Here is a 57,304-nt window from a genome sequence, read left to right on the forward strand (position 1 = left end):
AGCTGCAGATGTCAAAATCAGTGTGGGCTCTGTAGAAAAAAAATCATCCATGACCATTTGCACATGGGAAAGGTGTCCGCATGGTGGGCTCCCCAGCTGCTGACACCTTTCCAGAAGCAGGAACGAGTCACATGCTCTTTTGGCCATGTGTCATGAAAACCATGATAACTTCTTCGCCAGACTAATTACTCAGGAGGAAATATGGGTCCATCATTATGACTCAGAGACTAGATCTCAGTCCAAACAATGGAAGCACTCTGCCTCACCACCTCCAAAGTAGGCACTTCAGCCTGCAAGGTCATGTTCATGGTCTTTTGGGACCATTGCGGAGTAGTGATGTTGGCTTTCCTGGCAAAGGGTACCACAATTACCAGGACATACTATGTTTCACTGCTGCAGAAATTGCGGAAGGCCATGAAAATTGAGAGGTGTGGTATGCTGACCAAAGGTGTCTGCCTTCTACAGGATAATGCCCTGATTCACAACTCGTATGTTGCTCAGACAGAAGCACAGCCTCTCGGGAGAAATGACCAGACTAATTTTAACAGCATTCCAGTCTTTTACTTTGGCTTAATCACAGGTTATTTTAAGTGAAATGAATCCTAGGTTTACTGCTACCACCTTCTGCCACATCCAGCAAACTGCTTCTGATAGTTACCTACCATGGCTGGTAAATAATAACCTAATTCTATTGCCAGAGACATTCTGGCCATGCATTGGGTACCTGGGCTGAAAGTAATTTATATGCCTTTTGGAAACAATAAAAATTAGAACATACAGTCCACGTGCATGAACTCTGAGTTAATGAAGGGACTTTACTGTTCAATGAATGAGTGTCTTGGTGTTCACTTTCCTTTTAACACGTTCCAGAAGAGGTGGGAATGATTCCTTCAGTTCCGGATCAATGGGTTCCCCAGTGATGTCAATGTGTGGCTGGCAAAGCTGCTCTGTGGTACCTGTCAATGATTTACCTGTACCTCCCTGGGCACAGGTGACTCAATTCCATTTTAATTGCTTTCAGATCTTACAGGGCACAAATGCGGATCAAGAGAAAAGTCCAATGAAAGATTGCAGTGAAAGCTAGTGAGAAGGAAATGGCCATAGCAAAACCAAAGTATAAAATATCCCTCAGAAGAGTGAGCTCAGCTGTCCTGGCTCTCACTCCAGATGTAGAACTTGAACTGCCAGCTTTGTTTTCTCCCAAATGCTTGAATGCATGAATCAGAGGCAAGGCACGAAAAGATAAAACTAAGGTAAGCTAAGTTAGGATTGCTGCCTTCTTTGGTGAATGGAGGGTTCATTTGCCTTTAACAGTTATGTAGCGGACAGAAATTGCAGCTGGCCCTAACATTAGGCAGAGTGAGGCAGCTGCATCAGGTGGCAGGTGCTGGGTGGTGGCAGTGAAGTGTTGGAGGACAGAGCCATGTATCCTACTTTGCAGAAGACGGTCCTCTATTTGAAAGTATCCTGGCTCCCACTCAAAACACTCACAGAAGCTCTTACATTTGAGTAACAAAGAGATCTTTATCGAGGGAAGTGTACATTCCCATATGCTAAATATGTATTTTAAATGAGATTGATGCTAATAAGTCACAGAAAGGGCAGTTTTGTCCCCAAATCTTTGAGTAGTAGTTGGTGGATGTACCAACATGCAGCCTTGCAATATACAGTAAGGTTCTTGGCTATTATAAGGGCTTGTAGAATTCACATTTGTTGTCTGATTCTGCACTTGCAGAGTAGGATGTAGGAAGGTGATTTATGCCAAGTCAGTCCACTGGACCATCTAGGTCACTATTGTCTACAGTGATGGGCAGTGGCTGTCCATGATTTTGGGCAAAGGTCTTTCCTAGCTCTACCTTGAGATGGAATTTAGGACCTTCTGCCACTGAGCTGCAGCCTTTCTGTACAAAGGCTATGTGGAATTTACATAGCACCGTATATGTATTGCTAATATACCCAGAGTAGAAGGGGTGGGAGTGGGGAGTGTCTACACGCTATCTCACCTGGAAGATCAGTTTGACTCTGCCCAAAATTGCCAACTCTCATCTCACCATCCATTTGCTCTCTTCATCTTTTCCATAGTTTTAAGCAGTGCCTTTTTTCTGGGGGAACGCAGGGGTACGCATACCCCTAAACATTTTGTGAATCTAAGTTTGGCCTCATTGAGGGGCAGTATTTCAATATGAGTAGGAAAATGAGAGTACCCCTAAACATTTTTTAAAAGAAAAAAAGCACTGGTTTTAAGCAAACAATTCTGCCCACACCTGATCCTTCCCCCCTAAAAATGACATAGTAATTTCATCCCCTGTTACTCCTGAGTGATCAGCTGGTTATTGGGAGCTGTTTTCCAAGATGCATTAGCAGCTCTGAGAAGAGTATTTCAATGGAGGAGGTAGCATTATAAAAGGATCTTGGCTGTACTCATTACAGTTTCATCTGAAGCACTCAGACTCTTCCTTTGTATAAATTCATCATCTTTCACTGTTAAAAAAAACCAACTTCCTATCATTAGAACCATTTAAATAATCATATCAATAATTTAGCATCAATAGGTTTTTATTTCAAATTACAGTTTTGTTACCGCTGCTAAAATCCGATTACAAAAGTAGCGAGAGTTCTGCTGCTTCTTACCCAGAATTTTAAAAACAATTTATCCCCCCCCACCTCATAACACTTGGTTTTATCCAACTAAGTCCTATGAAGCATTGACCCACTGAAATCATTGGCTGCAACTAATTTGCCCATTGATTTCAATGGGTCTATTCTGCACAGCTCTCAGTTGAACGCAACTGTATGTTTCAGCACATTATCTACTGAAGTGAGGTAAATCTGGAATACAATGCAACTGAGTTCAGTTTTGACCTCCATAGTGCTTTGTGATGACCCCAACATGCTTTCCTAACAACAACAACCTGTAGAGGAAAATGACATCTTGCGCTGTGATAATTGAGCATCAACAATGCTTAAGAAAATAAACTGTAGACCACAGAAAATGCAGTTCCTTGGTTAAAGAGTAAGCACCAGGAAATCCGCCAACGTTCTGTTCTGGGGCTTTTGTGTGTACTCTGGAAATGCATGAGTGTTGATTGTTACTTGGGAGGGACTATTGTGTACTTTTAGATAGGTAAATGCAAAATATTCAAAAGAATAACTTAACTCCTGCCACATGGAATGATTTCAGATGGAAAAGGTAAGTTGGCTCTCTGACTGGACTCAGGGCTTTATGTGTTTTAATGTATCTTCTTGCACATGGCTGGTGAATTTTTGTGAGGGCTGTTTTTATTTTATTTATTCATGACCTTCTGCATTCAAAGCACTGCTCTACCACTGACCCACAGCCCTCCCCATGTAGGAGCTATAAAGTTCTTCTTGTGTGGGCTGGGATTTGGAGCAACAATAGCTGGCTCAAGTGTTTGGGGGCATTTCTTAGTTCTTACTCCCTGGTACATTTCTGAAAGTAGCCTTGGCATCAAGCTACAGTAGGAAACTCAGACGCAGGAAGCTGCTTTAAACTGAGGCAGACCATTGGCCTGTCTAACCTGGTATTGCCTACAAGCAGGGACGGCAACCTGTGGCCTTTCAGATGAATGTTGGACTACAATTCCCATCAGCCTCTCTCAGCATGGCCAGTGATAAGGGATGATGTGAGTTGTAGTCCAACAACACATGGGGTGCCACATGTTCCCCATCCCTCATCTACACTGAATAGCAGTGGCTCTCCAAGCTTTCAGACCAAGTCTTTCAAGACCAGGTATTGAATCTGGAACCTTTTGCATGCAAAACAGCTGAACTCCAGCTGTTCCCTAAGCTGACTTGCCCAACACTACCAAGCAGAGGTGGCACTTGAGTCCATGTCTGTCAGGATCAGATCCACCACATGAAGCTCATTTTATAATGAGGAATCAAATCTTATGAAAATCTCAATTCCAAGCTTTTCTTTACAGGTCTTTTTTAATTTCTCTCTCACTGCTTGAACTCAGCAAGAAGCAAATAATTTTTTTTTCCAGTTCTACTAAGAATGGAAACAATTATTGGATATCATGTGCATTATCACACACATTTTTATGTGTATGATTACACACATTATTATCAGAGGCTGTTCTTCTTTACCTGCCGTCCATTCATTGAGTATTCCTGAGATCTTGAAAGATCAGTTGCAAAGCTTGGAAGAATGGAAATGGTGTATGTATTTGGGTTGTGCACTGGATTCAAATGAGGTCCAAATCCTGGACCATATTGGGTTCATTTGGAGGAATGTGGGTTGCAGTTGAGTTGGGCTGGGGTAGCTCAGAACGATCTGGGGATAGTCAGGAGGTGTGGTGTCAAGCATGAAGACGGAGAAACCAGAAAAGGAGGGATCTACCTGGTGGCCACATACGATACGATAATCTTTATCGTCATTGTCCCATGCAGAACAACGAAATTGAAAAAATCTACACCAGACATTCAAAAGCCAACAAGCCTGCTATCCCAGCTGTCCCAGCCTGGTTAGCCCCCTAAAAACTCTGATACTCCATAATTAAATACAATATACACCCATAGAGAAGATAGATGTAGGTATAGGTGGATACCTTCACCTTCCAAACTCTCCTTTTTCTTCCTAGGTCTCCCCACCCCTGAAGCAGAACTGTGCAAGATCAGATCCTCCCACTTACCAGTTGGGTATCTCTGATCATGCATGTTTCCAGTTGCTGCTCATTTCATGTGTACTCATTTTGGGAGGGGAGGAAAAGGAGGTGCAGCATCTCCTCCTTCCCCTCCTGATTGTGTGTTAAAAGAGGGTATTTTGTTGGACACATTCCTACTGTCATTGGAAGGGCATCTGAGGGGCAATAGGATAGACTGGACCTTCCTCTGAATGCAGAGAGCAGAGCTGACTGATGCCCACTGGAACTGGTAGGGTGGAAGGTGGGGAGGTCAAGAGTAGATTGAGCCAGAGTTGGTGACAGGTGGAGTCAACTCATACTATCTTTCCCGCTCATTCTCCTCCCTGCTGAGTTCTACAAGTTCTACACAGAGGAGGTTGACAGGCAGTTCTAGGCTGGTGGGAGCCGGCTGAGGGCAGACTGAGGTTGGTGGGGCAGTGTCCTGTTTGCCAAGTTGACCTACGCCCTGTGAGTGCAAAAATCTGGACTGCACTCCCTGTCTGTGATCTGATGGTGCCAACAGGAAAAAGGGATGTTATGAAGGGGGTGGGGCATGGACTGAGGGAGGTTTTAGATCATAAAATGGTAGAGTTGGCAGAGACCCTGAGTATCATGTAGTCCAACCCCCTTCCAAGCTCCAAAGCCTTCCCATTCTCCCAGCATGTCCCCCAAAATTGGGGGAGAAAGTACAGGAAATGACTGTTTTAGGTGTGTGTACAACTGCACCCAAAACATCACAAAAAGGGACAGGAGCAGAATGGGGTGTTTGCAGGCTTTTTCAATGGTGTTTCAAATACACACAGTTTCATGTAAATACACGGTGCCTTGGAATGCAAACCCCACATAAACAGGGAGATGCCTCTACACTAGATGGGGGGGCAGGATTGGAAGGGGAAAAGCAGGGATGGGGCCTATAAAAGCACCTTCAGGCTTAGGATTTGTCAGCCCCATCACTGATTCTCCCATCCTCAACCCCGTAAGATTATTTTTTGTTTATTGTTATTTTTTTTTGTTACTGCTCAAATTATGCTGTTATTATGCATGACAAAAAAATCCTTCAAATTTATTTATGAACAGAAAGTTGTAAGAACATAAGAGCTTGCTGGCTTGGGCCAGTAGCCCACCTTGTCCACCATCCTGTTCTCACAGTGGCCAACCAGATGCCTCTGGGACTCCCACAAGCAATGACCTGAGCACAACAGCACTCTCCCCTTCTGGGGTTTACAGGAACTGGTATTCAGAGGCATACTGTCCCCGACAGTGGAGGCAGAACATAGCCAGTAGGATTAGTAGCCAGAAGAAGAAACAGGGAAGAGACGAAGGAAGGAAGGAAGGAAGGAAGGAAGGAAGGAAGGAAGGAAGGAAGGAAGGAAGGAAGGATTCTGTGACTGCAGAATGCAGAACCATGGAATGCATGCACAACTTCCATTCCTTAATGGCGCTCATTTGAATTCTGGTCCACTTTGCATCTGGTTTTGACTCAGTAGTTTGAAAGTTGCTGCAGGGTCACCTTCAAAGTCAGCTGAGTCTGGCTTGAAACATTCCCCCTGCCTGCCTGCCCCCTTTCACATTTCCCCATGACTGCACTCAGCAATGTTCATTTCTACAGCTGACGCTGTATCATTGGGCTATGTGCCACCCACCCCTGGCATGGAATCTAGTCTAGCCGGTTTGCATTAGCCATGTGATGTAGAGTAAACTCTGGTTTAGAAGCTTATTGCCTCAGTCAATATTTGCAATCGCTTTAGGGAGGGAAGTTTTCTTTTACTCTCTCTATCTCTCTCTCTTTAAAACAGCTTTGACTGACGCAAAAGTCCCCAAGCCCCCTCAAAATCTCCGTAAATGCTGATGGGTGTGCCTCACTCACCTCCTCTTCCACAGATGTTTCCGGCTTCGAGAAGAGCTGAAAATGAAGGACAGGTTAGAGGAGCTCAGGAACAGAGTGAACGAAGACGGGGACTCTCTGGATCTAGATGACACTCTCTCCTTCGACAACCCTATTTTCCAAGAGGAAGAGGGCAATCCCATGAACAAGGTTTTCCAGGAGATAACCAGTCTCTCCTTGGCACTGAATAAGCTGGAAGAGTTATCTGAGAACATCGACAAGAAGCAGCAGCAGGTGCTTTGCTGCACTACAGAGGAAAGCATTTGCAGGGAGAAAAAAGAGCTGAGTGCAATCAAAGACTCTTTCACCCAGGAGGCCAAAACCCTGCAGCCGAGGCTCAACAGCATCCAAGAGGCTCTCGCCAGGGACAGCAAGCAGTGGCTGGCCATTAGCCGCATACGCCACATCCAGCTCTCAGCACTTGTTGGCCGCTACCGTGACATCATTGCCCACCACTATGCCAAGGAGACACAATATGTGGAGAAGCTGAAGGAGCAGATCAGGAGGCAAACGGAACTGGCTGGCTTGGATCTGCAGGAAGAGGACATCAAGCGGATGGTGGAGAGTCCTGTGGTGCCGCGCATCGTTGGCCAAGACTTGGAAGTGCTCAGAGCTAAGCAGCATCTGGCCTTGGCGCAGGTGCGCCACCAGCAGCTGCTGGACTTGGAAGTGCAGATTGGCGAGTTGCACTCTCTCTTCCTGCACCTGGAGATCCTGGTTGCAGAGCAGCAGGAGACCATCAACAGCATCGAGTACAATGTCCTGCATACCCTTGATTACATCTCTCAGTCGAACGAGGAGGTCAAGAAAGCCCTCAAATATGAGCGGCAGTCACGGTTATCTGCTGCGTTATCTGCAGTGCTGGGCCTCTGTGCTTGCTGCACATGCCTATCGTGTATGGCGACTCCGAGTGTGATGAGCTGAATAAAGAAGTGTGGGCACACAGACATTTTTTCCTAGACTTAACGGCTACCACTGGTGACTAATGATAGCACTCTGGAACATTGGATGTGCATGTCATTGCAGGTCAGTCCTGGATAGTTGCTTGGGGTGGATGGAAGCATTTGCAAGGCAACTAAATGCATCTTCACCCCCCCTTTGCTTATGGATTTCGCCAAGTTTTTTTGTTCTGTTCTTAAGAGCATGGAAAGAGGCCTGCTGTGGATGCTTTTTCTGGCCAGCATCCTGTCTCCAGCCCCGCACAGCTGAATGCTTCAGGGAAGCAGACAGGCATGACGTGAAGCTGATGCAACAACAATGAAAAGGTGTTCATTTCTTCAACTATGTCTGTAGGAACATAGAAACCTGTCTTCTACTGAGTTTGACCATGGGTCCATCTAGCTTCATAGTGTCTATGTTGACTGGCAGGGGCTCTCCAGGATTCCAGGCAGGGTTCCTTCCCAGTCCTATCTGGAGATGCTGGGGATTGAAGATGGGACCTTCTGTATGCAAAGCAGGTGCTCTACCACTAAGCCGCAGTCCTTTCGCAAACAGCTCTACTGTCTCCCAGTTAAGAGGAGTTAAAGCCCAGAAAGGCAGTAGAGGTCAAACCAGCCCAGAGGCCAAATCTTCTGATGAACAACACTCGAATCATAATCCCAAATGCATCTGAAAGGAAGGTACTTCTGCATATACTCATAACACTCTCTTCTTTTCCATGTTTTCTGTGTTCCAAATGGAGACTTTGAAAATGTAGGGCTAGCCCAGTAATGCAGCAGAAGGCTTAAGTGACCTGCCAGGAAGGGGGATTAGAGGAAGGCAGGAATCAGTGCATCAAGAGTATTAGCCCTATCTTGGGGTGGGGGTTGGTGGAGGTTGCACATTTGCAGTTTGCTCCGCTTTTCTTGGGCTGGCACTGTGAAAACAGGTTCTGTGGCATCTCTCAACTCTGCTGAAGTCTAGCTTCAGTGAAACTGGAGATTACTGAAATATGTATAGTTCAAAAGAAAGTTGTAGACTGCCATAATTCACCCCCCCCACGACATCTTCCTTCCTCATTTTTTGCATAACAGAGTTGCCACAAATTCTCCTGATGTGTCCATGGTTAGAATGCATTACCATCAGTGGATGCCCCTTGGACAAGTGACTCCCCCCTCACCAGGAGGGTCTTCTCAGTGGGCCCTGCTGCTAGGGTGTGTGGCCCATGGTACTGGCCCTGATCCCCATAAAAAGAAAGTAAGGGATCCCCCCCCTGCCCCACCTGTAAGACGAGGTCATTGCACCATTTGGAACAAAGAAGAAAACCAAAAACATTGTTTGGTTTACTGGCTTTATTTCCTAGATGCTTAAATTGATCATGTGTTTTACATCCTGGCTCCATTCAGTTATGATTTTAAATGTCTTCTGGTTGGTGTAATTTGGAATAACCTACAGTATGAATTAAGGGTGTTAATGTTTACATAAGAAGGCAATGTGTGCATGCATGTAATATATCTATATATATATATCTATGTACTTGTATACATGCACATTACATATGTATTAATATGCATGTGTATATAAATTTGTATAAATTCATCTTACACAATTATGCAGGTCTTCATACTTTCATAAGGTGTGGGGGGAGGGGGGGCTTAGAGGAAAAGCCATAGGTAGTGGCAGGGCACAAGCCATGCTTGCAGAAGGTCCCTGGTTCATTCCATGCCACCTCCAATTTAAAAATGAGCAAGCAGTGTGTGATGGAAAAAGACCTTTCTCTCTGCCTGAGATGCTGAAGAGCTGTTGTCAGCCAGTGTAAACAATACCAGACAAATGGTCTGTCTTAAGGCAGCTTCCTATGTGCTTGCCAGGAGTCTAAAATAGTTTTCTCCACCTGCAGTCTGAAGCGGCAAATTTATTATCCTCCTTATTAACCAGTTTTATGCACCACCCTTCATAATGTCAGCAATCCTAGGGCTTTCCCCAAAATATAATTCAACTCAATTGTCTACAAATTTGTTGCTTTAAAAGGGGGTGGGGAGGAAAGGTGAAGTTAGAATCCTTCCTTGTATTTCTGCACAATCGTGAATAGGTGAGATATGAAGTTTTGTTTTTCTGAACTGGGGTTCAGATTCAGACCCAGTCCCGATGGTCAGCTTCCAATGAACTTCAGGATGAAAAAGAGCCACTCCCCCAAGGGGCCATATTGGGGTCTGAACAGAATTTTGCGGTTGGTGCACATTCATATATTTTAATGAATTTATTATTGCACTTAATATCCAGCTTCTCCTCCAAGGAGCTCAAGGTGGCATACAGAGTGCTCCTCCTCTCCATTTCATCCACTTAACAACACTGTGAGGTAGGTTAGGCCGAGAAAAGGTGACTAGCCCAAAGCTCACCCAGTGAGCTTCATGGCAAGGTCACTTTAACCATTACACAGCATTGCCCCTCTCTGTAAACAGGAGGGTTGGGGAGGGGAGGCTTACTAAGAGGAGAGCGTGTTCTGCAGCCTGGGCCAACCAGAGACATTTTGCTGTCTGAGATGACATCCTCATTCAGCATGTAGAAGCTGACCATACTGTTTTACAAAACAGCATCCCATAATGTTTGGGAATTTTTAGTTTACAGAAAAGGTGTCTGAGAGGCGACATGATAGAAGTTTATAAAATTATGCATGGCCTTGAGAAAGTGATTGGAGGAAAATTTCTCTCTCGCTCTCTTAACACTAGAACTCAAGGACACGCAGTGAAGTGGAATGTAGGAATGTAGGAAGACAGACGGATACCAACAATTTCACTTTTATTTTGCCCGTTTGTTTTTTTAAAACGAACAAAATTGTTTTAGGTTATGAAAAAGATGATTGTTTTCCTCAGATGCAAGCACTTAATGCTAACTTTCTGAAATCAAATGGAAATATGAAAAAGGTGACTGAGTGGAAATTGAGGTTTGGACAAGTGAATGCCAGTATGTCTTTTTTAAAACAGGTTTGTTACAGAGCACAGGGTTCAAACAGCACTGCTATCTTGAAGACAGAGAAGTACAGCTGCAAACAGCCAGAGGCAATTTTTCTGTGTTTCACTGTCCACTATGTTAATATGACACTCAAGGCTAAACTCCCAGTATTAATAATAATACTAATACAGATGGTAGGTGGGTTCGTGTGCCTGATAAATATAAACAGATTCTGCTTTGGATGCAGAGATGTTTTAATTAGTATGTATGTGTAAGCCGCTGCGAACTCAGATCTGCAAGAACAGAACATAAGAACTGGATATGCATTCAGCAAGCTGGGGAGAATATCAGCTTTCATTTACTCCCTGGCCCGGCCCCAAATTCTAGTCCTCATGTCTGTAATGGGAAGCCTAGTAAAATCACAGAAGCAATGATTCCGGGGGCGGGGGGGGAGGGGTTGTTGGAGTGCAGCTGTTATGCAAGACAGCCTGTGATTGGCACCCCAGACTCCTCCACAGCACCATGTCCAAGCAGAGTTAAAGCTGAAATAGTCAAATATACCTGTTTTGCAAAATATATTCAGCACATAGTATTCTCTTACCTTTGGTGCTGAATTTGAGGCTGCCTTGCTGTAGGATTCAGGCTTTTTGTTTTCATTTTGCTGCAGATAGGCACAGTTCCTTTCATACCCTCCGACATTTCACAAGTGAAAATAATGAAAATCTTGCAATACTGCTATTCTTGAGCTGAGAATTGCTGCTTGAATCCAACCCGATCTGCATGACCTGATGCCTGCAAAGACCTGACCATCTCTTCACCACATTGGTGTATGTCAGGGGTAGACAACCTTGTTCGCTCCAAGGGCCAGATCCTTACCCGGATCAGCCCCAAGGACCAAATCTAATGTCCCAACAGCATCAGGTGATTTGTTGCTTCGAAGTCCCCAAAACATCTCACAGGCAGCAAGGCGCTGCTATAGCAAAGGGGGGGAAACCACTTGTTTTAGCAGCGGTTTCAATGCAAACCCTTTCCTGATTCATTGAATCCTGCTGAACTGAATCAGAGTATGCATGTCAAATCCTACTGCATGCAGGGAACCTGCTCATGCAGCCAAACTGAGCAGGATTTAGCCTCTCATCAGCTGACAAGTGTGTGTATCTGTTGAAGCCTGCTACTGTATTGTTTTCTCATGACAGTCCATGTGGCCTGCACAGCCAAGGCGGAATTGATTCCCACCACCTGCCCATCAATTGGCAGGTGCAGACCTTGGTAATATGGCATCCTGTGTGAGGCCAAAATTTGACACCCAGCCCTCATGCCACCTTCCCAAAGGCGCATAAGGGAGGCACCCTTTGGGAAGGGTGGCATGAAGCTCTGGCAGGGTCCTAAGAGTCTTCCTTCCTCCTTCCCAAAGCTGGGCAAGTGCTACTAGGGTTTGGGAAGGAGGAAGGTCCTCTCTAGGACCTTGTCAGAGCTCTCATATCTCCTTTCTGAAGCAAACACTTACACTCCTTTGGGAAGGAGACTTGGCCCCTGCGCCCTCTCTGGGGAAACCAGTTGCACTGCCCTAAATCTGCCTCAGCAGATGGCATTATTGAGTGATGTTTGCTGATGGACAGGTGGATGTGGTTGGTGGAAAATGGACTTGTGGGCCAAAGTTGGCTCCTTGGCGGGCAAACATGGGCCCATGCATTGGAGGTATCAAGTGCATGTCCATCATGCTCACATATCCATGCTTAAGCCTTTCCCTCCATAGCAGGCTGTTTGCCTTGTATGGGGAAAGCTCACACAACTGTACCAGAGTGAAATGTATTTCTCCTGATTATGTTACTTTTCCTTTTTTTTCTCCCCGCTAGGCACTATTCATTGTAATAAAAAGTAGCCCACAAGGCTTTGGAATGGCTCATTATCAGAAGGAGAGTAGCGGCCACAGAGCTGTGAATACTCCATACTTTGTAAAGGCAGCTTCATGCTGTGGAAATGCTTTTCTATATAAATTAACTTGTTTACAAATTGGACACACACAATTCGGCACACTGGAGGAAGCCATATTAAAAAGGATTAAGCTCAACAGTCCAGGGAATTTATAACCGGCTTGGCAGCCCTGAGTATATTTCATTGAGACAGCCTTCTCAGCTGAATAAATACTATAAGAAAGGTGGGTTTTTGTTTTTTTCCAGGAGACTCTCAAATCCTTTCTTGACATTTAGAACAGCATATCATGATTTGGTAATGTAATCTTCCGACAGAGACACCTCCAAGGGAAATAAATTTGCCTAACTCACTTAGCAAATGTGGAATGGGGAGTTCTGCTTGACAGTTCTTGCTGCAGTTCAAGGATAGGATCTGATTTGTAAAATGAGAGGCACCACGATTTCTCTCTCCCTATAATACTGTTGTGAGGTGGCTTTTTTGGGTGGGTGGGGGGTAGCGTGTGTGCCTGAGCCCCCTTCCTGGATCAAACATGAATTTAATTCCTGGAATAGCTTGCTTCCTAGTGAGGTAATGGCCTATGCATGGGTCATTAAGGTCACAAATGAAGTGCCTCATATGGTTGGCTCTCAACTCCCTCAACTTGCTGGCAATTAGATAATTAGAAGGGCAAAGCCCAGAGTTGAGTTGGTGTGTGTGTAGTAGAAGCAAGAAGCAGGCTGGGCAACTGAGAGACAGAGCCATGCTGCATCTCTGCCAGAATCCAAGGTTGTGGCAATGGGAGAAAGTTGCGAGCCCCTCCACCGAAGGTTCAGCTTGTATATATGTGTAAATAAACCACATATCTGAAAGACACTGCGGTCTCTGCTGTCCCTCATTCTGAGGAAGCCAACCCCTGGAACCTCACACTGCTCAGAGACTGGGGTGGTTTGCAACAATACCAATATCTTCAGTGATCTATCTATGCTTTTTGTACTGTACAGCATCTGTACAGTTTTGCATGGTTTTGTTTTGATTTTATCTGTGCTTTTTTGTATTATTATGCTGTGCATCATCTACATTGACTGGCGGTGGCTGTCCAGGCTTTCAGGAAATGTTATCTCCCCGCCCTACCTGGAGATGCCAGAGATTTAACCTGGGACCTTCTGCATGCAATGCTCTGCCACTGAGCTGCAGTCCTTTGCTAAATTACCTGGGAAGCTCAGGTCCAGTCACCTGATCTGAAACAGATCTAGGAATGAAGAACACCATCTTAAATGCTGCAGCTTGGTCTTTTGTTACAGTTGTGTGAAAGAGCTTGCCCACATCATTGTATCTGGTGCCAGGATATAGTCTAAGGCTGAAGCTAAGCAGTACTGAATCTGGTCAGTGCCTGAGAACCACCTGTACATGGGCTTGGTTTCCACAGCGAAAGAAAGACAGGCTATAAAAGGCAGAAAATGCATATGCAATTCTGGATCAAACTCCCTGGTGATCCCTGGAGAATCAAATGACACAGTTCTTGCAGGGCTGTCTAAACCATTTTGCTGCTTGACGAAGAGGACAAGCTGGTCCCTGCTCCCCAAATTCCATGTATCATAGCAAACTTGACCCAAAGCAGTTGACTCTTTTCTCAGTGATGAATGCAGGGTAGGCCAGGTTGCATATACTGCCCCTGTCCTTTTGTCTCTCCTCAGAATGTGCTACCTCGGCCAGCCACACTGAACATTTCTGCATCAAACTGTAGCTAGAGGATCATAGCTTTGAGTGTTTCCATGTTAAAAACAAAGCAAAGCATATACAAATCAATCTGCTGGTAATACACTAGTTTTCTGTGCATGTAAAGGAACATGGGAATATACTCTGGACCAGGAATATACTGCTTGACCATCCAGTGGAGTTTTGCCTACTCCAATGGGTAACAGTTCTTCCCCAGAGTCTCAGGCAGAGTTCTCTCACATTGACTGCTATGTTTTTGCAGAATGAGCCAAGTTTTGTGAATTCATTGCTCCACCCACTTTTGCCTGTGGCCCTGCCCACCACTGGCATGTGGCCCCTGGAAGGTTGCCCAGAAGGGAATGTGGCCCCTGAACAACATTCCTCACTCTTGAAGTTATAAAATAATGCCAGAAAGTACCCAATCAAACCTAGAAAAATATCAACTTAGTTTCAGAATGTCTGAAAAATGCTTTTATTACTACTTTCCCTTGTGCTTTGCTTTGTCAACAGGCTTTGATGTGTATAATTTCTCACTCTAACCACAGACCTGGATATTTGTCCACTTAGCTCTTGGGGGAATCTTTTGTCCTTTTCCTACTTGACCTCTGAATAATTTAATTAATTCATCTGCTTTAATTTAATCAGCAAACCAGTATTAATTAAAAGGGAGATGATTCATTGAGACATTCCTTTAATCAGTGTGTAGCCCTAAAAGAAAGAAGCAAACAAAAATTAAACAGCAGCAGTCATCCCGTTCCACCTTAGGGTTTTAGATATGACTCAGGGAGGAGGCAATGTCATTGTTGACCCTAGGGACATCTTTGTATCCTGGAGGAAGTGGTGGGGGAATTTAGCCACCGATAGCCTTATCCTCCACCAATTTTCCTAATCCTTCTTAAAGCCATCCAGGTTGGTAGCCATCACTACTTCTTGGTGGAGCAAATTTAAGTATGCACAGTGTGAATACAGTCATACCTTGGGATAAATGTGCTTCAAATTAAGTATTTTCGGGTTGTGCTCCACGGAGGCCCAGAAGTAACGGAATGTGTTACTTCCGGGTTTCACCGCACGCTCATGCACGGACAGTCAAAATGACGTCACGCGCATGCACGGAAGCGGCAAAACGTGACCTGCGCATGCGCGGATGCGGGTTGCATTTGCTTCAGGATGCGAACAGGGCTCCGGAACGGATCCCGTTCGCATACCAAGGTACCACTGTAAGTGCTATCTGTTGTTTGTCCATAATCTCTCTCCATTCAACTGCATTAGATGAACCTGTTGCAGTCTAGTCTGATGAGAAAAGAGGGGAAAACCCACATTCTGCATACCATGCATAATTTTACACACTTCTATCATTGTCCTGCTGTGAATGCTGAAGACTGCTCCCTGCTCCTTTCCACCTGGCCTAGGGGGTGGGGCCCAGACTCACCCTGCTCAACATAAGAGACTCCTGGGAGGGAGGGACATTGCCTGCTGCAAGTGCTGAAGAGCCCAGACTCACTGGAACAAACTCTGGGATTGGGGCAACTGTCGAAAGTGTTTATAAAAGTTTTAAATGTTTTAAAATAGTTTTTAATCTGTGGCATTTTAATTTTTTTGTTTTTGGGGATGGGGTAAATGTTTAGTTGAGGCTGGGGATTATTTTAGTTTTAGTATAACCGTATATTGTGTGGTTTTTTTTATTAGTTTCTACTGTTTTATTGGTTTATTGTATAGTCTGTATAACATATTCTGTTCTGAAGGGGTAAGGGTCAGGGCTGCCTGGGAGTGGGCCTCAGCCAACAGAATGGCTGGCGTAGGTTCCACAGTTTGGGATGCACTGAGACACCCAATCTCAGTGATCATGGGTAGGAGGAGGAGTTACGCTAAAACCAGACCATGTCATTACCGAGGAGACAGGTTTAGTCGTTGTTTGAACACTATCCCTGCCTCCGGGTCTGGTCTTGACCAGAAGGATACTGGAATCAACAAGGGAGACCCACATGACTGTAAGGCGCTGCTTGCAATGCCAAGTCAATGATCCACAAGACCACTGTCATCCATGATTTGATCGCAGGTGGAAGAATTGATCTGGCATTTGTGACAGAGACTTGGTTGGATGAAGCAGATGGGCCTGTCCTTGCTGCTGCTTGTCCACCAGGTTTCTCTTACGCACAGCAAACTAGGTCATATGGGCGGGGAGGGTTGCAGTGATTTTTAGGAAGTCATTAGCTTACACTGACGTCCTATTGGGAAGCCCCAGTTTTCTAAGTGCATGTTCTGGAAGTTTGGCAATAGGGGAAGTACAGGATTCCTTTTGGTGTACCGACCTCCCCGCTGCACCAAGGATTCCCTGCCTGAGCTGCTGCAGGTCGTGGCGGATGTTCTCCTGGAGATACCTAGTTTGGTTGTCCTAGGGGATTTTAACATCCATGCCAACGTGACCCTACAAGGGGCTGCTCAGGACTTCGTGGAAAGCATGGCCTCCGGGGGGCTGTCCCTGAATAAGTTTGGCCCAACTCATAGTCACAGACATGCCTTAGACCTGGTGTTCACCTCTATGGACGTTGGTGATCTGACACTAAATAAAAGTGAAACAAAAGAAGTGTCATGGTTGGATTACTTCCTGGTACAACTGGACTTCTCCTTGACCCATCGAGCCTACCAAGTGGCGATAGTGATGGCGAAGAGGACTTTCTTCATCGCCTCTATTACATCTGCAGAAAAAAGTAGCAGGTGACTCTTTCAGGTGGTTCGCAATCTAATGGAATCACCTCCACCATCAGGCCCCAAGATCTCCTGCAATGATTTTGCAAAGATTTTTGCAGATAAAGTCACTCAGATTTGGAATGAGGTAGACTACACCATGGGAGCAGGGGTGGGGTGGGAGAATGCTCAAGTCCTGTCTAGTCAAGTTGCATGGGATCAATTCTAATCTCCTACCTCCGAGGATGTAGACAGGTTGCTTGGATGAGTGAAACCAACCACATGTCTCCTTTATCTTGCCCATCCTGGCTCATAAAAGTGATCTGAGAAGGGATGGGCAATGGGCTCTGCGGGGTGGTGAATGCTTCCCTCTGTGAGGGAGCTTTCCCAGATCTGCTGAAAGAGGTGGTTATTAAACCACTTCTTAAAAAAACCATCTTTGGACCTGGCCAATACGGCCAACTATCGCCCAGTATCAAAGACCACATAACACCGGTCCTGAAAAACCTACCTTGGCTCCCAGTACGTTTCCGAGCGCAGTTCAAAGTGTTGGTGCTGACTGATAAAACCCTAAACAGCCTTAGCCCAGTGTACCTGAAGAAGGGTCTCCACCCCCATCATTCAGCCTGGACACTAAGGTCCAGCTCTGAGGGCCTTCTGGCGGTTCCTTCACTGTGAGAAGTGAAGCTACAGGGAACCAAGCAGAGGGCCTTCTTGGTAGTGGTGCCTGCCCTGTGAAACACCCTCCCTTCAGATGTCAAGGAAATAAGCAACTATCTGACTTCTAGAAGACATCTGAAGGCAGCTCTGTATAGGGAAGTTTTTAATGTTTGATATTTTATCATGTTTTTAATATTCTGTTAGGAGCTGCCCAGAGTGGCTGGGGAAACCCAGCCAGATGGGTGGGGTATAAAATCATCATCATCATCAGCAGCAGCATCAGCATCATCCTCAACTCCCCCCCCCCACCATAAAAAATAAGTCCCAGAAGTTGTAAACTTTCCAGATGGGGAACTTGCTGGAACTCAGTTCCGGTACCTCTCAGGTGAATGCCATTGCCATTCTAAGAGAACAAGGGAGTCCCACACTTCTTTTTCTAGAAAAATAGCAGTGGCCACTGGGCTAGTCTTATGCAGGAAAGTCTTATGTTCTTATGCTCTAGCCTCTTGATCATTTTGATTGCTCAATTGCTTCATGATATAAAAGAAAACTGTTCAAAGGCACATTATGGCAATTCTGTACTAGCTGAACCTTTTTCAAGGGCAGCCTTCTGTGGAGCGCATGGTGGCCATCCAATTTGGTGTATATCCACCAGTTATGGAGCTCTGTTAGCCTCCTTGCCCAAGATGCCTGCCTTCTCATTCAGCTATGGGTCTCACATCTGATGTGTTCAAAGAGCCAAGAACTTTCATTCTGACTGTACTGGAGGACTCGTTTTAATAACTCCATGCTGAAGTCTGTGAGAGCCGCAATATTTTTGGTATGATTCTTTCACTTTCATTCAAAGCCCTGCTTGGATGTCATTAGCCTTTGTTACATTATCTCCTCTGTCCAGCCTGTCTTGGTGAGTCATTCCACATAGACTAGCAGATCCTTTAATAATTCAGCTTGTTAGGAGATGATATCCAACTGTCCTTTGGAATTGCCTTGAAGACTAAAGAAGAAGAAGAAGAAAGGAAATCTAAGAAACCAAGTTATCCCAGGAGAAGCTATTATCTCCACTGCCCATAAGGTGATGCTAAGAGGAAAGGCTGCAAAGTGGGGGACAATGACTTCCATTCAGGATTTCTAAAATGATGAAAAACTTGCTCATGAGGCAGATGGGCAACAGCTACAAATATTAACAAAGCATGGATGAGATTAATTCCTTTCTTCCACATCAACGCATCCTGAAAGAGAGTTTCATTTGTGGACATGTCTTTTCTAGAGAGGCACTGAGGGAGGCCTAAGGATGGAAGAAGGCATCATTTCCCATTCAGCTCTCTCTATTAATTGCATGCAGCACTGTTTCTGTTCCGCTGCATTTCACCATCTGCCAAAAACTGTTATTCTTCTCACTGTCCACTGTGGCAATATTACAGAACCTCTTATCATTGGCCATGGGAGGCTGATGGGAGTTGAAGCCCAACCTTTGGCGGGCCACATTTCCCCATTCCTGCTATAAAAAGGTTACAAAGGAGAAATATAGAAGGACAAGAGTCACAGACAAGTGGCTAGCAGGACTTCACAGCAGAACAGGGCTTTGTTTCATTCAACCACTTAATCCCAAATTAAATTTCATAAAAGGCCTGTGGTTGTACTACAGAATAATAATAAATAAATGCTCATGGTATTCTGGGCACTGCATGCTTTTAGGGCAATGAAAGGAAAAACACAATTTAATCTGTTTAACAGACTGTGTTATTGGATTGGGACTTCTTTGGCACTTTGGGGAGAAGTCCTTTTGCTGTTATTCAGATTCAGAGTGCAATTGGATGCCAAGAACTACAAACAACACATACACAAGCACCATTGTGGAAGTGTGGCATGGGAGGACTCAAAAGCTTGACCTCCCCCAAGATTCTCCAAGCCCCTTTCCTGAATTTTCAGTTTTTATTACAAAAGAAGAAGTAGAATCCACTTCTACGTCAAGAGATATAAGGAAGCAAGATCCAGGCCATAGCTCAGTGGTAGACCAACTACTTCTTATGTGGAAGGCCCCGGGCTTAACTTGCAGGTAAGCCTGGAAGAGAGTAGGCCTCAGCACAACCCTCCTCAATCACCCCATGGCTCCAACCCAGGGACCCCCAGTCAGGCCAACCTGCTTATACCCAATCTGGGGACTACTCAACCTGCCTCAGATCCAGTCCCAAATTAATTTGGAGAGTGCGGCTTATGTTTAATTAGGGTTAAAAACATATGGCTGGGGTGAGGGTGGGGGTGAGACATTACATATCTTTCCCCCATTTCTGATAAGGCATGGGGAGGTGGTGTTTTCATTTTGCTGGATGCTCCTGTGGAGAAGCTGCTTGCCAACGAGCATCTTGTACCCCACAAGATTTCTGCACTGATACTAGGTTGAGGCAACAGGCAGGAAGGAGAGGCAGTTGTCATTGGAGGGAAGCAGGCCCAGATTGGGAAGCAGACCAGGATTGGAGGTGGGGGAAAGGGGCATGTGTTGTAAAAGGCTGCAGTCTGGTGCCAGGCATTATCTGAGCAAGTTCCTGCCTCATGTGTGCCTCTTCAGGACTGGAACAGGACAGCAAACAGAACATGCAGGCACAGCTGCTTGTTGGAAGAGAAGCCCCAGTTCCTCATTGAGGTTTTGTGGGTTGGGAAGCACAGGGGTCACAGAGGCTGATGCTTTATCTATCTGGGGCTTGCTTTGAAAGTGAGATCAACACATGGTCTCAAGAAACAAAGGAAACACATGCAGGAGGGTGTATGATATGGCTAATTGGACCTTTGTCTTTAGCATTGCAGACTGTGCTGGAGAGGGAGAGCAGATTTCATTTAGCTCTATGTTTATTTGACTGGTCCGTCCCCCCCGCTCCATTGGTGGGATATGTTGGTTTTCTGTAATTTTCCTATGCAAAAATCACATCCCTAAGAACTATTTTCTTTCCCTTTAGAAAATTTTCACTTTGTTTCATTAAAACCTTGTGGTCTCCAATTATACACCACTCCATATATATCCCCCCAATAAACCCTGCTCCAACACCCGGTGTGGCCCACAGGGGTGGGACTAGCCGCCCACGGGGGTGCGTCAGCATCGGCTTGTGTCCCAGGGGGGTGCATTAGCGGCAGGAAGTGTCCTGTTGGCACATGTCCCAGTGGGGTGTGCCGGTGGCGGGAAGTGTCCCGGGGGGCAGAGCTCGCAGTGATATCACCCCCCTCAGGGAAGGCACATGGGGCGGCCCGCACCCACCACACCCACCTTGCTCTGCTACTGCCTCACCTTTCTTTTAACTTGTGGAGGGGCTGTGTCATCCCAACCCACTTTTTAGCCACAGCTAAAGTTACAGGAGCAACAAGTTCATTGCTCAGTTGAGATCTGAATGTGGGTTCTAATTATCTCAACTACACTTCTCATTTTCAAATACAGGTGAAACTCAAAAAATTAGAATATTGTGGAAAAGTTCATTTATTTCAGTAATGCAACTTAAAAGGTGAAACTAATATATGAGATAGACTCATGACATGCAAAGTGAGATATGTCAAGCCTTTATTTATTATAATTGTGATGTCTATGGCCTACAGCTGATGAAAACCCCAAATTAACAATCTCAGAAAATTAGAATATTAAATGAAATCAGCAAAACAAGGACTGCAAATAGAGCAATATTGGACCTCTGAGAAGTAGAAGCATGCCCATGTACTCAGTACTTGGTTTGGGCCCCTTTTGCATCAATTACTGCCTCAATGCGGCGTGGCATGGATGCTATCAGCCTGTGGCACTGCTGAGGTGCTATGGAAGACCAGGAAGCTTCAATAGCAGCCTTCAGCTCTTCTGCATTGCTTGGTCTCATGTCTCTCATCTTTCTCTTGGCAATGCCCCATAGATTCTCTATGGGGTTCAGGTCAGGTAGGTTTGCTGGCCAATCAAGCACAGTAATCCCATGGACATTGAACCAGGTTTTGGTACTTTTGGCAGTGTGGGCAGGTGACAAAGTCCTATTGGAAAATGAAATCAGCATCCCCATAAAGCTCGTCTGCAGAAGGAAGCATGAAGTGCTCCAAAATCTCCTGGTTGATGGTTACGTTGACCCTAGACTTAATGAAGCACAGTGGACCAACACCAGCTGATGACATGGCTCCCCAAATCTCTTTTCTGATGAGAGAAGCTTTTACATCTCACTTGGAAATGAAGGACCCAGAGTCTGGAGGAAGAATGGGGAGGCACACAATGCCAGATGCTTGAAGTCCAATGTGAAGTTTCCACAGTCTGTGTTGATTTGGGGAGCCATGTCATCAGCTGGTGTTGGTCCAATGTGCTTCATTAAGTCCAGGGTCAACGTAGCCATCAATCAGGAGATTTTGGAGCACTTCATGCTTCCTTCCACAGACGAGCTTTATGGGGATGCTGATTTCATTTTCAACGCAGCCATCTACCAAGAGATTTTGGAGCACTTCATGCTTCCTTCCACAGATGAGCTTTATGGGGATGCTGATTTCATTTTCCAATAGGAAAATGAACTTTTCCACAATATTCTAATTTTTTGAGTTTCACCTGTAAATATATTTGCTGAAACTGCATGTGTGTTTGTGTGTATGTATGTGTGCGTGTATAGAGGACTGGAAACAATTAATTAGAAATTTTCATTAAGTATAATGACACTCTCCAAGAATGCTTTCCAGGCCTTTCCAATCAAGCACAGCCTTGACAAAGCTGTTTTTAACCTTGGCACTGGAACACAACTGGAGAAATGACTGAATTCATATATATTCCTCCAAAATGTATTGTTCAATAAGCACAGCATCAAGTGGCCTCTGATTAAATCCAAATAATATGACATTTTGGAGTGGAAAATGTCACTTAGCGAAATAGATTATGATCTTTTGCATCAAGCTGAAACATCCCTGATATAATGTTAGCAATAAAACCTTTTCTTTTTGGAATTTGGAAACAAGACTACAACCTACTTGTGAGGGATACCTCTGTTTTCTGTCATTTGTTCCTGATACATCTTATTCCTATTTTCTCCCTGTTGGAGACATGCCTCCTTAAAATTTTGTTAGATACAACTCAATGGAGTTGTCATTAATCAATGTTTGACTCTGAGTCGGCTCTACCATTAGACAAACTGTGGCATCCGCCTCAGGCAGCAGATGCTTTGTGGCTGTAGTGGCAGCCTTCCAACCATTCCTCCTAAGCTTCCTATTAATTCTCCTCTTCAGATCAGAGCTGTGTGTTGGCACATGGCCTGTTGTGTACACTATCCTAGTGCAATGGAGGAATTGCCCCATTGCCAGTCTTATATCAAGATTTCTGTGCCAACCCAATCAACATCTTGCCCTCTGCTTCAGGGAGGAGAATCCTGGGCCAACTCTGGTTCAACTCCCTCCCCAGAATCTACAGAAGAGCTTTCCTTCTACCAACCTAATGTCCTCAACATGATGCCAGCTTGCATCAACTGCAGCCAGGGTGGATAATGATCAGGCATTATGGGAGCTGTAGTCCAACAACTTCTGCAAGGCAACAGGGTATTTATTTATAGCATTTTAAACTCATCCTTTGTCAAATGATCTGAGGGTGATCTGAGGAAAGCTGGACTAAAAGTTAAATATCTAAAAAGTAAATAGCATGTGCAAGCAGCCTGATCCAGATTGTGAACCTAACTAGGAGAATGAGGATTTATCTCAGGGGAAGGAAACCTGATGCACACTAGAAGTTGTTGGATTACATCTCATCATTCCTGTTCCTTAGTCATATTGTCTGAAGCAGATGGGAATCTTGGTAGCAAACTTTCCCCAAGAGCTGGGACCAGGAGAAGCAGGTGGAAAACCCCCCTTTGCTGCAAGAGGTGCCTCTGAAGATTGCTTTTTCAAACTCCCGATAAAGTCGAATGTCAAGGAAGCAAAAGGGGAGCTATTTCAGTATTAGCAATTCTGTATGCAGCTGTTGATGATGAATATGATGTGTGCAATTAGAACAGCACACACTATTTAGTGCTCCGTGTTTTGCAAAATGGCTTTCTGTTCGACTAGGTCCTTTCCCATTTATAATCAGCGACAGCTACCATTCACTGCCAGGAAAGCCTGATTCATTCTGACTCACTGCTGAAGTCCCTGCGCTGCCTTGTGTGTGTGTGTGTGTGTGTGTGTGTGTGTGTCCACGTGTGAAGAATAATACAATAATCATGCTCTTTGATGGAGCCAGCGTGTATGTTCCTCGTGGAGGTACAGGCCCTGCCTTTTGAATTACCTGAATAATGGGCTGTGCCTCAAATGTAACTTCAGTGAAACTATTTGGAAGTCACAGTTTGGATAAATCTGTGCCATGCTGTAGTGTTCCCCCAAAAGCCTACTCAAAGTGAATTCTGAAGACTGCATGTTCTTTTTATACAGCTATGCTTGAAATTTTGCTAAGAGTTTTGCACGTACAGGAAAAATACATGCAGGCTACCTCAATATTTTTTTCCTTTCTTTCAGAGAAGAATACAGCTGAGCTGCTTTGAATTAAAAGACAACAACAGCATTCAGCAGGTGGCCCTAGCCTTTCCACAAACCATTAAAGACTAGAGATAAGGAAGAAATTTGGTTCAGATTACACTTAAATATGAGCCCACCTAATCTGCACTTCTGAAAACAATATGTAAGCAAAGTCGTCCTTATGAAATTCGCACTTCTCTGATTTTTTCCAATGCAGTTTGCTAGGGTAAAGTGTACATGTAAGTGCATACATTGATGAAATTAAAATGTATCATATTAAGGGAAACTCCTTGCAATAATGGGTATATTAGGGGAAAAATGCATTATATATGTATATATTAGGAGAAATTCATACTAAACTGCAGATGAATTTTCTTGAAGACTTAAAAAAAATATCACAAAATGAAAACTGAATACTTACCTGGCACGGGAGACACCTTTATCATGAAGGAGGTTTTCCCAGGTTGAGGCTCATCCATTGCACTGCAGGTGTGCTGACCCCTGTGATTTCCACAAATGCAGGAAACTCAATGGGATAATTTCTGCTAGTGGGGGACTGTGTTCACGTTTTCCCCTGGGGGGAAAAAGAAAGACTGGAAAAATGAGAACTGGAGATAATTTGAAATGGACAGGTTTGCCTGTACCTACAAAGAGAACACAATTAAGGCAGGTCTGTAGCATAGTTATCCCTACCACACAGGAAAAGTGATATTTTAGTAAACACTGGGGGAGTAGAATATACAATTGCCACAATTCATGTTGAGATATAATTGCATAAGGCAAGAACACTTCCTAGGCCTCTGACATGGCCCTAATCATCATTATCATCATCATCTGCCAGCTGATGTCATAGCTTGAAAGTGGTCAGCTGACCCTGGAGTCCAGTAGAGAGACACTAGGTGCTATAAAACTGAAAATAGGTAGAGTTATTGAAAAAAGGTAAATGAGTAAAACTGTTCATGTGACAACAGTATACATTTAGCAAAAAGAGATGTGGCCGCACAGAACAAAATACCTTGACTGTCAAAGGACAATAAAAAGAGTTGTATCTTCAGCAGATGGTGAGAGTTGAACAATGAAGATGCCAGGCACAAGGAAAACACAGGAAAGAGCAAAATACAGAGAGTGGAAAAATAAGTAACAGCAGGTGCACAGAATGTAAATAGTATTTTTTAAAAATATCCCAGGTAATGAGCTTTGTATTCTGTCCAAGAATCTGGAGGTATTTTCTTTAACATTTTGAAGGATTGCATAACTCAGTTTTGGGAATAAATATTTACAGTGGTACCTCGGGTTATATACGCTTCAGGTTACAGACTCCACTAAACCAAAAATAGTACCTCGGGTTAAGAACTTTGTTTCAGGATGAGAACAGAAATTGTGCTCCGGCGGCGCAGCCACAGCGGGAGGCCCCATTAGCTAAAGTGGTGCTTCAGGTTAAGAACAGTTTCAGGTTAAAAACGGACCTCCAGAACGAATTAAGTTCCTAACCTGAAGTACCAGTGTATATCCAATTTAGTTGAAATTGCACTGGGCCAGTTCTTGCACTACAAAGTGTTTCTCTTAAACCCGTGACTTCTTAAGTTTAGATTTTGAAGTGTGTAACTTAGGAAAAGGCCAGAAATAGATCTCTCCCTCCATCTGCCTGAGAAACTTTCCCAATGTTCAGAATGAATTCATCGTGACTCCCACACAGAGCACCAAAGGATCAGGAAAAGCTACTGGAATGCGTCAGAAGGAGCTATTGAGAGCTACTGCACTCCAGATCTATTGTAGTTTATAGCAATGTTTGCCATCTGCCTGGCTGGTTCCTGTGTCTCCTGGAAAAGACAATCATGCTAGCACAGTGTCACAATTGCTAGCATTTTAAAGATCTAAATCTGAATGCAGAAAGTTCTGAAGCAAATCAAACAGCTGAGCACCCCTATTGTTACCTGATTCTGCAGAAGTCAAAATCTAGAAAACAACTCACTGTGTAGATAGTGTCATACAGTTAAGCCACTAGATGACTCTGGGCTTAGCTACATCTGAATGGAATCAGACATTTCTTGTTAGCAAAGACATTTTGACACCTGAGGCGAACTTCAAAATGGTGCCACCTCCGCACCAGGGAAGAAGGGGAAAGTGAAGATTTCTAACAGGAACAAGGGTTGAATAAGATCTACATTGGGAATGAGTGTAGGTGGAGACCAGTAGGGTCTCCTATTCAACAAGAGGCCACTGTAGAAGTGGCATGGGCAGGGGGGGGGGGCTGCCAAGTAGCTGGCAGATCCAGCCTTCAAGGAGCATGCCATAGCTGTCGCCACACTCTTACTGATCTGTGCTGTGGCTACACCCTCAACCACTGCACATGGCAGAAAGGCTTCACACCCGGTAAAGCAGCACATACCACTTTGTCACGTGCTTTACTGCCCCTGTTTCTTGAGTGACTGGAAAATGGATGAGTTGGGTGTATGGCTGGAAAACAGGGGGAAATGTGTGCATTTGTGCATGCTCTGCGTATGTGTGTATGGGATGTGTGCATATGGAGAGTGTGTGTGTTATGTGTGTGTGTGTCTGTCTGTGGAGGGAGAAAGCCAAACTCCCTCTAAGCATATCCACAATAACTAGAGAGTTGGTCCACTGTCAATGTGACTCCCAATTCCAAAATGTTTAGTCACCTTGCTGTACACAGACTGGCCAGCAACCTTCCAGAGTGTCAGGCAAGGGTCTTTCCTAATCCCGATCTTATGCGGATATATGACTTGTTGTAACTAAGCACTGGTACCTTACAACAGGTGCCTGACTTTTCTTATTTCCTCCTCCATCCCAATTCATTTTTATTTTGTGCTGTGCTATTTTAAATTGCACTCTCAGGGCAAGGACTATAAACTGCTCTGGAAAATTGTTTTGCCTGAAGCGCAGCAAAACATTTTAAACTACTACTACTACTACAACTAAATAAGTAAACACTAATGAATTCTAGCCTCATGAGAGAGTCTGGGGAGAAGGAAATACTTGTCTCTCTCTGCTGCCTCCACACTTTGCAAAACCTTATCAACTATCATAATGAGCTGGTTTACTGAAACAACGTCTTCTTTGAGGTGAGATTTGTGTTCACGTTAATCTGGGGGGGGGGGGCAAAACAGGGGCAAAAAACATAATGAGAATTCCCCTTGCTACAAACAGCCATTGCAGTAATTTCTCTTGAAATGTGCGAGAATTGATGCTGAGATGTGGGCTCGTTTCAGGCAGGAGATGACAAATAATTTGGCACCAACCAAACTGTTGCTGTTTTAGACTTCTCTGGGCCATCTGCCATAGGGAAAACAAGAGGATATGTTTCCTGACTCAGAGGGACGCAAGCAGAGAAGTATTATCTGCATATGGATTTGTACAAGGTCCATCTGATACAGACACAGAGGCATTTGAGGTTAGCATTAAATCTTCATGTCAGTTTTTCCACTCCATATGGTTACTGGAAGTTCATCAGCAAAGGTCCTTCTGTGGGTGACTTAAAGGTTAATCCTGTTGTTAGTAAATCACCTAAAAAAGAGGGTGATGGTGGAGATATAGCTTAGCAACCAGGCAAGGGTGTGAAGATGTTCACTGAGGTAACACATGCTCTGGTTGGCGCTGTTGTTCTGAGGGAGTGCTCTTCTGTACTTTTTAGTTGTCGTTCTTCCTGCTCTGTAGAAAAATCTCTGTTCCTTTCTCCTCAGTTATGCACTGCTTTTGTTTGCTTTCCTCAGTAACGGGTTATCAGGATTTTTTTACTCTTGAGTCCATCTGCACTTTTAAAATGGACTTTTCTAAGAGTGATGAAGACAGCAATGGCTGGCATTGTAAACTAACTGGGAGGTCCACATTCTAAGCTCGGGGTACATTGCAACCTTCAGAACCGCCTGACTTTGCTATGTCTTTCTTCTTGCTACTGCTGCCTGCTCACCTTTCCTTTCTCAGTAGAGCAAGCAGTGACTGGAGCAGCTCCAGCCTGTCTTGCCCCATCCCTCTGGGCCAGGGACATATTCTGGAGCCCACCAAGCCTCTGAACTCTTCCCTGCAGGGGGAGGGTGGTAAAGGCTATCTTATCATTCTGCATCTGTTGTAGTGTGACCGCCCCTCCCTGGGTTGGGGTTGAGTTTTGAACCTGTTGTTCTGTGATTATTTTTAGGAATATTTGGACTTTCGTTTATGTAAGGCTGTGGAACATTTTTCAGCCCAAGAACCACATTCCCTTCAGGACAAACAACGTGCCAGAAGTAAAATGTGGGCAGATCAATGAATGTGAGTTTTACCTTTGTGCAGTAGGCTGATTTACACACCCACCCACACACCTACACACCCACACATGCTCTATCCTCCATCCAGGCAAGCAATAAGCATTCTGCTTTACACTGTTCTGATACAGGGTGAATAAAATATGGAGGAGGCAGGTAAGCCCCACCCCGCATAACTGATCATATGATGCAGCACATACATACACACAATTTGAAAGGCAATGTCCATTAACTTGGGGGGGGGCCTTAAATATTTTCTTGTGCGGGGCAAAGATTCCTGTGTTGGCTGCTATGTTCTGATTCAACCATTATTATTATTATTATTATTATTATTATTATTATTATTATTATTGGCAATAAGAGCTGTGAGGTGTTGGCGCTCTTCTGGCTTCCAAACACAGTGTGTTGTTTGTACTTACACGCTCAGGAAGCTTGGCACTGCACAGTGCAACTATATATTCCTCTGCAGAGAGGTAAGATCAGAACCTCCTATAATTTATCCATTACTTAGTTGGCTTTTTGAATTTGGACAAAGGAGTTGATTGACAATGAGGCTGATGAAGCAGTCAAATTTCCTTTTTATCAAGAGCAAGATGGTGACTTTATGGGGTTCTTTCCGCCTGCAGGTTTCAGAAAATCTGTCAGGGTGTCTGTGATTTCATTTTTCTTCCAGTAGAAGGAACGCTTCTCCTTAAGCATTAAGTGTATATACGATATTTTAATGTCACTACTGAGCCCAATTGTTTTACTCCATAGACTGGCAATTACTTCATATGTGGTTTTGTGGGAAGCATTTTTCAATCTGAACTTGAAAAAAATAATGCTTTTTTTCAATCTGAACTTTCAAGCATTTTTTCAATCTGAACTTAAGGGTGCCTATTGGCCCCTCTACTATTTAATTTCTATCTAAATAACTTAGTATCTACACTCAATGACTCAGAACTCCACCCGCTGAAGCTTGCAAATCGGCATATTTCGGTCCTGCTATATGCTGATGATGCGGTAATTCTATCTAGAACCCCCATTGGACTCAAAAGAGCACTAAGGAAGCTCACAGCATACTGTGAATCTGAATGTCTCAAAATCAACTATCAAAAGACCAAGATACTCGCTTTTGGGGGAAAACCAAAGCTTAGAAGCTGGGAACTCCAAGGCCATAAATTAGAACAAGTCACAAACTATAAGTATCTAGGAATGGTGGTACAGGCCTCAGGAACCAACAAACTACACATAAACTCCATCGGGAGTTTAGCGGAAAAAACCGCAAATTGTATTCTTAAATTCTTCAGAGCACAAGGAGGCTTCTTTGTCCCCGCAGCTCTAAAATTATACAAGGCCAAAACTTTGGCACAACTCCTCTATGGTTCCTTTTTGGGCCCGCCTTCCTCTGCTTTCTCCCCATTTGAGAGAGTTCAATCTAGACTTCTTAGAGCTCTCCTCCAAGTCCCCAGATGTGTTTCAAACACATGGCTTAGATTGGAAACGGGGATGATGAGAGTGGAGGCTAGCATCTGCCTAACATCAATCTACAAATGGCTGACATTGAGTCTGCTCCCCCGAGGGATAGCCCCACTGATCCTCTGTGACCAATTCCAGTCAGGCTGGCAGACTGCAGTTCTGAACACCCTCCAGAAACTGGGTTTTGCCCCTCAAGCCCTTCTAAGTCTGGGCTTGGGCCAGGCAAAAGCCACGGTCAGGCAAAGAATATTAGATACCGAGAGACAGCAGGACTTCTCAAGGTGCCCCGACTATGGAACTGGAGAAATCGAGAAGATACATAGCCGCACCGGCAGCATATCTCTCCTTTCTCGTATCTAGAAATGCAAGAAGGGCCTTTACACTTGCCAGAAGCGCGGCTCTTCTCTCGCCGGTCCTGGATGGAGCCTTTAGAAAAGTCCCCTATGCCCAGAGACTTTGCACCTGTCCATTGGGAGAGATAGGAAGCCCAGAACACTTATTCTTTAAATGTCCCTTTTACGAAGAGGCACGCAGTAAGTTCATTGATCCCCTATTGGTGAGGCTCGCCGACCTCCTGCAAAAGTAAAAATTTGACCTTTTGCTGTTAGACAAAGACCAAAAGAAGACCTGGATGGTCGCCAGATTGTGTGTGCAAATCTGTAGACTCAGACCATTGCCCAACTCAAAATATCCCCAAACCCGGTTCCATGGGTGACTCTGAGTCAACTCCCTGGGATAGTCTATTGTTGCACAGTGTGTCTAAATTTATTGTTGTACATTGTTTTAATTGTCTGTTTTAACCATATTTGCACATCAGTTTCTAATACTGTGAGTGCCCTCTATTTCAGAGGCTTCTACTCTGTAGCCTCTTACAGTTGTTCTAACTATGAGTCTTTTAGTTTTTACGCTCTTACAGTTGTTTTAACTGAATGTTTTTATTTGTTTTAATTTTTATCTGTCTTAATTATCAGTTTTGTTTTTTATGCACTTAATATTCTATTCTCTGACTGCTGGTCTATGACTGTAATAAACTGATTGATTGAATCTGAACTTGATTCAAGTGTGTCGGTGGCTCAGTGACAAATGCTAGGCCAATGGTAAACTGGTATATACAGTGACAATAGCTAAGAAGGAGAGCAAATCCATTCCAGGGCTGCATGTTGCTGCAGTAGTTTTAAAAAACCAGATATATTAAAATGTTACTAGGATAAAAACAGCAGCACCTAAACCAAACCTATAATACAAGAAACGAATTGGTTTTTCAGAATGAATGATCACAACAGGAATAAGTCTCAGCAGAACTGATGTAGGGATGATTTTCATCATTTATCTAATGGAAAAATATTGTTTGCTCAACAGTTTCTGGATAAATAATCATGCTTACTAGATTTTACTTGGCAATGGGAAAAGGTACCCTAACAGATGCATTAGGCATTTTCCAGGACTGGTTCCATTTTAGTGGTGGTGCTTGTGAGCTTGGAAAAGTGCTCTCTGGTGGCAGTAGCATAATCTTAATCTGAGCACTGAATGGTATTATGGAGGTCCCCTTCTTTAGGTGGCAATGCATATCTCTTAATTCAAAACAGTGTTGTGTGCACCCCAGTCTCCAAGTGGTGAGAATGTCCTGGGGTTCCAGCACTTACTGGAGGCTCAGTTTTTCTGGGATGAAGATCATTGAAGACTGCCTTTAGGATACAGTGGTACCTCAGGTTAAGAGCTTAATTTGTTCTGAAGGTCCGTTCTTAACCTGAAACTGTTCTTAATCTGAGGTACCACTTTAGCTAATGGGGCCTCCTGCTGCCTCTGCGCCACCACTGCACTATTTCTGTTCTCATCCTGAAGCAAAGTTCTTAACCTGAGGTACTATTTCTGGGTTAGCGGAGTCTGTAACCTGAAGTGTCTGTAACCCGAGGTACCACTGTATTTGGTTTTAGTTACACACATATACAACCTGAACATCAAACAGCACCAGCATTCCAACAGATCTTGCCTCTCCATTAGGTTTCTAGGGGGTTCCCAAAGCTGTTGCTTGGGATTCAGCACAGAGCAAGACAGGTTTCTATGTCTCCTTTCCAATTCCCAGCTTTTGCCCAGACTAAAACAAAGCCTAGTTTCCAGGCCTATTGTTCTCCCACCCAAGGGATGACATGGCATCCAGCCAGGTGAGCGGGGAAAGAGACCTGCACAGCTCCTGAAAGAGCTTCACCAGCCAGTTGTGTCTATGGCAACACACCTGTTCTTAACTAACTCCAGGCCCAGCCAGGGCCATTAACTTAAGAGAGCTTGGTCCGATCACTTCAGCAATCCCTTTTCCTACAAACTACACCATCTCCACAAGCAGTTTACACAAAGCCATGAAAGAGGCTGACTTTCTTGGAAGCTAATGGAGCTCCCATTGAAATAAGCAGGCTCTTTCTGTGCACCTTGCAGTAACTGTCCCTTCTGTGTGCTGAGCTCTTTTTCTTGTTTTAGCTATTAGCATAGTGTGAAGTTTATGCCAAGCTTGTGATTTTATGTCTTAGCCATTTGCCACTGCGTGGTAAATGCTGTAAAATTTAATACCTGCTCTTTAGAATGTCCTCATAATGCTTTTGTTTGCAGCACAACATGTCTTCCTTCCTTCCTTCCTTCCTTCCTTCCTTCCTTCCTTCCTTCTCCTGCATACCAATCTCAGATCTTGCCAATCCATTGCACTTTGCAAAGCAGCAGTACAGTGATGGCCCCAGCACATCTGCCAATGCAGCATCTGAGTCAGAACAATGGCGAATGAGTCAATGTTAAATGAAGGAAAATTGAGTTAACAAAAAGAATTGTAACCAAACTGTTCCCTTCTCCAACCAATTGCCAGGATGGGCCTTTGATTAGGGATGGAACACTATGTCCAGACGAACACAATAATTGCCATGCTGGATCTGACCAGAGTTCTGTCTGGTGCAGCATCCTGCTTTTGTTAAACCCAACCAGTGGTGCCATCAGTGGTGTCCATGCCTCCACTCAGCAGAATGCGAAGGAGGGCTCCCAAATGCAGCAGGGCATGACTGCCATATTTTGAAATAAGTGAATGCATATTATTGAAAGAGGGACTGCCCACAGGATACTTCAGCCTAGAGTCTTAACTGCACCATTGAACCCTATAACCTTATTTTCTTTTTGGTAGAGACGCAGCCAAAGCTCAGTGGTACAGCACATGATTTACCGGTAGGTGCAGGAGGTTCAATCTCAATCTCAGGGATCTTCAGCTAAAAGTGTGTATCAGATATCAAGTCATCACTCCTCCCACTTTTCAAGGCAAGCAGATTCTTTAAAATTACTCACCACTCTCAGTGGAAATCTTGCCCCCCCCTTTTTCCACATTTCCAGAAAATTAATAGCTTTCTCCCCTGCTCCTCTCTGTAAAGCTCTGAGCTTGCATCATCAACATGCTCCAACCCTATGCCATTACCAGTGACAGCAGTTCTACCACCTTTGCCTGGGAGAAAGCAGGGTGGGCAATTGCTACATGTTACCTCCATGATCAGGACGCGGGTGGCGCTGTGGGCTAAAGCCTCAGCGCCTAGGGCTTGCCGATCGAAAGGTCGGCGGTTCGAATCCCCGCGGCGGGGTGCGCTCCCGCTGCTCGGTCCCAGCGCCTGCCCACCTAGCAGTTCGAAAGCACCCCCGGGGGCAAGTAGATAAATAGGTACCGCTTACCAGCGGGAAGGTAAACGGCGTTCCGTGTGCGGCTCTGGCTCGCCAGAGCAGCGTTGTCACGCTGGCCACGTGACCCGGAAGTGTCTGCGGACAGCGCTGGCCCCCGGCCAATAGATGTGAGATGGGCACACAAACCCCAGAGTCTGTCAAGACTGGCCCGCTCGGGCAGGGGTACCTTTACCTTTACCTTTACCTCCATGATCAGAGATTGCATGCATGCCACTGAATACCAGTGCCTAGGGAACATGAGTTGTGGACTCATGTCCTGCTTGTGGTCTTCCTGTAAGCATCAGGCTGGACTATTCTTATGCTCTTGAGGAAAAAAATGTGATCCTTTGTACCAAATGCTACCACTGACAGATGTTTTTACATCTGGGCATTTCTTTTACTGTGCCATAATCTTTAGTGAAGTTGGAACACACAGCTGAGGCAACTGGAAGTAAAAAATGAGGCCAATCAAGTGAAATTGCTCACGTCTATATTAAAAATGTGTGAATTTTGGTTTCTTTCAGATTCACATCCCCCCTCTACCCATCTTCGGTTCTCCACATCTCCATGACAGTTTGTGATTATTATTATTTTTAAGTGCTCATAAAAAGCCATCAGTGTTTTAATGTGAACTTCTCTTAATTATGTCAAAATATGTAATTTTGGCTAATATATCTATTTTTGCAAAGCAGTTTCCCCTAATGTGATACATTTTTCTGTTTTAATTTCACTAGTTTACATGTTTTTTGTTTACGCATAATTTCATTTTAAGTGCACACTGCACTGAATTTCTTGTTCATCCCCTCTCTAGATTGATCAAGCTTGATGCACTACCAGGCAAGTCCAAAGTCCATTTCAGGGGCCTAATATGGCCAGCGTGGCGGTATATGCCCTGGGGGTAAAATCCTAAAAAAAGCTCAGCAACGTCAATCCTAAAAAAAGCTCAACATCTTCAGTTGGCCCTCACGCATTTTCACTTCATCAAATCTGGCCCTCTTTGAAAAAAGTTTGGGCACCCCTGCTTGGACCAATTCTCGTTTCCTCTATAGAACAGGGATAGCCAACATGGTCTGTCCAGAAGTTGTGGACTACAGTTCCCATCAACCGCAGCCAATCTAGCCAGTGGTCATGGATTATGGAAGTTGTAGTCCATCTGGAGAGCTGCATCTTGTCTACCTGTGCTATGGAACTGCAGCTTCATCCAGCTATGGCCCAACAACACAAGATTATGCAGGATTAAAGACACATCATAAACATGAAATGCTACTGTGTTAAATTACTGAAAGCTTACTAAATAAAACCAAGAAGCCCTTGTGTTCTTTCTCATAAATCCATCATGAAATTTTAAAAAGATAAATAATACATTAGAGAAGTAATTGTGTTGTCCTGCTGTTTTATAAGGCTAGAATGTAGGGTTTAGTTAGATACGTTTTTTTTTTTTTAAATTCTATCTACTTTCTCCCCAAGTTCACCTTTTAACTGCTTGCTTTTATATTAATCCTGCTAATGCATTTACCGGTAGTTATTTATAATGATTATTTAAATTTCTGTGTATTCCATTAATTTTGCTTGCCACTCTTCCTTGGTTGGGACAGTACAAAGCATAGGAAGCAGTGGAAGTCCTACATTTTTTTTGGGGGGGGGTTGAACTGTTATGGAGGTCCCTTTGTAGCCAGCAATGAGGTCTGGGTAACTGCTATTATCCTCTTTAGTGAAGTTGTTCCATGACAGATCACAACACCTTCACAACAGTTGTGCTATTGACTCTCAAACTTTGGGATTGTTGAAATATATACAACAAAAATAAATCAATTTGGTCATGTTTCTGGGATCCCTCCGGGAGTAGCGGCCCTGAAGCTTAAGTTTCAATTCGGTTCATGGTAGATCTGCCCCTGATAGGAAGGATAGGAGTCATATGACTGGTCTGTCTTGCTCAGTATTGTCTATACTGACTGAGCGTGGGGTTTCAAATAGGGATGTCTGCCAGCCCTTCCTAGAGAAGCCAGAGACTGAAACTGGGGCCCCTTGCATGCAACATGGATGCTCTATCACTGAACTATGGCCTCTTCACAAGAGCACTCTGCTCCCCTGTGGTTTCCAGCAACTGGTATTCAGGACCGAGACGGCTCTGGTCGCCCTAACAGATGATCTCCGCAGGCAGCTGGATCGAGGCGGGTCAGGGCTGCTGATTCTTCTAGATCTGTCAGCAGCCTTTGACATGGTCGATCACGAACTCCTGGACCACCGCCTTGCCGACGTGGGGATCCAGGGCACAGTCCTTCAATGGCTGCGCTCGTTTCTCTCTGGTCGGGGACAGAGGGTGGCGCTTGGGGGGAAATTGTCATCACGCCACTCCTTGGTGTGTGGAGTGCCTCAGGGTGCAATTCTCTCCCCAATGCTTTTTAACATCTTTATGCGCCCCCTCGCCCAGCTTGTCCGGAGTTTTGGGCTGGGTTGCCATCAGTATGCTGATGACACCCAACTCTATCTGTTGATGGATGGCCATCCTGACTCGGCCCCAGACACACTGACCAGATGTCTGGAAGCTGTGGCTGGATGGTTACGTGGGAGCCGGTTGAAGTTAAATCCTTCGAAGACAGAGGTCCTCTGGCTGGGGCGGGAAGATATGGGATCAGGGGGGCAACTCCCATCTCTTGCGGGGGTGCAATTAGTGCCAGCACCGTCCGTTAAGAGTTTGGGTGTAATCTTCGATACCTCCCTCTCTATGGAGTCGCAGATTACAGCTATAACAAAGGCGGCATTTTTTCATCTCCGCCAAGCTAAGCAGTTGGCCCCTTATCTCTCTCGTCCTGACCTAGCCACTGTGATCCATGCGACGGTCACCTCCAGACTGGATTATTGTAACTCGCTCTACGTGGGGCTGCCCTTGAGACTGACCCAGAAACTCCAGCGGGTGCAGAATGCCGCGGCGAGACTCCTTATGGGGTCTTCGCTGCGAGAGCACATTCATCCGGTATTATACCAGCTGCACTGGCTCCCGGTGGAGTACAGGATCAGGTTTAAGGTGCTGGTTTTAACCTTTAAAGCCCTATACGGCCTAGGACCCTCGTACCTACGGGACCGCCTCTCCTGGTATGCCCCACAGAGAAACCTACGGTCTGCAAATAATAACATCCTCAAGGTCCCAGGCCTCAGAGAGGTTAGGCTGGCCTCAACTAGAGCCAGGGCCTTCTCGGCTGCAGCTCCAAACTAGTGGAATGCTCTGTCAAAAGAGACTAGGGCCCTGCGGGACCTGACATCTTTCCGCAGGGCCTGCAAGACAGAGTTGTTCCGCCAGGCCTTTGGTCAGGGCGCAGCCTGACTCCCTCCTCTGGCAACCTGCACATAATTCTGCATAATTGGTTGCCATCAATTTGATTTAATTAATTTTATAATGAAATATTTTAGATTGTGTGATTATTTGACTGATTATTTGATTGTTGTTAGCCGCCCTGAGCCCGGCTTTGGCTGGGGAGGGCGGGATATAAATAAAATTTATTATTATTATTATTAAGCATTATGGCTTCTGACCATGAAGGCAGAGCAAAGCCATCATAGTTAGCAGCCATTAATAGCCTTATCATCATAATATTAGGAGAGAAAAGAAAACATCCATGGAATTGGGAGGGGGGTGAGCTTGTTAGGTGGGTGAGTCAAATGACCACAGCGCAGCACTCTAACAGATGCATACATCAGGTCAATGTGACATTTGCACATTGGAAAGAGGATTACGCATGGCTGATGAAAACATAATTACCTCGAATCTGTTGAATGCACTGCACTCTTTATTCTTGGAATTGTTTGGGTTGAGCCGCAATTAAGCCACAGATTCAGTTAAGGTTTTATTTGGAATCTATAAACACAACCATATTTAGAAAGTCGGGACTCTACCCAGGCTGTGCCTCTTAGATTATACATATTTTAAAAATTAGATTCACATCTTACCTCAAGGTTCCTGATCCCGCTTTTCCATTTTACCCTCACAATAAACCATGAGGTCGGTTAAACCGATAGGTAGTTACTGTCCGTAAGTGAACTGGGTGTCTAATCCAGGGGTGGGGAACCTCAAGCCCAGGGGCAAAGTGTGGCATCATGGTTAGAGTGTTGGACTATGACCTGGGAGACCAGGGTTTGAATCCTCACTGAGCCATGAAGTTCACTGAGTGACCTTGGGCCAGACACCATCTCTTAGCCTAATCTACCTCACAGGGTTGTTGTGAGGATGAAATTTGGGGGAGATGGGAGAGAGAACCATGTACACCACCTTGAGCTCCTTGGAAGATAAAGGTAGTATATAAACAAACAACAACAACAACAACTGGTTCTCCAGCATCTCTATACAGCCCTCAGGACTCTCCCTAGGGTGTACATCTCCCCACTCACTTTGCTTCACCCATTTGTTGAATGCCGTTTTTGCCATGCTGGAAGCTGTGCTGGAACAGGGATGATGTCTCTTTCTTGGCTGAGTAGAAAGAGGTGTGTGTAAGAACATCTGAACTGTGCATGGAGGCAAAGGAAAGAATTACGTCCGTTGCGCTGCCTGCCTCTTCCTGCTTTTTGCCTCTGGCCACACCCACTTTTGGAAAGTTGCATACCCTACAACATTTCTCCAACGAAAATAAAAGGTAAAGGACCCCTGACGGTTAAGTCCAGTTGCAGAAGACTCTGGGGTTGTGGTGCTCATCTTGCTTTACAGGCTGATGGAGCCGTCGTTTGTCCAAAGACAGTTTTTGTGGACAGCATGACTGAGCCACTTCTGGCAAAACCAGAGCAGCCTATGGAAATGCCATTTACCTTCCCACTGGAGCAGTACCTATTTATCTACTTGCACTTTTTGGTGTGCTTCCGAACTGCTAGGTTGGCAGGAGCTGGGACCAAGTAATGAGAAATCACCCTGTCACGGGGATTTGAACCATGACCTTCTGATCGGCAAGCCCAAGAGGCTCAGTGGTTTAGACCACAGCACCACCTGCATCCCAGTGAAAACAGGGACATCTTATTCACACACACACACAACCCATCTGATTGGGTTGCCCCAGCCACTCTGGGCAGCTTCTAACATATATAAAAACATAGTAAAACATTAAACATTTTAAAAAACATTTATAAAACTGCCTCCATATGTCTTCTAAAGGTTGTATAGTTACTTATTTCCTTGGCTTGAGGATCACATAACTTCATACCCTCTGATGAACATAGGGATGTCCTAAGGAAAAGTGGGACATTCTGGGATCAAATCAGAAACCAGGACAGCTTCTGTAACTCCGGGACTGTCCCTGGAAATAGGGACTCTTGGAGTGTCTGAAGTTGCCCATGAGGAGATGTGGCTCTTGAACTGAAAAAGATACCCCACCATTTACATGTCTGTGGAAGTATCTTCAACCTTTTCAGATCCAGGATCCAATTTTAACCCAAATATGTATCTGGGGACCCATGTCCTAATCTTTTACCTTATATTTGAAAGGTGCTAGTGCCCTACGGGCAGCTGGCTTCCAGCACCAGGCCAACTCTGTGTCTGCAATTGTGACATGAAGGCTGGCAACGTCAACCCTGACATGTGGGAATCTCTTGCAGATGACCGCATTGCGGAACGTAGTGAGAAGCAGCATCATTGTGCATCTGCAGCAGCCCAACTGGACACCTTCAACTGTCCCAGCTGCAACAAAACATGTCTCTCCTGTATCAGTCTCTACAGCCACAGCAGGAGCTGCAACCTTCCAACATCGTGACCTCACCCTCAAAGGCGCACTGCTCCATCATCTCCTGAGACAGACGGATGCCAGCAACATTGCATTACATTGGTAGTGCTCCTGTCATGATCCACCTTGGATCAGGCTGCAACCTACTTGTGGGTCCTGACCAACTAGTTGGAAACTGGTGGCCTACAGGATCCCAACACTATGCAGAATAGGCCTTTTGCAGATACCACCCTATCAGGTGGTATGTTTTGCACTGTGTTGAAATTGAGCCTTTAGTGTAATGGCATCTACCCTTGGAACTCCCTCCCATTACAGTCTGGATAGCTCAGTTGGCTAGAGCTTGGTGCTCATAATGCCAAGGTTGCAGGTTCAATTCCCATATGGGACAGTTGCATATTTCTGCATTGCAGGGGGTTGGGTGATCCTCAGGGTCCCTTCCAACTCTACAATTCTGTGGTTTTCTATCAGACAGGTAATGTCTCTGTTTCTTTTTGGCACCTGTTGAAGGCCTTTCTCTTTCAACAAGCCTTCTAAGCAGAGCTTTTATTCTAGATGGTATCTGTATTGGATTTGACATCATTTTTAAATAGGAAATTATTTTATTGTAAAAAAATTCCTTCCAGTAGCACCTTAAAGACCAACTAAGTTAGTTCTTGGTATGAGCTTTCGTGTGCATGCACACTTCTTCAGATACACTGAAACAGAAGTTGCCAGACCCTTCTATTTTATTGTAGATATGTTTACTGTCCTTATTCTGAAATTGCTTCAAAATGCTTCATGGGAAGAGATTCATGAAATAAATAAATAAATAAATAAATAAATAAATAAATAAATGTCTACTCAGAAGCTGAATGGGACTTACACCCAGGTAAATATATAGGATTGAAGGCTGAGTGGGGAGTTCAACCTTCCCCTTCTCCAGCCCTAATCCAACACTGTGTTTTCTGAATTACTGCACAAAAATGCAAATGTTTTTCTCACCCCAGTCCTGAGAATGCAAATTGGTGCTGGGAAACTGTTATTGGCTCAGTATTCTGCCCACTACCTCCCTCAGGGATAAATGCAAACTTCAATTCTTCATATTATTTTTCAGATGAGGTCCCTGGCAGAACCCTTTTTAAAAATCTGATGCTTGTTGAACAAAGTATGATGAATTCATCTTATATATTATTTATGCATGCAAAAACCACTCCAAACCAAATTGCATATTGTCTAATCTTGTCACTCCTGTTTATGATATATGTGTTATTATTCATAATGATGCAACTCCTTGACATTCCTTACCTCTTTATCCAATTCTCGGTGGCAGAATAACACAATTATAAAGTATTAGATTGTAGAGATGAATATATATATATATATATAATATATATATATATATAAGGGTAGGGAATGAGATTCCAAATAGGGAAAGTTATTGCAAAACTGGTTTGAATCTGGGCTCTTCAAGCAAAACTGAAACGTGACTGTAGCATGTCTTTGGCTCCAGGGCTTTTGGAATGAGTTAAGCCCCCAGATAACAGGAACTAGGCTTTTTCTGCAGGATTAGAATCATCCACAGTTACAAGCCTGACATATTGCAAGCCTTCCATAACATCAGTAGAATTCCAGGAGACAGCGTGGAACCAAGTCAAGAGGAATGCCATGGAATTAGAGTGACCCCCTGGCCCTGAGTCAGGAAGACTGTTGTCAAAGTACTAGCCAGGGTCTCCCACTACCTATCATTAGGGGAATAGTGAATCTTTCCAATTCTGTTTTCACTCATGTTCTCATTTTTTCAGCCTTATGTCCTGTTCTCCACATTTCTGAATCAGTGATGCTTTGCTTTGTTAACATTCATCAACGTTTTATTTTTTTTAATACAATTTTGTCTTGAAGATAAGTTAAAGGTAAAGGACACCTGGATGGTTAAGTCCAGTCAATTTTGACTATGAGATGTGGTGCTCATCTCGCTTTTCAGGCTGAGGGAGCTGGTGTTTGTCCACAGACAGCTTTCTGGGTCATGTGGCCAGCATGGCTAAACCGCTTCTGCTGCTTCTGCTAGGTTGGTAAAAGCCGGGACAGAGCAACAGGAGCTCACCCTGTTGCACAGATTCGAACCGCCAACCTTCCAATCAGCAAGCTCAAGAGGCTCAGTGGTTTAGACAACAGGGCCTTTACAAAACACTTTTTCCTAATATGCATTTTTTGTGGTACTTTTACTAATATATGCATTTATACACACACCCATTGCCCTACTATATGCATTCTGGTACATATCTTTATCTTTAAGTGCTAATTCCAAATGCTAATTTATGCTTAATATAAAAGCCATTTTACTCTTTGCTGTTCACAGGTGAGACATGATTGTTTTTCACTTTTCACCATGGGGTGGGTGTGTTGTGTTGCTCTGCTAGTGACGGGAGAGAAGTTCAATTCAACTTGCAAACCTAATGAATTCACACTTTCTGCAATTGTACATGAACTGAAATGCAGCCATCCTTCAAAATTCACACTTCTCTGAATTTTGCAGTGCAGTTCTCCAGCCAAGTTGTGTGTACAAAAATGCATACGATAAGGTAAAGTCTGCATATAAATGCATGTGTGACTGGCATTAATGTAAACAAATGCATTATACCAGGAAAATTGCTTTCTAAAAATATCATTATTAGGTGAAATTCACACAAATATGCTGATGACTTTTCATGATGAGTTCTTTTAAAAACACACACACAAGGTGGTATAGAAACTAAATTTAAGACTGAAAAAATGGGAAACTGAGAGAAACGAAAATTGACAGATTTGCCTACCTCTATGGACTGCTTTTCAACTGGCCATTGGTGCTGCATATATTTCCCACTGTAGGCACCCCCTCTTGGCTGGAGACCATGTACAGACCATAACAGATGGGATCTCTTCCTCTGAGACAGCACCTCTCTCTCTCTCTCTGAGAATGACTGACCCCTTTCCTTACTCAAGTCTATTAAATTAGACTCTGCTGTTCTATAATCCATTATCTAACTTGTAATAGTTTTACAACTATGGATTTAAACCAAGGCAGATGACTTTTGCATTGATTAGCAATTAAATACCCCTGTTGTAGAAAAAGACAAAAAGCTTTGGGATCCCTTGGAGAAGGAAGCCGTTTGCCATGGAAATGATGTCTCAGCAATATCAGTTTCTGCCCTGGTTTATGATTAGGTGGATTTTTAAAGGCTAATTAATTTTAAGAGCATATGAAGGCTGCTAGGCTACCTTCATGGGGGAATTGAGCCTTGGGGAGAAATTAATAGCTCCCAGATGGAGGCTTTTTAACCAAACACACTCAGCACCGAGAGAGTTTTTGACCCATTCCAAGGTTACAGACTAGGTGTCGGAGATGTTGGAGAACTGCAACAGCAATGAAAAAGGAAGGGGAAATCACTGCACTTCGCACACTTACCTGTGGTCAAGAATGGAAATAATTCATGCGAATTCAATCAGCATTGGTTCATTTAATTGCTTTTTTAAGTCCACAAATGAAACATAAGTATTTTTTTTTTACATTGCTTTAATGTTTTATTCACATGGAAATGAATGAAAGTTATGAAAGTTATGTAAAAAGTTGCACAACACATGCAAATTATGTTACATAGCAGACAGTGATGCAAATGAATTGGTATTTGGTGGAAATCAGACTGCAGTAGAATGGGAACAGTGCTGATTGTGATGAATACAAGTTAGACATCTCTGCCTTCTTACATAGCAAAAGGGGGCAGAGGCAACCATTCTGAAGATTAGTTTGGAGCTCAGTGGGGTAGGTGTGCGCAGAGCCAAGGGTCAGAAAATCATCTGAATTTCTTCCTACTTGGCATGGGGAACCTCAGGCCCAGGGATCAAAGTGGACCTCTTTATTTGACTCTTGGAACTGTGCATAATCCATGCCTTCTCTTCCCTGGTTTTATTATTTGTTGGAAGTGCACAGTTGAGATCATTCAGTGAGCAACTGTAGTAAGAATTTACTTCTATACTATCTTGTTCTACCCAAGTGAGGGACCACCTTTTAAATAAAATGCAGAACCAAGGAAGTAAAACAAGTCCTGTGCCCAGTTAGGGACCCAGAGTTTATGAGATACTATTGCAATAGGACAGAGCTCAATTCAATATGGTTGTTCTAGCTGAACTGCCAATTAAGAAGAAGGTCTGCGCAGAGGAAAATAAGAACAAAGCTTACATAGTAGCTCAAACACAAAGAGTTATAAAACATCAAAACATGCCTGAACGTCCTGCTACATACATCAAGAAAGGTTACAGGCCATGAGAAGTAAAACACGCATGGCTCCATACTGGTAACTTCACCCTCACAATTACCTTGGGGTTCCACTAACTGCCTAGGCCATTTGGATTTCATTGTTTCCTTATCAACCAGGCCTTTGACAGGGTTGTTGATATTCCTGTTCCTATGTCACTTCCCTCCATCCCTGAGCCTTCTCAGGAAGCTTCAAGGAGATTTTTGGATTTACACTTTGATGTTAACTAAAATAACATCCTTAATGACCATTGTACCACTTTCAGGGTTAGATAGAATTTCTTGTTTATGTCCTAGAGAACACAGGGGTTATAAAATATAAAATTTAAGCACACCATAAAAACTATTCAGTGATGCACTCTATCTTTCTGAAGGTAAGATGCCATTAATATTTGAAAAATTATTAAATCAAAATATGCACTCTGGATCTCTGATATAATAACTAATCACTCGCCACTCCTCATCCACAGGAAAGACAAGCGGAATGGCTTTAAATCAAACAAAAAGTCTAGACTGATGTTCCCCTCTAGTCTTCTCTTTGTCTAATTGGCTAGATCTGCTTTCCTAAATGTCAGGCGTTGTTATGAGTTCATTGGTTAAAAACATGGGAAATATGGAGCAAGCTAGTTCCTTACAAAACAAATGATGAGAATAGAACCTGCACATTTGGCCTCATATCTCAGTTTCTACAAATACTAGAAACTTGCTTTTTAAAAAAGGAACCTGGGGTTATTGTGGGTAGGGGGGGGACTGCCACCTATTGCTTCAGATGCTAGAGAGCATTTTGTCCCCATGCTTTAGATTTGTTTTTGGTGATGGACAGGAATAGACCCGTATGTTGCTTAGAGTGCCATATGGCTAAAAAGACATTTGAGAATTTATTATACAGAAAATCCTGTTGGCAGCCCTTATCTGATGCTATTTGTGTATGCATATGACTATTAATGTGGGTTGGAAAACAGGAGGAGGACACTGTTTTCAGTGAAATGTTCTTTGCAGCCTATGTTGGTGTAACACAGAACATAATGTCATAACAGAAAGCAGATCCTCTAAATGCAGAGTCCTATCCTTACTATCATTTTTGTACCCATTCAGGTACAAAAGACTCAGCTTGATCTAATTATTTTTTTAAAATGGGATGAGCAGTTTTGCAATGTGGAAGTTTAGGGAAAGCAATAGGCACCCATTTTATTTTTTTAATGGTTGCGGTGAAACGTCAGAAGATATACTGCAGTTGTTACCTGTTACCTGCAGGAAGCTCACCCCATCAGTGGAGACAAATCAAGCTACACATCCTATCTCCTCAAGTAATTTGATATATATTTTTTAAAGCACACTAGCTTATGAAAAGAAAACACCAGGGAAAAGATCGTTTGCATCCTTTGGAGCAGTGCAATCCGGATGCAACTGAAGTTGTGGTGTTAAAAAATACACTAAGAAGACATTGGAATCTACAATGAGGGGGCTTTACCGATGGCTTCCAGATGACCTGTTCATTGAGTATTCATACTGATCTGTTTGCAGGGAGGTTAGATGATGTTGTGTCAGACAAATGCTCTGGCTTTTTTGTTTGGGGATGGGGAGTGAAAGCAGGTTCATTGCTCAAGAATTCCAAATCTATTTTAATTGCACAACTTTAACTTGCTGGTATGCTATTGAATCGTACCCCAAAATAGATATTCTGGGGGCAGTTTGCTGTGCATGTGGGCTGACAATCCATTGAGATGACAGGACATGATATAAATGATAATCTCTATGTTGATTTACATGGCAATCCTCACTTGCTACTGCAACCCTGAAAGGATGAGCATGCACTAGACTGCACTTCCCATACTCCAAAACCTCTGTGCATCACACAGATCAGTTCCACTGTCAACCATATCACAGTGTGTCAGGAGCAATATGCACTAGGGCGGAGGCACCCCGCATTACCCCTCATGAAGAATAAGGTTATCAGTGGCTAGTACCATGACAACTATGCATGGCTCCCCCACAGGAGGGGAGAGTACAACAGCAGCACAGAGAGAGCAGCTATGAAGAACACTGAGAGTGAACTGGTCAGTTATAGAATCCCAAAATGTGTGGTAACTGAAAGGGTTTTGTTTTCCCCCCAGGTGAACGAAAGGAGGTGAATGGAAGGTACTTTTAAAAATAGAAGTGCACTTGATGTTTGCTGGTGCTAGCTGAAAGGTTGCATAAGAGGTCGGGGCTCTCAGTAGTCAATGAATGAGTGGTAAGGGATTGTCCTGCTTACATTAGGATCTAGGAGACTTTTGTTTGATACAATAGGTAGGTGGTCTGATGCAAGCAATCATTCAATTGGATCAGAAGCACCAAATTTCAAGTACAATCCCTTTTAAAACAGATTTTTCCTCTAGCCACAACAAGTACAACGCAGGATGTGAGGGCAGTAATCCTCTATGACTGGCATTAAGAACCAGTGGATTCTTTGGGGTTAGAGGTTGCCAACTCAACACACTCTCATTCAAGACGTCATTTGGAACCTTTTAATTCGCTCCCATTGATCTTCTGCTGCTCTCTTTAAATATGTGTTACTTTAATTAGCGCTTGAGAGACTAACTAGGTGTCTACATTATTTATGCTGCAATATGATTGGGATGGGTTTTTGCCATAACATCTGATTCTTGGGAGGGAAAGGCTGGGGGGAAGAAAAAACATCTTTGCCTGAATGGTTTTTAAATGTCAAGCAGGGATTATATTTGTGAACACTGTTAAACAACTAGCTTAATGCATAAAGCTTAGCCTACAAGTTCAACCTTTCAATTAAACTTTGCTTTAATGCAATCTGCGGGTGACAGAAAAAACAAGTAACAAAACATAGAGAGAAATAAGATCACCATGACTACAAAGGAAACTTTCCAGCACAAGCCATGCTTTAGTCAATCAGGGACAGATTTTTTTTTCCAAGGCTTGTGACTTATAAACAAAATTATTTTTTTTAAAAAGATCAGAAGTGCAAATAACAAACATAATATACAAACATTGTGAACCAATGGTTGCAGAAGCAGTACAATATTTGATGTGCCAGAGGTCTTGACAAAGAGGTTGTTTAGGATATCCATATCCAGTCTTTGGGCTTTGGGGGATTTTAAAAGCATTTTTATTTAAAAATCGCCCTAGATGCCATAGGGCTGGGTTTTCTTGGACATTTTGCCGATTTCATGACAATAACAACAACAACAACAACAACAACAACAACAACAACAACATTTTATTATTTATACCCCACCCATCTGGCTGAGTTTCCCAGCCACTCTGGGCGGCTCCCAATTGAGTGTTAAAAACAATACAGCATTAAATATTAAAAACCTCCCTAAAATCTGCCCTGCCACCATTTTGACAGTCCAATTCCCAATTGAGTGTGATCCATTTTTAAATTTACTTTTTTCAGTACGAAACAAAGCTGTCACAACTAAAACACCTCATAATGAAGCATTATATTAGGCAATCCCCACCTACCTCAACTCAGAGGGTTTTTCATGGCCAATCAAAGGTGCTTCCCATGTAGTACTTATTAATTTATTTGCGTTTGCCATCCTTTGAGTACTTCTGAGTGTAGGAGGATAAGGAGAACTTGAAATAAATAAGGGAATATTGGTATTATCAGCATAATTGAATCATTTACTGAGTGAAGCCAAGCAGTCAAATTGGTTCCTTGCAAATATCAGTAAATACATGCTGGTTTTGTGGGATAACCAGCCTCATATAACCAACATGCTTAAGTCTTATTGATGCATGAAGTGGTTAATACCATAGAGTAAGCTGTTCGACTAGGCTTAACTATGTCAACTTTGCCTCATGTTGGAAGGAACTAACCAGAAGCTCAGCATGTGAAAAGGTTTGGACTGGTGTGTGTGTGTGTGTGTATCTCAAAATATTCATTTAGACAACTTTAAATCAGTGACTTCTCTTTCCATGGTTCCTTTTGCATACCTTATATCCCTGCATATTTTACATGAACTAAACCATTCAGTAATCCATTGTTACATTCATGAAAACTTATTTACACTGTTGAATTTATCTTAATGCTAAGAGCGTTTTTAAAATGAACACAATTTCCACCCATATATTCAGTAAACATTTTCCAGTCTTCTTTAAGCATATATTCCTCTTGTTCTATTATTCTATATTTTAAATCTGCAAGTTGTGCATATTCCATCAGTTTAAGTTGCCATTCTTCTTTGGTTAGGACCTCGCTCGTTTTCCATTTTGGGGCTAATAAAACACAGGCCACAGTAGTAGGATACATCAATAGTCTTTTTTGACACCTGGGAATTTCCCTCTGAATTATCCCCAACAAAAAGGATGCTCTAGCACAACTTCATGGCTCTCAACTTGAGTTCCGTAAGCAGTAATTTAGGAACTTTCATCATTTTGTAACTAAATTCAGTTTTACTGTCTGCGCAACTATTCTGAAGCACATGAACCTGACTTTGGAGACTTTGTAAGTAAACAATTTGCAAACTTACCAAATGTGGTCTTTTCCTATGCTGAGGGAAACTTTGGAAAGAAACTTTTTAAGGAGATATTTTGGAACTCACTTTATGGAGTGTATTTTAAAGGTTTAACAACCTGTATTTCCACACTTCAGTTTGCTGCATATTTTGTGACTTTAAAATCTGTGATGGGGTTCTCTCACCAAAGAGTAGTTGCCCCAAACTTTGAGTTGGTGTCCAAGAATTCTATCTCCCGCCACCCCCCATATATTGCACCAACATAATTTGAAGCTCACTTTTCAGTTGTTGTTGGGCTGGTTGGGATGATACTTTAATCTCTCCATAGACATTTTCTGAAAAGTGTGCCTAGAGCAATGGATGGTTTTATGTGTGCCATACCTTTTGAGGAGGACTAGGTACATGCCCTGGCAGTGGGTTTATATATGTATTATTATTATTATTATTATTATTATTATTATTATTATTATTATTCCCTGCCCTCCACCCTAAGGTTCCAGAGTGGGCTACAACATTAAAGCACAACATTAAAAACAGTTAAAACAATTTGGGTTGGGTTCCTAAAAACATAGCATTTGGATTTTTGATATCATGTACCAAAATCCTTGAGCCAGCCCTGCGAGGCATGAGTTAAATGCATGAATAAATACATAAATTCAATTGTTCCAAAAGAAGTAAACTAATTAAATGGATGGAAGGGGAAATATGTTGAAGCCATCACACTGAGTGTATGCCCTCCTGTGCCTTCTTCTGATAATGAGTTGTTCTGTGATGCTCTAATTTGTGTCTTTGGGCCATGGGCTTGAACTCTTTTATCCATGCTCTTTCAGGAAGCGGCATTGGAGCAAAGGTCTCAGAAACAGGCACACTGACCCTACAATTTCAGGAGCACAGGCTTTTCAGCTTGATAGGTAAGCAGTTATGTGGCCAACTCTGATGACAAAAGCAAAATCTAGCTACTAAAGCAATTAAACAAAACAAGGGACCACTTAACAGCTCCTGCATAAGAAAAGAAGAGCCGTGCTGGATCAGATCAATGACCCACCTGCCTCAGCATCCCTTTCTCACAGTGGCCATCCAGATGCCTATGGAAAACCTGCAAGCAGAACAAGAGCACAACAGTACTCTTCCACCCTGCAGTTTCCAGCAGCTTTTATTTGGGCATGTTGCCTCTGACAGTAGAACATGACCATTATGGCAGATAGGTTTGGGCTGGCTGAAAGTAGACGGTGAAGTTGGTAATGCAGTGCCCCATTTGCCCTATCAGGACCAGGCTCCACTGCCTGGAAGAGACACTGGAGAGACCACTGTCAGAAAGCTTGGCGAGCCACTGCCAGTGAGTGTGGACACTGGGATAGATGGATCAATGGTCTGACTCAGTATGGTCTGACTCAGTATAAGGTAGCTTCCCATGCTCCTGTTTTGCACAGTGTCAAGGATGCTCAAAGACACACTCTGCCTTGAGCTCAGAAGTGCTCCATTGTCACATGCTCCAGAATGGAGCACTGTCACTGCAAGCAGGTTTCACACTGAATAGTAGTTCTTTTTGAATGTTGCCACAAATGTCACTGTTCCTGGGGAAAGCCCAAGAGTAAAATGAATGTTCGGTTTGATCAGCCAAAGATCAGCAGGAGAGAATGTGGGTGGTGTATTGCTTTGCAGCGAACGTGGAGGAATGGATTCTTCATTGTTTTGAATGTGTGGACAATGTGAAGAAGCGATTGCACAGAAGAGTGAATGAGTGTGTTTATATACACACACCCATTATTTACTTTGCACACATACTTCTACAATGAGAAGATCAATACGAGCTCCTGAAACAAGGCTCTGGAAACAGCAGGCAAATGTAACAGGGAGAATAATAGCAGCAGAATCCTTTGTGGGTGCTTTTATCATGTATCTCACTAAACAGCTGTGAACTAGAAAGGGCAAAAATTGATTAGACATTAAAGGGGGGGGGCTTCAGAGTAAACAATTTGAATACTTTTTTAAAACAACAACCCTATTTTTCAAAGTCTCAGATTCTGAATTTTTAACAGCTCAATCTACCACCTCGTTAAATATCCCCTGAGGAATCTGCTGAAGTTTCATTAATACATGATATCTAGAGGAAAATAATTTCATTCACAGGTACACCTTGAAATTGGTAGGAACTGTTTTTGGTTGCAAATAGATAGTCCTTCATAACCCTGCCTTTCTTTTACCAAGGAACCCAAATGATCTCCCTGGTGGGAGAAATTCAATTGATTTAAAGCTGAGTTTATCAAATCCAGATTTTAAGGAACAATATGAAAACTGAAACACATCCATCCTTCAAAATCTGAACTCATCCAAATTTTACAATACAGTTCTCCAACCAAACTGTATTTACACACACAAAAATGCACATATTAGGGGAAATGTGTACAAAAAATGAATGAGTGGATGGAAATAGCATAAAAATGCATTATATAAGGAGACATTGCTTGCAAAAATGTACACATTAGTCAAAACTGCAGATAAAAATGTTCTCAGGAGAAAAATTCAAACTGAAATGCTGAAGAATTTTCATTTGGTTTTGTTTTTTTTAATCTGAAAATTGCTGCAGAATCATACAGAACTTCATTTAAGATTGAGAAAATGAGAAATAGGGACAACTGGAAATGAGAGATTCTTCCATCCTTACACCCGTCCAGCCACTGACCAGACCCAGGTCTGATTAGCTTCAGAAAGGTGGTAGTCTCATGTGCCTGCAGACCATACCACAGGACAGAGATCTCTTATTCTGGCCTTCAGGGCTCTCCCCAGACCATGACTCGCCTGAGGTCATGTCCTCCCCAAATCTTGCTCAATGCCTTTGAGTGCTTTTGCACCCAAGTTTAGGATATTCCACCATTCTTTGAGCAGAGTTTCTTTGAGAAAAATAAGTGGGTCATGTAAATGTAAACAATGTTTAATAATAAACTGAGAGAAAACTGTAACAAAATAACATAATGACTGAGAGAAACTAAATACAACAACATAAGTCAAGACTGAGGCAAGAAACAGGAAGAGACCGTTGGTCCCTCTTAACTGACATTCTTAATGGAACACACTGAAGGGAGAGGCTGATTCCAGAGCAGAACACACAAGCCCCACCCACCAGATATCAAGCACTCTACTATTCAAATTAGGCCCTAGTGTTTTTCTTATAGGTACAGTGGTACCTCGGGTTAAGTATTTAATTCATTCTGGATGTCCGTTCTTAACCTGAAACTGTTCTTAACCTGAAGCACCACTTTAGCTAATGGGGCCTCCTGCTGCTGCCATGCCGCCGGAGCATGATTTCTGTTCTCATCCTGAAGCAAAGTTCTTAAACTGAGGTACTATTTCTGGGTTAGCGGAGTCTGTAACCTGAAGCGTATGTAACCCAAGGTACCACTGTACTGCCCGCCAGAAGCTTGGAAGGTTTGCCTACAAGGGAATGCTACTGTTTGACAGGAAAAGGTTCCCATCTCCACCTGCCATCGAGGGTAAAGATTACTTTACTTGAAATCTGGCACAACATATCAGAATCTGCAAAATTAGTTCATAAAAATGTGGTGAGTGTGACTTTTGAACAAACCTAAACACACACACACACACACACACACACACACACAACCTCTGATTCATGATGCACAGCAGAACCCCAATTTTATCCAGGTTAGGTGACTTAGTCATTGCTCCCATGCTGTGGCAAATCTACACCATTGTCTCTCTGAATCTATTTTACTATGCAAATGGTTTGTGACTGCTTTACTCTCTGGAACGTGGAAAGCACTTTGTGTTGCTGGTGGTTGTTTTTTGGAAAAAAAAAATGTTCCCATTCTCTCAATAGCCTGTGGCTTTTTTAATTTTCTGTGCTCTACTTCTGATGAAGCATCTCAGCAGTATGAATCAGTGTTCCCTTCTAATATCAAACTTGAGTGGTTGAGTGTATATCCATTTAGAACCAAAATGGGGCCACCCCAAAACAAAAGGACTGCTTATGTGAGCGACGTGCCAGGTAGGTAGAAGTTGATAAGTAAAATATTTTTTTTTAAAAAAAACAATTAGCCTGGCAATGAGGTAGGAGCTTCCGTGGTATATGGGACACTGAGTTGCAAACTGCATTGGGAAAGCAGACAGGAGGTGGAGGGTGGAGAGGAAAGTAGTTGGCCTCTTCACCTGCCCCCAAGCTTTTGACAAGTATCTTGAATGGGAGAATTAGGATTTGGGGACTCTTATAGGTGTCAACTGGGCCCACCCAATAAAAGGAGTCCTTTTGGCCCGCTCAATAAAACATTTGAGGGGCCCAGTTCCCGCCCCCCCCCCAAGTTGATGGATATTGCCATTCAAATGGTGTGTTTATCTTGTGGTTGATTATCCAGAGCAGGGCTTACCTGTCCATGCTGCCCGCAATATTTTATTCAAGTTGGGACCTCTGTGTTAGGCAGAAGATGAAAAAAGAACCTCACAATTTGTGCTCCGTTCAGGGATGTTTCAGGAGAAAGGAAGGGGTAAAGCCACCTATTTCGTTTCCCTTTTCCACTTTCCAGGAACCCTCTCTCTCTCCTCAACCACCACAACCCTGAGCCCTCTAGCACTCTATAGCATATCAAGGGGAGACCTCAGGTGGAAATAACAACTATGTTCATTCTCTTCCCAATTCCTAACTGTCACCCTCATGTCCTCAAAGGGGTCTGAACAAGCACAAGAAGGCTCATGTTCCAGACCCACACATAGATGTGCTCTTTAGTAAGTGAGGTGAGTGTTGCAAGCTTCCTTGCTTCACTGGCATGTTCTCCACCTAGCTGGGGGTGGGGGTGGGGCTATTTTTGTGGGGGATGTTTGTTTAAAGGTAGATGGTGACAGATTCAAACCTAACCAATCTTTAATGTACTTGGAGCTATCACCATTGTGCTTAACTGCTATTAGAGAGTAGTAATCTCTTCCAAATCTCTCTCAGGGGAGACTGCCAGGATTCTAGCTCACAGTAGTTTCTGAATCTGGAGATTGGCAATTTATAAATTCAGTCTTTATGGCACTACGTAGTTTTGACCAAAGGAAGAGGCTAAGCTATAGTCAGAAGGCTATAGAAATTTCTGGACAGTGGTAGGTTGATGTGGTGAAGCCTGACCCACCAGGAAAACAGAATGTTTTCTCTTCAGCTCTAGCTGAGATTTCTGGAAATGCTTATATAGAATCTGTAATTTGCTCAGGACAAGCCATCTTTTGCATCATTTAGTATAATTTCACAGGAATGAAAATATGCACATAGAATCTGTTCACATAATAGTACATTACAATGAGATAGCTACCTTCCAGCGGAGGCATACAAATAGCGCGCTCTCTCTCCCTCTCTCTCTCTCTCCAGTAAAATTATTTAGTGGTGAATTCTGTTGTTCATGATCTGAGCTACATGTCAAATAAAATTACTCAGGTTATACCTAATGTTAGAACATTAAACCCACTGAAATCAGAGAACTTATGGAAACTTGATTTAAGCGAGTCTGGCCTATGCATGACTTCAGTTAAATATCACTTTCCTTGTGCATTGCTGACAAAATGGTGTGCGCGTGAGTGCGCGTGCACACACACACACACACTGCTTTTTCTGGGGGGATGCAGGTATACGCATCCCTCTAAACATTTTGTGAATCTAAGTTTGGCCCCACTGAGGGGCAGTATTTCAATATGAGTAGGAAAATAAGACTACTCCTAAACATATATTTTTAAAGAAAAAAAAGCTCTCTCTCTCTCTCTCTCTGTGTGTGTGTGTGTGTGTGTGTGGTCAAGTACTCTTTTCAAGGGTCCTGAAGTTTTAGGTTCTGCTTCTCACAACAGGGCAATTTGTTGAAGATTAGCATCTACAGGACTGTTGATTCAAAGGAAAACTTAACTGGTACTCTCCTTTGAATATAGGATCATAGAATTGTGGAGCTTGAAGGGACCTCAAGGGTCATCTAATCCAAACACCGCAGTGCCAGAACAACAACTAAATAACCTATGAGGGATGGCCATCCAACCCCTGTTTAAAAGGAGAGACCACCAACTTCCAAAGTAGTCAATTCCACTGTTGAGGAGCTGTTACTGCCGGGGATCTAAATCATTACACCGCCTTCCCCCCATCTCCATGGATGACTGCCAAAGGCCACTGGTGATGTGAGCAGTGACATCAAACTGTAGAAGCACAGCACATCTGCAGTAAGAATTCTACGTCAGTGTTGCTAGCGACACATTATTCAGGTACCTTCCTTAATGCCATTAGTGTCAAGCAGCAGAAGACAAAGACTTCTCACTCTACATTTAAGGTCAAAAGTGCTAATGAGTATTAACAGCTTTTTAAAAGGAGCCTTTGCTTCACATGCTAATAGAGCATTTGGAATGAAGAAGGGGGAAAATGCAGGAAAGTGAAGAGGGTCATAATCCAGGGTGACGTTTCACCCCATGTACATGACCGCAAAGCTGTATTTTTACTTTGGGAACATAGGATTCTGCCTTGTGTTAAGTCAGGCCATTGGTCCATCTAGCTCCACAATGGCTGGCAGTGACTTTTGCAAGGTTTAAGATAGACACCTTGCCATACCTAGCTATGCCCGAGGATTGAACCTGCATGCAGGTATGGGACCTTCTATATGTCAAATGGAGACTCTACCACTGAGCTACAGTCCCCTTCTAGGATCTTTAAATTTCCCTTAGGAAAACAATCTGGATTTCCCTGCCTAGCTAGCTCCTAATTCAGTCCTAACTAAACTAATAGCTATCTTAGTGCTTATCAATCCCTAACATTCACTGACGACAGTCAAGCCCTATCTGACAGTTTAATACTTAGGTTTCAACTCCCTATTATCTCTTGATTAAGGTGGCCAGGACTTGTTCTAGCTGTACAAAGAAAAAGAAAAAGCATTTCATTTTTTAAACAAAGCCTGCGTAGTAAACACATTGGTCTAATTGGGAACACTGATACAAATAAATGAGGCATTCCGGTTTTTTAAACCATGTGATGGGTTATTGTACTGGCAGCAGAGGCCTCCAGTGGTAGCAGAGTAGCTCAGTGGTAGAACACATGTTTGGCACATAGGACCCAGGTTTCATACCCAACATGTCACCTGCCTGAAACAGTGGAGACAATAGCTTGATGTGCCAGTGATCTGACTCAGTGTAAAGCAAATTTCACACATCTTACAGTGGGATCTGATGAATGCATAAGAACATTGGAATTTGCTTTACAGCCCTTGCCTCTGCTGCCAGTACCACCTCTGGGATAGGTAGCTGGAATGGCAGCAATGCAGGTTATACGAGCTCATGCATGAGAGTTTTGTGGGTTCTGTGGGAGGAGGTGGTTGGACTATGTTGCATTCCTGTGTTATCGCTGGAAGTGTGACAAGAAAACTAGACTGAGAAAAAGAAAAAAGCGCAGCTTTCCCAGTTTTAATTAGCTAAGTGCCCAATTTGATTACCAACAAGTCCCACTTAACTCCCAAGTAAAGGCAGTGGAAGACAGGAGGGCCTGGCGTGCTCTGATCCATGGGGTCACAAAGAGTCGGACACGACTAAACGACTAAACAACAACAAAGGCTGTAGCCTATCCCATTAAAATAAAAACAAATGTAAGTTCTTCATAACTTATGTCCCTCCTTTATTTTTATTTATTTGTTGAATTCATATGCTGCCCTATACCCGGAGGTCTCAAGGCGGTTAACAGAAGCTTGGAGAAATTACCATTACCATTTGGTGGATTCTGCCCAATATACATCATACACAAGGAGACCCAGGGGCTGACTCCCAATTGTTTTTCTCTGCTGCCTGCTTGAAATGCAAAAGAAACAGAACAACACATGAAAGAGATGAGAATTCCATTCTTTTCCAGAGTAGTAGCCTGCTAACCTGAAACTGTCATGATACAATTTCCCCAGGTGCTTAAGTAGTTTGACATCCTATTTTGTCAAAAGTGTAATTCACACATAGATGGCTATGACTCATACAGTGATATTTTCCCATGCAACATCCTACAATTATGAGCATTTATGTTGGGACTCTTCAGGAAAAAGGCGTGTATCTGATATGGCAGCGTGCAAGGCATTCTTATACATCTTGTTCCAAAGAGACTTCTGGACTGCTGCTATTTTGGGGTAGGATTCAGTCATGTACAGGTAAATGCAGGTTGCACAATTAAAGTTGATTTGGAGGTCTTGTGCAAAAAAATAAATACCGGTAATCCACTTCCTCCCCGAAAATGCAATAATGAAAGTGATGGGAAAGTGCACTATTTTTCCTCATAAGGGCCTGTAAGAATAATGGTGTCAGATCAGATATGCTCTGGCTTGCAAAAGCTCATTCAGAATTACTGAATTTAAATTTATTGTCTGATCAATAAAGCTATCTTGCAACAGATAACTACTACTGAGATCTAAAAACCCAGTAAACTCAAGATTCTGTTAGCATCCACCAGGTTTTTAACTGGTTTCACCTACCCTAGCTCCACATATGCATATCCTGAGACAGCTGGTTCCCCCCTCCTTCCCCCCCTTTTTGGTAAATATTTTCACTCTTATTTCATTTTATAAAACAGAGAAAACAATTATAACCGATGAAAAATAAAAGATGAAAAACAAAACTGTAAAATAACCGCTCACTAGGTTCAATGGTAGGCGAAGTTGGCCATTGCTGCCCCACCCCCAATGGTCGCCATGGTATCTTTGTTTGGGTTCCTGCCAGAACCCAATTTTAAACTGGCCTATCTGCAGCAGCCTGGGGGGCAGGGCAAAGGGAGTGGACCGGGAGTGAGTACTCTTCACACAGGTCCACCCCTAATGGATAAAAGGGGGCCTGCGCTGACGCCAGCAGCACAGTTGGCCCCAGAGAGTCAACGGAGGCGGACATTCAAGAAGACCTAGAAAGAGGTGCTTCGAGGCACAATAGGCAGAACAGAGCTCCTGAGCTCTGGCATCAGTGCACTTCGAGCCCCTGCTTATTGGAGGACAGGACTTACAGCAGGACGCTGCTTCCTGGAGCCTTGCTCCGGCATTGGCGTATTTAGGCTTTAACCACTCCTGGGCTTTCCAGAGCCGTGCCAGTACTCCCCCCCCCTCCCCACATCACAGAAGGGCGCTGGGTGAGGGGAGTGATTGCTGGAGTTGCCTCTGCACGGGCCACACATGGCGGGCGCCATTTAAAAAAATCATTGTGTCACTCCTTGGGATTGTCCTCAAAAAGGTCCCGGATAAATTCCGCATGATTCATAACTTATCTTACCTGATGCCATTGTGAGGAGAACCTGAGCTTACAGGGTTACACAGCTCAGAGTGTGCGTCCTGCCCTACTGTGGGGCGGAGAGACCCTGCGTCATTTCCGAGGGTCTGAGTTCTTTGTTCAGTCTGTTTTCGCTTTTGTCTGATACAGACATGCTTTGTGTGTTGTTAGACAATGGCTGATCTATGTTGCTGTAAATAAATTGCTTTTAGCTTAGTAAAGCTGTGTGAGTTCTTGATTCATGCACACCACTGCACAGAAGACAGAAAGCCAAGACCCTGAACACTCTGCTTTGCTTGGAGGTCTGGAAATGCGTGCTGCACGCAGGGAAGCCTGCTGGACTTTATCTCTCTGAGCAATAAATCTTCAGAGTCATCCCACAAGAAA

The 57,304-nt window shown here is 43.5% G+C and overlaps 1 protein-coding gene across 4 annotated transcripts; it reads left to right on the forward strand.

Moving 5' to 3' along the window:
- The first annotated feature begins 1,051 nt into the window (after nucleotides 1-1,051).
- Nucleotides 1,052-24,548, forward strand: LOC309524065 (syntaxin-3-like). 4 transcript variants are annotated; one of them, XR_014215772.1, is made up of 3 exons: nucleotides 1,052-1,253; nucleotides 6,528-8,150; nucleotides 23,848-24,548. XR_014215772.1 is itself a non-coding variant. In XM_082208437.1 (2 exons), the coding sequence occupies exon 2, from the start codon at nucleotides 6,556-6,558 to the stop codon at nucleotides 7,453-7,455; it is 900 nt and encodes a 299-aa protein (XP_082064563.1). In that variant the 5' UTR covers nucleotides 1,052-1,253; nucleotides 6,443-6,555; the 3' UTR covers nucleotides 7,456-9,060. The 4 variants fall into 4 exon arrangements, 2 of the variants coding, with proteins under 2 accessions (XP_082064563.1, XP_082064562.1); XR_014215773.1 differs by lacking the exon at nucleotides 23,848-24,548 and adding an exon at nucleotides 11,069-13,114; XM_082208437.1 differs by lacking the exon at nucleotides 23,848-24,548 and having other exon boundaries at nucleotides 6,443-9,060.
- The last annotated feature ends 32,756 nt before the right edge of the window (nucleotides 24,549-57,304 follow it).

This window comes from Podarcis vaucheri (genome assembly GCF_965113315.1).
Source record: "Podarcis vaucheri genome assembly, chromosome: Z".
Classification (NCBI taxonomy): domain Eukaryota; kingdom Metazoa; phylum Chordata; class Lepidosauria; order Squamata; family Lacertidae; genus Podarcis; species Podarcis vaucheri.

Coding starts and splice junctions, on each gene's coding strand:
- LOC309524065 (XM_082208436.1), top strand. CDS start 1,213: ATGCATGAATCAGAGGCAAGGCACGAAAAGATAAAACTAAG. Junction 1,254..6,527: donor CACGAAAAGATAAAACTAAG/GTAAGCTAAGTT, acceptor CCTCTTCCACAG/ATGTTTCCGGCTTCGAGAAG.